At 48.5% G+C, this 71,355-nt stretch overlaps 2 long non-coding RNA genes and 1 pseudogene across 2 annotated transcripts; 2 read left to right on the forward strand and 1 right to left on the reverse strand.

Moving 5' to 3' along the window:
- Positions 1-6,389: 6,389 nt before the first annotated feature.
- Positions 6,390-20,038, reverse strand: LOC149120448 (uncharacterized). Its single transcript, XR_016226356.1, has 3 exons — positions 19,919-20,038; positions 15,876-16,001; positions 6,390-6,528 (listed from the first exon to the last, which is right to left on the reverse strand). It is a non-coding gene; the product is annotated as an uncharacterized LOC149120448 (long non-coding RNA).
- A 21-nt stretch (positions 20,039-20,059) lies between these two features.
- Positions 20,060-25,855, forward strand: LOC127489221 (uncharacterized). Its single transcript, XR_016226357.1, has 4 exons — positions 20,060-20,181; positions 22,506-22,629; positions 24,927-25,145; positions 25,758-25,855. It is a non-coding gene; the product is annotated as an uncharacterized LOC127489221 (long non-coding RNA).
- Positions 25,856-28,944: 3,089 nt separating this feature from the next.
- LOC149120449 (26S proteasome regulatory subunit 10B-like) lies at positions 28,945-30,156 on the forward strand (annotated as a pseudogene).
- Positions 30,157-71,355: the final 41,199 nt, after the last annotated feature.

Here is a 71,355-nt window from a genome sequence, read left to right on the forward strand (position 1 = left end):
GGCCCTGGAAGGCAAGGAGGAGAAACAGGGTCCAGCCCTGGAGGGCAGCAAGCAGAGCGTGCCCAGGCCCTGCAGGGTGAGGAGGGGGCAGCGTCTGGCCCTGGGGGGCCTTGAGGGGAGTGGGGCCCAGCCCTGGAGAGCAGTGTGGGGGGCAGGGCCCAGGTCCTGAAGGGTGAGGAGGGGAGCAGAGTCTGACCTTGGATGCGAGCTTGGGAGCATGGCCCAGCCCTGGAGGGAGAGAAATGGAGTGGGGCCCATATCCTGGAGGGTGAGGGGGGTGGGGCCCAGGCCCTGGAGGGTGAGGAGGGGTGTGCGACCTAGGCCTGGAGGGCGAGCGTTGGAGTGGAGCCCAGGCCCTGGAGGCCTAGGAGTGGATCAGGGTCTGGCCCTCTAGGGTTTTGATGGCAGTGGGGCCCTTCCCTGGAGGTATGCGATGGGAAGGGGCCCGTCCCTGGCAGGATGCGATGGGAGGGGCCCAGGCCCTGGAGGGCGAGGAGGGAGTGAGGCGCAGACCCTGGAGGGTGAGAAGGAGATCGGCATCCAGCTCTGGAGGGCTTTGAGAAGAGCAGGGCCCGGCCCTGGAGGGCAAAAAGGGGAGCAGGGCTAGGCCCAGGAGGACGAGGAGTGGAGCAGGGTCTGGCCCTATAGGGCACTGAGGGTAGTGGGGCCTGGCCCTGAAGGGCTGGGATGGGAGGGGTGCCCATGCCCTGGAAGGGGAGGAGGGGAGTGTGGCCCAGGCTCCCAGATGAGGTCCAGGATGCCTGGGTCCTGGTGAGCCCGCTGTGTCACAACCCCGTCCCGGTGAGCAGGGGCAGAAGCAGACGTGGTGGTGGGTGAGCCCATGAACGGGGACTGCAGATGCCACCCTGGGAAGAGTCGGGAGCAGGTGCAGGGCTGCACCCCTGGTTCCCTGGGGAGGGGGGGGATGGCCGGTTTCCTGAGAGCGACCCCAGCAGGTACCACGTGGAACCCTGATGCCACACGGAGTGTCCTGTGTGTGTGTGATCGCAGGGGGTTGGTTTCATTTTTTAGCTTCATTTTTATTTATTGGAGAGTGAAAGAGATAGCTCCATTCACTGGCTCACTCCCAAACACCCACAACAGCTGGGAGCCGGGAGCTCCACCTGGTCTGGGGTGGGAGGCAGGGACATGAGGACTTGAGCCCCCACCTCGGGCCCTGCTGTGACTCAGCAAACATCGCCTTCCACCCCGCTCTGAGCTGGCTGCCCGGGAGGTGCGTGTGGATCTGCCTTCGGTCGGTCATCTGCCCAGGCCTTAAGGAAGGCCCCACGGTCACTGTCCAGTCTTCTCTTAGGGCTAGTCAGGTTCTCCAGAGGTTTTCTACCCCTGCCTGGGGTCTGGCCCCCGGGAGCTCAGTGCAGAGGGTGGCAGTGAGCTCCGCGGCCGTGGTGAGCTGTCCCCTGCACTGCGCTCTTAGGACACCACAGGCCCGAGCTCACAACTGCCCTTGCACTGTGCTCCTCCATGGCCCCCAGCTCACCACCTCCCCTGCACTGTGCTCCTCCATGGCCCACAGCTTACCATGGCCCCCAGCACTGTGCTCTCGGGACACACTGTCCCTTGTGCTGTGCTCTCACGACAGCACGGACCCCGAGCCCCGAGCTCACCACAGCCCCATGCACTCATCTGTTACGCCCTCTCCTGCTGCCTGCAGGAAGTCTTCTGGCACTGGAGAGACTCCTGGTCTGTTTCCTTTTTCTTTTAAAATTTATCGTGGGCTGGCGCCACGATTCACTATGCTAATCCTCCGCCTGCAGCTGCAGCACCCTGGTTTCTAGTCCCAGTTGGGGCGCCAGATGCAACAGCTACAGAATATAGGACACAGACTACAGAGCACAGAACACAGGGTAGAGGACATGAACACACCTGCAGCACACAGGCTACAGGACACAGGCTACACAAGATATAACACAAGCTACAGCATTCAGGGCATAGGCCAGAGGATACAGGACACAGGATACAAGACACAGAACACAGAACCCAGGACACAGGCTAAAACACAGCTACGGGACATAGGTTACACGCTATAGGCCACAGGATATAGAACACAGGATACAAGACATAGGACAATGGACAAAGCATGCAGGACAGAGGCTACTGGACACAGGACACAGGATACTCAATGCATACATAGGCCACAGGCTACAAGACAGAGGACGCAGTCTACATGATACAGGCTGCAGGACACAGGAAACAAGACACAGGACACAGGCTATAGGACAGAGGACACACAACACAGGACACAGGACAAAGACTGTAAAGCATAGTCCTCATGCTGCAGGAGACTGGCTACAGGACACAGGATACACAACATAAACACAGGGCAAGATTAAAGGACACTGGTTAAAGGATACAGACTACAGGACACAGGACACAGGCTACATGACAGAGGATGCATGACACAGGATACAGGACACAGGATACATGTCACACATAAAAGGAAAGGGGAAACAAGACACAGGCCACCAGCTATAGTACAGAGGCCACAGGACACAGTATAATGGCTGCAGGGCAAAAGCAACAGGCTACAAGAACCAGGACAAAGTTCAGAACATAGGACACATGCTATAGGATATAGACCACAGGACAGAGGCCACAGACTATAGGACACAGGCTGCACTACATAGGACAAATGCCACAGGCCACAGGACCTAGGCCCCAGAGCTCAGAGAACAGGCTACAGGACACAGGGCACACACTATAGGACACTGTCCACAGGCTACAAGAAACCAGCTTCAGGACACAGAACACAGACTACAGCAAAGGGGAATCCAGCCCTAGGACAAAGATTAAAGGCCACAGGCTCAGGACACAGGACACAGGCTAGGGGACACAGGACACCAGCTAGAGGACAGAGGCCACAGGATTCAGGATGCGTACATAGGCCACAAGGTACAAGACACAGGTCACAGGCTACACAACATAGGACACAGGTCACAGGACAGAGGATCCAGGAACGAGGCTGTGGGACACAGGACAGAGCTACAGAACAAAGGATACAGGCTGCAGGCTATACGACACAGGACATAGGCTACACTACACAGGCTGAACGAAAAAGGGAACAAGACAGTGGACACTGGCTATAGGATAGAGTGTCCTGTAACCTGTGTCCTGTAGCCACTGTCCTTTGGTCTGTAGACTGTGTCCTAGATTGTGGAGCCTGTGTCCTGTCTCCTGGAGCCTGTGTCCTGTGCCCTGTAGCTTGTCGCCTATGTCCTGTGTCCTGCAACCTGTGTCCCGTAGCCTGTGTTCTCTAGGCTGTGTCATGGGTTCCATATTCTGTGTCCTATATCATGTGTCCTGTGTCATCTGGGCTATGTCCTGTGTCCTGTGGCCTCTGTGCTGTAGCCTCTGTCCTGTGACTTATGTCACAGACTACCAGACACAAACAATACACAGGCTACAGGACCCAGAACACAGGGCATAAGACACAGGCTACAGGACCCAAGACACCGGACATAGGCCACAGGACACAGGCTACAGCACAGAGGCCACATGCTACAGGACACAGAACATAGCCCAGATGACACAGGACAAGAATATAGGACACAGAATAAAGAATATAGCACACAGGCTATAAGACACAGGTTACAGGCTACAGGATATAGTACATAGGCTACAGGACACAGGTTATAGGCTACAGGAAATAGGACAAAGGCTAAACAACATAGGAAACAGGACACAAGGACAGGCTACAGCACTCAGGATACAGGACACAAGACACAGGCTAAAGTCCGAGGACACTGGCTACAGGGCACAGCAAAGAGGCCACAGTGTACAGCACTCCGTCCACAGGACAAAGGCCACAGCTGCAGGATATAGGACACAGACTACTGAACACAGAACACAGGGTAGAGGACATGAACACAGGCTACAGCACACAGGCTACAGGACACAAGCTACACAAGATAGAACACAAGCTACAGCATTCAGGGCATAGGCCAGAGGATATATGACACAGGATACTGGACACAGAACATGGAACCCAGGACACAGGCTAGAACACAGGCTACGGGACATAGGTTACACACCATAGGACACAGGATATAGAACACAAGATACAAGACATAGGACACAGGACACAGGACACAGGATACTCAATGCATACATAGGCCACAGGCTACAAGACAGAGGATGCAGGTTACATGACACAGGCTGAAGGACACAGGAAAAATGATACAGGACACAGGCTAGAGGACAGAGGCCACAGGTACAGGACGAAGGCTGATGGCATAGGCCACAAGCTACAGGAGACTGAATACAGGACACAGGATACACAACAGAGGACACAGATTAAAGGACACTGGTTAAAGGATACAGAATACAGGACACAGGCTACAGGACACAGGATGCATGACACAGGATACATGACACAGGACACAACACAGGCTACACGATACAGACTGAAGGAAAAGGGGAACAGGACACAGGCCACCGGCTATAGGACAGAGGCCACAGGACAAAGGCTGCAGGGTAAAGGACACAGGCTACATGACATAGGACACAGGCCGCAGACCACAGGACTTAGGCCCCAAAGCTCAGAGAACAGGCTACAGGACACAGGACACACACTACAAGACATTGTCCACAGGCTACAAGAAACCAGCTTCAGGACACAGAACACAGACTACAGCAAAGGGGAATCCAGCCCTAGGACAAAGACTAAAGGCCACAGGCTCAGGACACAGGACACAGGCTAGGGGACACAGGACACCAGCTAGAGGACAGAGCACACAAGACTCAGGATGTGTACATAGGCCACAGGGTACAAGACACAGGACACAGGCTACACAACATAGGACTCGGGACACAGGACAGAGCTACAGAACAAAGGATACAGGCTGCAGGATACACGACACAGAACACAGGCTACATGACACAGGCTGAACGAAAGAGGGAAGAAGACAGCGGACACTGGCTATAGGATAGAGTGTCATGTAGCCTGTGTCCTGTAGCCACTGTCCTGTGGTCTGTAGACTGTGTCCTAGATTGTGGAGCCTGTGTCCTGTCCCCTGTAGCCTTTGTCCTGTGTCCTGCAACCTGTGTCCCGTAGCCTGTTATCTTTAGGCTGTGTCCTGGGTTCCATATTTTGTGTCCAATAGCCTGTGTCCTGTGTCGTCTGGGCTATGTCCTGAGTCCTGTAGCCCTTGTCCTGTGTCCTTCAGCCTGCGTCCTTGTCCTGTGTCCTGTAGCCTGTGGCCTCTGTCTTGTAACATGTGTCCTGTGACTTATGTCATAGACTACCAGGCACAATACACAGGCTACAGGACCCAGAACACAGGCCATAAGACACAGGCTACAGGACTCGAGACACAGTACATAGGCCACAGGACACAGACTACAGCACAGAGGCCACAGGCTACAGGACACAGGACATAGCCCAGATGATACAGGACACAGGACATAGGACACAGAATACCAAACACAGGACACAGGCTACGGGGCACAGGTTACAGGCTACAGGATATAGTCCACAGGCCACAGGAGACAGGACAAAGGCTAAACAACATATGACACAAGCTACAGGACACAGGACAAGGGTAAAGGACACAGGCTACATGCTATATGAACAGGTTAAAGGACGAGGACACTGGCTACAGGACACAGGAAGTCGACACAGCATACAGCACACCGTCCACAGGACAAAGGCCACAGCTGCTGGACATAGGACACAGACTACAGGACGCAGGATACAGGACATAGGACACGGGCTACAGGACACAGTGTATAGGACAAAGGACAAAGGCCACTTTTGCTCACATCCTCACTGTTCAGACCTTACCGAGCCATGAGCAATGTTTCAAAATCAAAGCAGAGATTGTCCAAGGTCCAGAGACCTTTCTGGAACTAACCCTGTTATAGAATAAAAAGTTCAGTTCCCCGCAATATTATCTCTTTTCCTCTGCTTTATTTTTCTCAACAAGAAAGTGTCAGCTGATCCAGGGGTTTGGGGCCAGAGACTCTCAGCACCATGTGTGCTGCCACCCTCTCCGCGAGTGTCCCTCATTGTCCAGTCTCCTTCCCTTGGGTATCGGGTTGTTCCTCTGTTGTCAGGTCAAAAGAGCAGTTTCAGTTCTCAGCCACAAAATTCTCTGGAAGTATCTTCAGCGACCGTTCATCCTCATCCAAGGGCTGAGTCAGGAGGCAGGCAGTGGTGTCTACGGAGGGGCCTGGTTCGCAGCACCACGTGGGTCCTCCAAGTGGTGCCTCCCATTCTCCTGGCTTTCATCCTGACTGCCCACTTTGGAGTTGCCGCACTTACATGGCCATACTGTGGCCTTCCTGTGGCTCCTTCCTGGGCAGGCTGGGAGTGGGTGGAAAGGGGCATCTCTAAGGCCCTCCTCTTCCTGCTTCCTAGCAGCCTGTAAAATGGATGCATCCTGATGCTTCCAGTACAACCACAAGATTCTCCCCTGGACCTGGGCGGAACAGCTGCTCCCAGCAGGCAGTCGTGTTCTTCGAGGTGTTGCTTTCCAGGTGGCTTCTGGCCAAATCAGCGGGTGGGGCCTAGACAGGACCCATGAGTGAGAACTTGGGGGCCTGGGTGTAGCCTTGATTATACATTAACTAATATGACATTTAGCTTCTGCTTGAGCCTGACTCTCATTCCTGCACACGAGGGACTACACGAAGAGCTGAGTATAAAAGAAAGAAAAATGACACCTTCTAGACCTTACCGTCTAGCTGGAGAATGGGTCATTACAAGACACAAGGTACAGGCTGGCGCCGTGGCACACTTGGTTAATCCTCCGCCTGTGGGACTGGCATCCCATATGGACGCCGGGTTCTTGTTCTGGTTGCTCGGCTTCCAGTCCAGCTCTCTGCTCTGGCCCAGGAAGGTAGTGCGAATGCTTGGGCTGCTGCACCCGCATGGGAGACCAGGAAGAAGCACCTGGCTCCTGTTTTTTTACCCATAATACTGGCTGTGGCAGCCATTTTGGAGAGTGAACCAGCAGATGGAAGATATCTCCCTCCCTCTCTCTCTCATTCTTATTCTCGCTCTCACTCTCTCATTCTCTGTCTCCCTGCCTTTCAAATAAAATGAAAATAAATTTAAAATTTTTTTAAATATGTAAAAGCATTCCAAGGGCTCTTGAGGCAACAGTCATTCTTCATTCTTGAGTGTTGGTTATGCGTCAGATCAGAGGACAAAAAACTCATTTACCTGTACACATGTGTGTACTTCTTGGTATGTATACTGTTTTTCAACAACATTGTTTTTTAATAAATGTGAAACTGTACATATTATATTGTGTCTTTTATCTTTATTTATTTATTTTTGAAAGGCAGAGTTAGAGAGAGATAGAGAGAAAGGTCTCCCTTCCACTGGTTCACTCCCCAAATGGCCGCTATGGCTGGCGCACTGCGCTGATCTGAGGCCAGGAGCCAGGTGCTTCCTCCTGGTCTCCCATGAGGGTGCAGGGCCCAAGGACCTGGGCCATCTTTCACTGCCTTCCTGGGCCACAGCAGAGAGCTGGACTGGAAGAGGGGCAACCGGGACAGAATCCGGCACCCCAACCAGGACTAGAACCTGGAGTGCCGGCACCACAGGAGGAGGATTAGCCACATGAGCCAAGTGAGCCATGGCACCAGCCTTCAACAATGTTCTTTGGGGGGGAGGATCTGAGGGCAAGGTCAGCCAGAAAAGTACCCTTGCTTAGTGGTCATAGCTCAAGTTTTTGCATCTATGTCATTTTATAAAATATGCCCCCCACCACTACCACAGAAAATGTCCAAGGCTCCCGCCCTAAATGCAACATAATTTGGCACAGATCACCACAGAACTCACGCGTTCGGCCTGTGACACTGCCGATGGCGGAGCAGGATCCCTGGGGTGAGGAGTCCCAGAGAAGGAATGTTCTTCCAGATTCTATCTGGAAAGCCTGGCTCTGCTCAGCACACTGTGGCTAACTGGAATCAAGCAAAGCAACCGTGGGATGCTAATTAGCAAACTGACAGAAAATCAAGTGGGCAGGAGGGAAGAGACAGGACAAAGAGCACTCCTTTTTCTCCTGCCCTCTTAGTTCCTCAGCCTGCCTTCTAGGGAAGCATGGAAGACAGCACTGGAGAGCAGGTAACAGAAGGGCGATGGCTGTGAGAAGCCTCACCGGGCCGCAGGTGGAGCAGCAGGGAAGTCGCCCACACTCCAGGTCCTGCACTGACCACACTGCAGAGGAGGACAAGACATTCCCGCTCTGACTCCGGAATGCTACAGACATTCCTCACTGGCTCCAACAGCCCTGGTTTGAGAACTACTTCCGGGAGGATACCAAGTAGGGGAGAAAATGCAGGACCAGGGCTTACAACTGCTGAGAGCACAGGGCCCCCACCCTGGGGCACCTGTGAGGCTGACAGCTTGCCTCAGTGCTGGGCCTCTCAGCATCTTTGTGATTAAATGTGTATGATTCCCCCTCAAGCTGCGTAATTAAACCTAAACTTTAAGTTGCAAAAGCACCAAAGGCACTAAGAACTCTAATTGGGGGATTTTGATCCTTAGATTCTTAGAAATTTCAATACCTTCAGTAACTCTAGGGCTCTTTGCCAGGTGCAAGGAGCTCAGCAATAGCTCCTAAAAAAGCAGACTCACTGCCCACATCACCACCCCAACTCGGAGGCTCACTGGGGAGTGGGAAATGGCACCTATTTCTTCTTTAATAAGATGTGCTTTTGGTCTGCATGGTTATTTGTGGCTGGTGCTATAACTACTGGTCATCCCCCTCTGTAGGCAATCCTGTGGAGAATCAAGCGGAAGGCTTGTAATCTGAGCTGGCTGTCCTCGGCAGGACCTCCGGGCAGCAGTGCCCACGGAGGGTTTGGCAGCCCTCCTGGCAGTCATCCTTGACCATGGCAGTTAGCACAGGGCCAGACCCATCTTGGGCACTCAATACATATTAGATTAATTGACTTCTGCAATAGAATTAAAATAGAAATGCACTTTGTCTCCTTTTTTATTATTAATTTGCATCATAATTACTTGAAACCATTTAGGGGTGAGGTTAGTTCAGGTTCCCCTGCTCCAGAGAAGAGGTAAGTATTTTCCTATAAATTGCTAAAACAGCTTTACCGTCAAAAACTAAGAGACCTCAACAGAAAAGAAAATGGCTTCAATCATCTGTTCTGGCACCAGAATCACAAGGACAAGACTCTCCTCAGGTGCGTCTGATAGCCCTATACAGCAGGTGTGATCATTCACTCACCAGTGTAGGTATCTTCCAAGCAGCTGACTGCCTAGCACTAACAAGGTGCTTCAGTCTCCAAATGCACCTCTGCTGAGGCTGCCTGGAGCTAGCAGGGGGCCGTGCAACATGTGATGTGAATATTTTTTTAAATTAAGCACTCCTGGGCATAGGACTCTGAAATCATCGGCTACTACATTAAAATAGCCGCAGACTTGATTTCTGAGGAAGACTATGGCCCAGTCCACAGAGCTGCTGTATAGGACTGGTCAGCAAAATACCTTGGACAAATACCCATGAAGAAAGATGGGTTTATGCAGATCACTGTTTTTGGAGGTTCAACTCCAAGGTTGGTCGCGGCACCTGTTGTGCATCTGTGAGGGTGGCAGATGGCTGGGTGGAGCACACACAGAAGAAGGACCCCCTGGCCAGCCAGGAAGGGGACACAACAGCTGGGCCTGACTCAGGCATCCACAATCACAAGAGAGCTATCTTTTCTGGGCAACACCCACCAAAGACCTGGGGATCTCCCAGTAGGCACTCTTGGGCCGTGGGACTGCGTGAGGCTTCCACCCTCACAGTCCCATCAGTGCAGGACTCTGGGGTTTAAAGCCCCGCATGAGTTCAGGACTAACATCATGTTTCAACTGTGAGGATGAGAAGCAAGACTGAGGAAGAGCAGACCACCTGTATGCAGTGCCTCTAGTTAAGCATCCCACACCAGCTCGCTGGAGGACTGCCGGGAACCAAGCACCTGTGACAGGCAGTTGCCGCCCTCTGTCAGCACCCCCACCCCCAGCCACTTCTTTCTGATGCCTAAGAACATAACTCTGCGAGGTGCTGCCTGACTCCTGCCAAAAGCTCACTTAGGAGAAATCACATTCACCAGGCAAAGCTGATGTGTCAGCAGTCCATCCGTCATTCTGGACATTCTCAGTGGTGGTGCCGGAGCAAGCCAGACAGCAGCCAGCCAGGCACACCGCTGGTCATCAGTGAGCACACTGGGGCATCACACCCTGCTTGTGCACAGCCGACTGCTGGGATTGGAGGAGACCTCTGCAGTGATGTTGTGCAGGAAGCCATCCCCTGCACCCCAAGGTCGTCTCACTGAGACCCCATGAGCCTTGTCACCACGAAGACGTGTCTCCCCAGTGGGACTGGAGCTGTCTGCTCATGAGACAGAGGACCTCAGCATCCAGCAGGCTGACTTCTTGTTGGCCACAGCCAGGTCATGCTTTGCCCCTTCCAGCCCTCACATGGTACCTTAAGATTTCCAGGTACTAACAGAACTTGTCCTTTTATTTTCCCATCGCGCCCTTGCTTTCCCATCACTCTGGCAGGACTATTTTTAATGTATATTTATGTGTGCTGCTGCAAACACTAAGGAAATAAGGCAGAATAGTACCCGCACAATAACCACTTGAACCATTTCTAGGCGAGCCAAGCATGCTAGACTAAGAGTCTAAGGCCGAGTGTCTTCATTGATCCAAATGCATCCAACAGCACCCACCCCCTTCCCTTCCCGCCCCTAATAAGTCAGTCCTGATGCCACCAGACAGGACAGAGCCAGGTGGGTGCCTGCACCGGCCCAGCACGGGTGACGAGGCTCAGGCAGAGCAGGAAGGGCCCATGGGCTGGGTCCAGCAGCACCCCAGCAGAGGCAGGCAGAGCTACACAGGGAGACACATAGGACAACAACAGGTGACAGACAAGAAAACAGAGAAGTAGCTGTTCATGAGCGTGGAGGGCAGGGTCCTCACGACCAGAGAAGGGGCTGTAGATGTGAGACACCTGGAACACAGCCTGCTAGGCTGGGCTGCAACTGACTGCAGGGCTGGAGCAGGGGAAGTGTTAGATAAGATGAACCCTACGCATGTGACAAAGGACACAGCAGACTTCTTGAAGGGGGCCCCCACTGCCCAAATCAGGAATGATGTAAGCATCACAATAACAATAGGATGGAGTTTATCATATAATAATACATTACAGGACACCATAAGTATACATATAGCAAAGTAGGCAGATGGATAGATGGGTGGATGGACAGACAGTGGGTAGATAGAAAGATGGATAGAAAGATGGTCAGATAGATTGGTAATCGACAGATATATAGACAGATGGGCAAACAGAAAGATGGGTGGATGGATAGATTAGATAAAGACAAACGGGGAGAGAAAGACAAGAAGATGGATAAATGGATGGATGGACAGATGAGAGCGTGAGAGTGACAGGGACAGAGAGAGAGGATAGACAATCAGATGAGAGACACGTGGACCAACATAACCACTCCTCATTTCCTAGTTCTAGCTCTAAGTAACATGAATTTTCAAGAGTAAATAAAGTCACATTTCATTTCATAGGGAACAATGGATTTAATTCAGCTAACATAACTTAATACTTGTATGTATAGGCAAAAGCATTAACTGGCAGGAAACGGTAAAGTCACTTTAATCAGTGCAAGAGCTCCCTGGAGCTTCCAGGAGAACACAGACCTGCAGAGACCTCTGCTGCTTACACTGCACTTCCCCAGCGTCTCACTCAGTCCTCACAGGAGCTCAGCACCAGCGGCCTCACTTTGGGAGGAGATGAAGGCAAGGAAAAGCTAAATGGTTCTTTAAAACCACACGATTAATTACAGAAAACAGAGTTTGGATACAAGTCTACTGGGCAGAATCCTATGGTTTTTCCAATTTTACATTAAGGGAAGTTATTAATGTTTGGCCTTAAGAAGTTACATCAATAACTGTTAGCTACAGTTCCTCCTTCCTGAAGCCCAGGGAAGTGCTTACGCATCAGAGGCCTGTGACGGAGAGGGATTCAGAGGAGGAAGCCCACACGGCCTGTTCCAGAAGCATGACCTGGGGCATATCTCTGGAGAAGAAAGATCTTACTTGGACAAGGAGAAGAAAAACATTCGAGGCTGAAGAATTACAGAGCAAGGACATCACGTTTGTCCTAATTCCTTATCTTTCCAAGCAGGGAAAACTTAGGAGAACAGCACAAAAGCAAAAGCTGGCAAGCACATTAAAGTAAGCGAATGTGTATCTGTGCATGAAAATTAGTCTTGGATAAAAAAACAGGCCCCCAGACCCAGCCCTCCTAGGCAGAACATGTCACGAGTTCAGGAAGAGGCAACACAGCTCATAAAACAGCACACCCCCATTCTGTGGCGGAGCTTCCTGTCCAAGGCCTCCCTCTCAGAGGAGGGAAGGGCAGCTCCCACCAGTGTGCTGTCTTGCCCCACAGCATGGCAGTCTGGACATGAAAACTGGCCTCTGTGCCTGGGGCAGCATGGCAGGCTGAGTGGGTTACAACGCACGACATGGGGCCTGGACTGAGGGCTGACTCCTAACGTCCACTCCCCCACTCCGCCCCATTGGCCAACAGTCCTGAGGCTTCACCTCTGTCATATAGTTCAGGGGTGTGGACCTGGGACAGTGGAAAGCATAGGGACACTTGTAAAGGCCCCTGAGAGGATGGACCCTACCTTTCCTTCTCTCTTGTCCTGAACACGGAGTGATGAGAATGCGAGGCAGGGAGCTGCTGCTGTCACTCTGATACAACACCAGGCCTATGTGACCCATGCACTGTTGGGAAGTGTGGGTATAAAAATGTCTCCAAGAAGGAAACTTGGCCAGTGTTGTAGCTCAGTGGGTTAAGCAGCAGCCTTCAAGGCCTGCATCCTATTTGGGCGCTGGTTCAAGTCCCGACTGCTTCACCTCTGATCCAGCTCCCTGCTGGGAGCACCTGGGAAACCAGTGGAAGATGGCCCAGGTATTTGGGCAGCTGTCACCCATGTGAGAGACCTGAATGCAGTTCCCGGCTCCTGGCTTCAGCTTGGCCCAGCCTGTTGTGGCCATTTGCGTAATGAACCAGCAGATGGAAGACCTCTCTTTCTCTAAGTCTGCCTTTCAAACAAATAAATCTTTTAGAAAGAAAAACAAAGGGCTGGTGCTGTGGCATAGTGAGCTAAGCTCTGCCTACAGGGCCAGCATCCAACATAGGCGTCAGTTCAAGTCCTGGCTGCCCCTCTTTCGATCCAGGTCTCTGTTAATGGCCTGGGAAGGCAGTGGAAGAGGCCCAAATGTGTGTGCCCCAGCATCTGCGTGGGAGACCCTGAGGAGGCTCCCAGCTTCAGATGAGCCTAGCTCTGGCCACTGCAGCCATGTGGAGAATGAACCAGTGAATGGAATACCTTTCTCTCTGTCAGTAACTCTAGCTCTCAAATAAACAAATTCAAAAACCTTTAAAAAAAAAGGAAAAAAGACAACGGAGATTCATTTCGTGTTTCCTATGGGCCAGGAACTATGCTGGTGTTGCTGTACGTAGGAGCCATGGTGAAATAAAACCAAACAGCCCATGAAGGGGCATTTCTAAGCCTGTGGGAAACCTGAGAACAAAGCTCAGAGAGGCTATGTCCTTGTCCAAGGCCCCAGGTTAGTGGAGAACAAACCCAAGGCCTCAAATCTCAGTTCCAGGGCTGCCTGGATGGCTCAGCCTCCCTCCCCTCCAGTGTCTCTGGGAGATCAAGTCCCTTCTTGGTGGCCATGCACTGTGAGGAACAACCCTTTCCAGCTTCACTGATGAGAGGCCTGCTTGCTCAGAGATCCGCACACGGCCCAGAACGTTCCATGAACTGCAGAGTGCCTTATTATACAAGGTTTTCTAAATTTAAAAATGATCCAAGCCACGATGCAGATAAAAATTATTAAGAAAGGCTTTTCTAGTCTTTTATTTTAAAAAAATGAATCGTGCCCTTTATCCCAAATCAAACACATTCCACTAGAAGCCTTAGTTAGAGCGAAGCCCACAAGGAAGCCCTCCCTTCCCAGCAGGCAGGGGGCACAGCAGAGCAGCTGCGGCCTCCTCAGGCTCACCCATGCCTCACTGCTGCACATCCCTCCCGAGACAGAGCCCTTGGCAGCCAGAGCAAGCCCTCAGGCTGCAGCCCAGGCTGTGGGCACTGCCCTGGCCACCTCCAGCTGAGCAGCTGCCTCAAGAGTGCCCTTCAGACACCTGCCAGGAATATGTGTGCCAGGTGGCCCTGCCCACCCAGCTCTGGGGGGGGGTCACACAGCTCTGGCTATACCACACCTGCCTTCAATGAGCTGTGAGGAGAGAGACACTGAGCAGCCCCATGCCACGCACTCCTGCTGCACAAGATGCTCTTGGAAACCTAATGCCCTGGGGCTGTTCTCAATGTGGGGGGCAGGGCAGGGACCAGCAGCCCAACCCTGTGGGGACTGGTTCCACAGACACCTGGGGTCACAGCACCCCCATCAGCGGCAAAGCCACGTCTCAAGCTTCTTTTCAGTCTTCAGATGGGTCAGGGACACGGAAATCACTTGAGGTCAGTTCATCCATTTCTACAGGTGCCTACTCTGTAGGAGTCACAGGCCTCCACTGTCTCAAGTCTAGACCCAGCAGGATAGATGGTCACCTGTCCAGGAAGGCAATTCCTGGACCACACATGGTGGCAAATGTCATGATGGAGGTGACCAATGTACCATGGAAACCAGAGGACTGGCTTTGCACCCAGAAGGCAACTGAGCTTGCTGTGAGTCTACAGAAACAGTGTGGGGGAAGGGAGGTAGGCATTTGGCCTAGTGGTCAAGACACTAACCCTAACCCCCACCTAAGATATCTGGTTCCCACATTTGAGTGCCTAGGTTCAATACCGAGCTGACTCTGGCTTCCTGCTAACGCAGACCCCAGGAAGCAGTGGTGATAGCTCAGGTGATGGGGTTCCTGACACCCCTGTTGGAGACCTGTACTGAGTTCCTGGCTCTGTGCTTCAGGACTGAGCTAGACCATTGCGGTCATTTGGAAAGTGAACTAGAGGACAGAATCCATATCTATCTACCTATCTATCTATCTGTCTATCTCTGTCTATTTCTATGCCCCTCAAATTAATTATAGAAAGAAAAATCTCAGCCAGCACCATGGCTCACTTGGCTAATCCTCCACCTGCAGCACCGGCATCCCAAATGGGCACTGGTTTCTAGACCAGGTTGCTCCTCTTCCAGTCCAGCTCTCTGCTTTGGTCCAGGAAGGCAGTGGAGGATGGTCCAAGTGCTTGGGCCCCTGCACCTGCATGGGAGACCAGGAAGGAGCACCTGGCTCCTGGCTTCAGATCAGTGCAACACTGGCTGTGGTGGCCATTTGGGGGGGGGATGAACCAACACAAGGAAGACCTTTCTCTCTTTCTCTCTCTCTCACTGTCTGTAACTCTACCTAATTAAAAAAGGGAAAGAAAGAAAAAATCTCTCTAAAATAAATGAATAAAGGAATGGGTTAACACCAAAGTCAGGGAGAGGACAATGAATGCCAGGAATAGGCAGAGCACGTGCAAAGGCACTGAGGCCGGAAAGCTCCTGGTGTGTTCCAGAAGTTTCTCCCATTCCTGTGCTGCTGGGCCATGTGGCCCGAGAAAAAGGAGCTGACTGGAACCTTGTAAGTAGGAGAGTGACAAGGTCAGACTAGTCTCAGTCACAGCACAGGCAGACCTGTCTGGATGTGGCTTTGCCATTGAACAGGCAAGTGCCTGGGGCTACTGTGGGACAGCACAGGTCCGGGCTCTTGTGTCCACATATCCCAGGTTGGTGGTCATCCAGGAAAACATGGAAGTTCTTCTCAATATCTCTACACATGGGGTAGGAGAAGCCCCGCCCACCTTACCTGACAATGGGGAGCTTGGAGAAGGGCACAGGGTCAGGGTGAGGCCATCTGGGAGAGTGATGAGCTCCATGGTCCCAGGACACTTGGAGGTGTAGTTCTCCAGGCTCTGAGTCACATCCTTCTTCTCTGAAGAGAACACAAACACAAGATAAAGGCTCATTAAACAGAACGGGCAGCTGCGGTATTTCCTGAGCACTCCGAGGCTGGTACGGACCATGGAGGCGAGGGCTGTGCAGGGCGTCCCTCAGTGGATCCAGACATTCAGCAGCAGCTGCTCCACGTGAGGGCCTAAGGATGGAGGCAACATCAAGGCACTCTCCTCGATGAGGTTTCCATTGGCCCAGGAAACGTGTCTGCACCAAGTTCCAAGGCAGCCAGCAGGCAGGACGGGGGGAGGAGTGTGCCTACAACCAAACATTACTTTCCCAGCTGTCACAAAGAGGCCAGGCTGGACACTGGACTCGTCCCCAAGGAGTCTACAGTTTGTTCTGTAGACAGACTTAAACATCTTAAACATGTACAGATGTTTAAGCAAGTAATAATTATAAATCAGCATTTCTGAGTGAATGCAGAGATTTCTAAGATAAAGAGCACTGTCCTGCACCTCACCCCATCCCTCTCATTAGCAGGGAGGGAGGGAGGGAGGGAGGGAGGGAAGTGGCACCACTATGCCCGTGAGCCTGCTGTCTGGGGCAGGCTGCACATGGATATTCAGACTCCCGTCACCCACTGCCAGAAGCAACTGACCGGCTACTGACTCAGGACAGGAGCATTATCGGCCCCCTTTTCCAAATGAAGAAAATGGAGACCAAGTGCAATTAAATGCATGTGCGGCAGTCTCCCTAGAGGATTAAGGAAGGAGCTGAGGGTGAGTGGGGCTGAGGAGGGCAAGGCCTCTGGCCTCAAAGGTCAAAGTCACCGTGGAAGGGAAAGGCACAGATCCTGAGGACCAGAGCAGTAGAGGTGTCTGCATGGGGAGGGGCCTGGGGCAGTGCAGTCAGACCCACATCTGAAGAAATGGCTTGGTCCTTCCTCATTCCTCACGCAATTCTTTAAGGGACATCACTCAATCCTGCTGAGACCTGTTTTGCTGCAGTGAGGAGCTAAGGAATCACTAATGATAAAATGAGATAATACGCCAAACAACAGTGATCCATAGAAACCAGCACTGAATAAATTTAACCAATGACAACTATAATCACCATCAGCATCCTGCTACACCAAAGGAAATGTCAGAAAATGGACAGAGAGGGGCCGATGCTGTGTGCAGCGCTTATAACCCAGAATTTGTCCACGGGGGAGGATGGTTTCCCCATCAAGTGTTTGGTGATCCTGAAACACAGGACACTGATAGGAGGGCCAACACATGGTGCAGATGATGCTTTATTTACTGAGCATGGAGCTGGAGTCCATCAATTCCAGTGAGGATGCTGAGCTGTGTGCGCACTGGCACCATGATGAGCAGACGGGTGCTGGTGATGATCTGACTGGCTGCCACCTCTTTGCTGCTCAAGTGGTACAACACTTGGCCAGCAAGAGTCTCTCTGGGGTGGTCCTTGTGCCCATTTCTCATTGACAGCCTCCATTCCTCTGGCTCATCCCCAGCCCCAGACATAGAACTGAATCCCTTCTCCATGGAGCCCTGAGATCTTTCCGTGGGAAGCAGCATTTCAAGAATGGAATCTGGAGACCAGGGCATCTCACTATCTCCCTTGACCTACACACAGATCAACTCAGAAAATGGTGGATGTGGTCACAGCATACATGATTTTTACTGTGATCTTTTTTTTAAAGGTTGAGAAGTAAAGATACAGCTTTTGGGACACAAACTCCTTAAAGGGAAGACAACTTTGCCATTACCCATACTTGAATTTTCTGAGCACTCATGCAGGCCAAGTACCATGCTGTGTTCTTCAGACTACAAAATCTGGAAGGAGGGGCCGGCATTGTGGCATAGTGGGTAAACCCATCACTAGCAATGCCAGTATCCCATTTGGGTACCGGTTTGAGTCCCAGCTGCTCCATTTCCAATTCAGCTCCCTGCTAATGTGCCTGAGAATGCAGCAGAGGCTAGCCCAAGTTTGTGGGCCTCTGTAGCAACATGGAAGACCCAGATGGAGCTCCAGGCTGCAGCCTGGCCTAGCACTGGTCATTAAAGGTATTTGGGGAGTAAACCAGTGGATAGAAGATCTCTCTCTGTCTCTCCCTCTTTCTCTGTTATTCTGCCTTTCAAATAAATAAAAACAAATCTTTTTTTTAAAAAAAAAAAAAACCTTGAAGGCAAGAGATCTTGATATATTTACAGAACTTCAATACTTTTTATTCAAAATAGGTACATGATACTTTCCCTCTAAATTTCTATAAAAGAAGGGGTGAAGAGGGGGTCCAGTGCTGTGGCACAGAAGGTGAAGCCTCCACGGCAGTGCAGGCATCTCATATGGGTGCTGGTTCAAGTCCTGGCTGCTCCACTTCTGATCCAGCTCCCTGCTAATAGCCTGGGAGCACACTGGAAGGCGGCCCAAGTGCTTGGCCCCTGCATCCACATGGGGAACTGGATGAAGCTCCTGACTCCTGGCTTCAGCCTGCTCTACCCCTGGCCACTGCAACCATTTGGGGAGTTTACCAGCGGATGGAAGATCTCTCTGTCTCCACCTCTCTCTTGGGAATTTTGTCTTTCAAATAAATCAATCTTTTAAAAAAATCTTCAATTATTATTGAAACAAAAAGGGGGGGAGAGGCATTATTATCCCCTTTGAAACATGATAGACTAACTCAAGGATAATCTGGAATATTTCATTATGCATTGGTTATAAATGCAACCAAAATCTAATTTTTTTAAAAGACTTATGTTCAGCACCCATTTGGAATGCCGATGCCAGAGGCATCGGCTTAACCCATTGCACCACAGTGCCAATCCCTAAACATTAACTTTTAACTATGATATTAACATTGTGGTAATATAAGAGCATGCCCATTTTTTAGAGGCATACTAAAGTATGAAGATGTGAAATGACATAATGTGGCCAGGATTTTCTTTTAAATAACTCAAACAAAAAAAAGCAACAGATGAAGTAAATGTGCAAAAAATCTTGGTAACTATTAAATTTTGGTGGCTAATATTTGGAGATTCACATTACTATGCTTTGTGCTGTTTTTTGAAAGATTTTTTTCAGCTGAGGAGGCTTTACAAAGTTCATGAAGGGGCCAGCATTGTGGCATCATGGGTGAAGCTTGTGCCTGTGACACCAACATCCCATATGGCTGCTGGTTCAGATCCCAGCTGTTCCACTTCTGATCCAGCCCCCTGCTAATGGGAAAGCAACAGAAGCTGGCCAAGTGCTTGGGTCCCTGAATCTCCATGGGAGACCTGGAAGAAGCTCCTGGCTCCTGACTTCAGTCTGGCCCAGCCCTGGCCATTGCAGCCATTTGGGGAGTGTACCGGCAGATGGGACTCTATCTCTCTCTGTCTGTAAATTCACCTTTCAAATACATAAAATAAATCTTAAAAAAGTTCATGAAAAACGTGGACATGGGACATCTTCCACTGCTTTCCCAGGCCATAGCAGAGAGCTGGATTACAAGAGGAAAAGCCGAGTCTCGAACTGGCGCCCATATGGGATGCCGGTGTTCCAGGCCAGGGTGTTATCCCGCTGCGCCACAGCTCCCATCCCTCTTTAATCTCCATCCACTCTTCCCATTCTTACTTTATGCAAAAATCTATTTTCAATTATTTTATACTCATAATATAAAGCCTACACTAAGTAAAGAATTCAACAGTTTGAAAGAATTAAAAAAAAAATCCGTTCCTGAAGAGACAAGACATGGTTTGTTTAAAATCATTATTATATCTGCAAGAGTTGTTTAAAATCATTATATGTCAGAGTGTCAATATAACTTATAAGGATCACCTTTTAGGTACTCTGTTACCACAGATCAGGGAGAATATACTGTATTTGTCTGTTTGGAAAGCCTTATTTCACAAAATGTAAGATTTTACAATTGCATCCAGTCTTTTTTTTTTTATATAGGAAAAGTTTTCTTACCTGCAGCATATGGGAGATCAACACTGGCCCTCTATCCAAGCATGGAGCCAAGACAGCTGTCACGCATTCTTGACACTGCCTGGCAACTTCCGGTGCCGCTATGCTTACTGGGAGGAAGAGGCGGGTCCTAGATGGATGGCGCTTGTGCAGTCAGTCTGGTGGATACGGAGCCGGCGGTGGCGGCCTGTTGTTGGCTGCTAGAGTTGTTGGCTTCCAGCGGCGTTTTCAGCAGCGGTACTGGCCTGGAGAGTGCGGGAGCGAAGGTGAGTTTTTCTTAAACAACAGTGAGAGGCCTGGGACCTCGGGAGGTGGGAGGGTTGTGGCCCCTCGGAGCAATGTAGACACTCAGGTCCACAGGCTGAGCGGCCGTGGGGGCGGGTGGCGGCTCGGCTGTGGGAAGCGGAGAAGCGGGTGGCTGGGCTCGCGCTGGAGGACAGGACTGCGGGTTACAAGGTAGGTTTATTTGTAACCTGTGACTTAGTTATTTAGTCAGTTCTAGCAGTGTTTCTGGTGGGTGTTTCAGTTTTCATTGATTTTTATGAGTCTTTTTAGGATGGCTGTGTCTTCTGGAATTAATCTTAGTAGGTTATGTGTATTTGTTATCCAGGGATTTCTCCATTTCCTCCTAGTTTTCCAGTTTATTAATATACAGTACTGAATAGCAATTTCTTTGAATCCTTGAGTTTCAGTGATGTTGTTTGTAATGTCTGCTTTTTTGTCTGTAATTTTATTTACTGGCTTTTTTATCTTTTTTGTTAGTCTGGTTAGAAAATTATCTACTTTTTAACATTTTATATCAGGTATGTAAATATTATGTATTTCTTATATATAGATTCAAAACATACTGATACTTCTTCCCATGCTAGCATCTCTCAAGCCTACACACCAGCCTTCTTCTTCCACCTTCTCTTGTTCCCACTCTTAATTCTTCGAATTATCTGTTTTCAGTTAACTATATATTCATATGATTAAGTAACAGTGTTCAACACGGAGTATGAAGAACAAAACACTGTTCTTGAAAGTGAGACTAGAACTATAAGAAACAATTTTATCTCAGAATGTCATTTTCTCTCCTACACATTACATTTAGGTACTTTATTAGTTATCACAAATCAGGGAAAAAATACGTTATTTGTCCTTTTGGGACTGGCTTATTACACTGAATATACTGGGTTCAAGTTACATCCATTTTGTTGCTAAAGACAGCATTTCTGTGTTTCCCAATGGGTGGTAATCCATAGTGTATATATGCCATAATTTCCTTATCCAGTCATCAGTTCATGGACATCTGGTTTAATTCCACAACCCAGCTATTGTGCACTGAGCTGTAGTGATCGTGAAGGTACAGATAACCCTTTCAGATCTGCTGATATCATTTCCTAGGGGTAAATCAATGGGAGAGGGATTGCTGAAAAATTTCATAGTAAACGGTAGATTTATTTTCAGCTTTCAGAGGTATCTCCATACTATCTTCTGAAATGGCTTTACCAGTCTACATTCCCACCAAAAGTGAGTGGATCAGGGTGATATATTTCCCCACTTCCTCAGCAGCATTTATCGTTGTTGATTTCTGTATGAGAGCCATTGTGACTGTGGTGCGGTGAAACCTCATTGCCATTTTGATTTGCATTTCCTTGATGGCTCAATATCCTGAGCATTTTTTCATGTGTCTGTTGGCCATATGGATTTCCTTTCTTGAAACGTGCCTGTTCAAGTTCTATGCCCATTTCTTAACTGGATTTTTTGTTTTGTTGTTGAGCTCTTAGTATATTCTGGATATTAATCTTTTATCAGTTTTATAGTTTGCAGACAATTATCTCCCATTCATTCTGTTGTCTCCTCACTTTGCTGAGTGTTTCTTTTGCAGCGCAGAAGCTTCTCAGTTTGATGGAATCACGTTTCTCTGTTTCTGTTTCTGCTGCTATTGCTTATGCTTCTGCTGTCTTTTCCCAGAAATCTTTGCCTATGCCAGTGTCTTTCAGGTTTCCCCAGTGTTCTCGAGTAATTTGATGAGATTGGGTTTTAGATTTTGTTCCTTGAACTATTTTCAGTTGGTTTTTCTATAAGGTGTAAGGCATGGGTCTTCTTTCATAGTTCTGCATATGGAGGTCCAGTTTATTCAGGAACGTTTTTGAAGAAACTGTCCTTTGCACCTGGCATTAATCTTTAGCGCCTTCTTCTAAGATAAATTGATTGTACATGTGTGGATTGATTTCTGGAGTTCCTTTTCTGTTCCATTGTTCTATATGTCAATTTTTTTTTACTAAACCAGTTGTTTTGATTGTAACTGCCCTGTTCTGTGTTTTGCAGTCTGTTTTTGAGATGCTTCGAGTTTTGTTTATGTTGTATAAGATTGCTTTCACTATTCAGATGTTCCGTGTTTTCATAAGAATTTTAGCATTGTTTTCTCTCCATCTGGGCAAAATGTTATTTGACCTTAGATTGGGATCCCATTGTGTCTGTAAATTACTTATAGTAGAATGGAAATTTTCATTATGTCGATTGTGCCAATGAATGACCATGAAAGATTTTATGAGTATTGTGTGTCTTCTTCCATTTCTTTAATGTTTATTAATTTTCATTGTAGACATTTTCATGGACATGAAACTGGATGCAGTTGAAGTTCATCTGCTGGGTCATCTTCCATTTCTAGAGACTGCTCAACTTCCTGCTAAACACAGCTGGGGCTTCTTCCTGGAGAGGAGCAACTGGTGAGCAGATGCGACCACCTCATGTACGCGGCAGCCTTGGGGCCCAAGGGATAGAGTAGGGAAGGGACACCATGTTCCCTGTGGTTGGGCGGGTCATGTGGACAGTGAAGTTGACTTTCATCCCGTGACAGGGAGGATCAAATGGAGTAGCCCCAGAGGTTGGGGTAAAAGAAATGTGGGGGCCAACGGGGTAGAGGAGAGTTAGGTGCAATGAAGATGAGGGCACTTGGATGTTGGGGAATGAGTTCCCCCTAGTTTTGCAGTGAATCAGGTGTCAAAGAATGTGGTAAGAGGAGGAATATTGGGGCATCCAGGCAATGAGAGGGAGACCTGGGAGGAGAAGTGTGTGCTGTTGCCTCAGAGTACAAAACACCAAAAGTCTGTTTTTGAGGGATATGGAAATAAAAGTTTGGGTTTTAGAATTCATGGTGAAGGATGACAAGATTGCAAGGAATCTCTGCTGGGGGGGGCTGATAAGGGTAAATGCCACAGAAGAACTTGGGACATGCAAGGCACTTGGGAGTTGGGAGCTGAAATGAGGTAATTTCTTTATGTCATCATCTTTTGATAGATAGGGGAAATGGAAGGATTATATAGAGGAAGTCAGGTGACTTTCAGCAGAATTGTAACATGAAGGAGGGTTAGGTCAACTTATAAGAACTAGTGGAGTATCAGAGTGTTAGACCCGGGAGAGGGTCTGGGGAGCAACCTTAGGAAAAGTGAGGGAAGGGAAATGGGTGGACTGGTAGAGGAAACTTTCAGAAGGGATGGGGAATGGATGCTGAGTTAATCAGGGAATTCAGATAGCATCTGCAGAACACTGCGAGATGGAGAAGATGTTATCTGAAAGAAAACTGGGTTGATAAGGGGCTTGGAAACATGGAGACCCTTTCTTAGGCTGGGAATGATTTTTGTGGCTTGTAGTCTACTTGTAGACGTCAGAATTCGGAAGAGGACTCTCTTGATAAACGTGTGCTTCTTGGCTTTTGAATGTGTCTGTTATTCGCTCACATTCGTTCTTGTTATTTATCTAATACTGAATGCTTCTTGAACATCCTTGAGAAAGTTTGTGGAAAGAGGGTGATTGTCGTGATGGGTGTTTTTCATATCCTTCTAGGCAGCTCTGCGTGAAAGCTGCTGCTTTCATGATGTTTTTGTTCTTATTATTTTGGGGTGCTAGGGATGGCTTGAGTCCTAAAGGATTTAAACAGAAAGAATACGGTATGAGCTCTTGGAATAGCTTCCCAATTTGTTGGAATTCAAACTTCGTGATACTTCCTATTCTACAACTGCTTTTTTTTTGCCAACTCAGATATTTCCAGTTGCTTTTAGAGTCCCTAAACTGTGTCTCTGTGTCAGACTGTGACATTTATTAGGAAGGCGCATTCTTCCTTAAGTGTTACTTAAATGATGTGTCATTCTTTACAATGCAGTGTTATTTGGTATTTTTGAGTAATATATGTTCAGAATTATATAGCTTACTCTTTTTTTAATGATTTATTTTATTTATTTGAAAGACAGAATTACAGAGAGAGGTAGAGACAGAGAGAGGTCTTGCATCTGCTGGTTCACTCCACAGATGGCTGCAACGGCCGGAGCTGGGCCAATCTGAAGCCAGGAGCCGGGAGCTTCTTCCAGATCTCCCACATGCATGCAGGGGCCCAAGGAGTTGGGCCATCTTCTACTGCTTTCCCAGGCCATAGCAGAGAGCTGGATTGGAAGAGGAGCAGCTGGGACTAGAAGCAGTGCACATATGGAATGCCAGTGCGTTAGCCATGACTTTAACCTGCTGCGCCGGCCTCTGTAGCTTACTCTTACTTTTAGATTATTTCTATAGAAACATTTTCATACTTATATTTTCATAAAGTCCTAGAATTTTCCACATACACAATGTTACTAATGTGCAGGTTGTGTCTTTCGTTTTCTCTGTAGTGTGAGTATTTTTTTTTCTATAAGTTTCCATTAAACATTGATATTGTGTCCAGTGGATGCGTGTATATGTTTAGGGTCAAAAAATTCTTCAATATAATTTATAAACTAATTTAAAAATAAACCACATTCCCTTTTCTCTGCTTTCCTTCTAACACTGTCTCTCCCAGAGTCCCCTTCCATCCCTCCCTCCTTTCTTGCCTCATTTCCTTCTTTTTCCTTCCTTCCAGTTTCAGATAATATATTTTAAATTTATATTACAGTAATAAGGCTAATAAGAAGTTTAAGAAGTAAGAACAGGTGTGCCGGTGCTGTGGTATCCCACAGGGGAGTCAGTTCAAGTCCTGTCTACTCCATCTCTCATCCAGCTCCATGCCAATGTGTGTCCTGTTGCCAGTGAGGAGTGTGCCTGTGCCTGGCGCTTTGACCCAGAAGTGCACCTGCAGGCGCCACCACTTCTGCCCTTGATGCACTGGTGGGAGTCAACGCCATGTCTGCTCCTTCCCAGAGCCTTGAGGAGCCGCCTTCAATGCTTTTGGCTGAACCTGAGGAGACCCAGGGCCCCCCCAGGCTCAGGCCGGGATCAGGTGAGGCTACGGCCTGAGGCGGCCGCATCAGTTTCCTTGGGCTTCTGGAAACTTCCAGACGCGGTCCTCTGCTTCAACCCCTACCTGAAGACTACACTTCGGGACTCAGTTCCTGTTCCTGAGGAACAGAAATGCTCTTTGGGGAGTTTGGCGCGGTGGCCTTCCTGTGATGGGGTAGTCGTGGCCTGGGGTGCAGAGCACGGGGAGGGGTGTGTGTAGGGTGTAGCTGGGATAGAAGGTGGAGGAGAGGAGAGGGTCAAAGGGGAAGCAGGAGGAGAGAGGAAGTGGGGAGAATGAAAGTGGAGAGGCGAGGGAGGGAGGGGGAGAAACACATGTGGGGGAGAGGAAAGGAGGGGGAGAGTGACAGGAGTCCCAGGGCTTGTGTGTGGGAGGGGGATTGGGAGAAGAAGAACTTTCCCCAGGGCTCTGGGTCCATTTGGGGGGTTTTCTGTGCCTGGCCAGAAGTAGCCTTGGCTAGCTGCGTCTGTCGAAGAGGCCTTGACTGACAGCCTCTCTGCTCCGGGTTGTTCGGCAGCATAAGGGATGTGTGCAGGAACACGGGGACACGGGGCGCTCGAATTAATTGGCACGTAATCCGGTGAATTTTCACAGACTGCACACACAGAGGAGAAAGCAGAAGCTTAGAGAAATGCCAAGAATCCCTCAGTGCCCTGTTCCAGCCTGCCCCAAGATTCTGACACCTCACAGTAAGTACTAGATATTTTATTCTATTTAAAGAATGGTTTGCAAAGCAGAGTTCTAGATGAGGCGGGGCGGGAGAGATCTTCAGGGTATGGGTTCACACTGCAGGTGGCTACAATGGCTGGTGGTGGGCCATGCCGAAGCTAAAGCCATGTACTTTATCTAGTACTCCAGTGTGGGTTCAGGAACCGACGTCCTCGGGAAACTTGAGTTTGTGTAACACACTACCTGTATATGTAAAGTGCTTACCCCTTTCATCACCATTTATTTGCTAAATACCGATATCACGTATAAGACTGTGAGCTTGTCCAGGGCAGGACTTTGTCTCTGCTTTCATTCCTGTAGTCCCTGGTACACAGTTGGAATTCAGCTTATGCAGAATTAACAATGCACTCACTGTTGGATCTTGGGACAGGAACTGTTGGTTATAGAAAGGTCTGTTTACAGGAATAAAGGTAGGAGGGACAAGAAGGGATGTTTAAGAGAATCAGCATTAATGAAGCACTTTCAGTGGTCAGGCTTCTTAATGTACCATTGTCTCATTTCTAAATAACAACACAAGGAGGGGAAGCAAGAGTTTTATTTAATTATACAACATTGTCCTGTCTAATCCTCTTCAAAACTCTGTGAGAAAGGCACCACTGATACCCTTTTAAATGTGAGTTAAAGGAAGTGGGAACCAGCCCTAGGCCATATATAGATATCAGTGAAGTTCCAGTTTAAATCCTGCTGTGCTTGCCCCTCCTGGGCTGCAGGGTGTGGGCTAATGTGAGAGGTGAGTGTGTGAGGAGTGCAAGGAGGGTCCTGGAGGTGTGGTGCGACTTGCCTGCTGGGAGTGTCTCTGCGGGGCCAAAAGCCTTGACCTTTCAGGGTTGCCTGGATTTCAGCTTGGGCTGTCTGGAGTTGAGATTCTGAGGGCAGGAGTGTGGTGGGTCTTGCCAGTTCCTGCCTTCCTTCTCTGAGCAAAAAAGTAGCTAAGATGAGGCTGAGGGCCCTGTGAGTCCCTGCCTCACAGGCAGGTGCAGTGGGGGCCTGGGCTGTGCTTGCTAGCACAGGTGCCTCTGCCACACTTGATCTTGTGGCGGTTGCAGTGATTAGTAAAGTGGGTTCTTTGCAGACCCCAGGGAAATGGCATTTCTCAGCTTCCCAGTTCCAAGTGTGGTATGATGGCATGCCCCTGAGGGATCAGTGGGAACTATGCATAGGCATCTAAAGATAGGAGAAAATAGTGATTGTTAACTAGCCTCAGGCTGGTGGCTGTGCTGGGTTAGTGAGGAGTCCCCGGCCAACCCCCACAGCACCTTCAGGCAGAAGTGCTCTTTGTTCATCGCTGTGTTACTTTATTGCTTTCTGTCCCTGAGTTACAGCTACCCCGAATGGCTTAGAATTTTCTCAAGCATGTAATTAGAGGAGTGGCTGTGAATCTAGGAAACAGTTTGGTCTTACTAAGGTAATCATTAAAAGTCCCTGAAAAGCATTTGTAGGTCAATTTTTCACTAATTTTTGCTCACTGTTTCCTCCGGTTTGTTACTCCTCTTTGTGAATCGCCTCCCCCCACCTCCCCATGACATGGTCATCTTGGAATTCACTTTGGAAATAAAGAGCATGTCTACCTCTCTGGGTTCCACCTTGGTGAATGTCACAGGCAATCCCTTCTTTACCAGTTGGGCGGTTCCATGCATGGTACTTCATGAGCGCATGAACATTTTGTCTTGCTGAAGGAGGCTTGTTGGCGTTTATCCAGTGAATACTGTGTATCAGTGTTTGTGAACCCTACTTCCTCTGAGACCATGGAACTGATTGGGGTGGTTGTGTGTGCCTGGTTAATGACGTTTCCCTCTTTCTTAATAAGGAGTGATACAGTTAGAAGCATACAGGCTTGGCTCTGTTCACACCAAGCATTTTTAAACAAACTAGCCTTTCTAAAAAGTCCAGCATGAAGACCCTCCCAGTGAGGGTTGTGTACGTGAGATTAGGTTCTCTTGGCTCTGGTGTTTTAAGATGTTTGGACCTCGTGTCATCTGAGGACATTGGCATCCAACCATCTGGCATCCAACCATCTCAACAACTAATGAAATTGATCATTTTAGCAAACTTTTCTTATTTATTCATTTGTTATCTTTAGAACTCAAAAGTTTGGAGCTTTGCTTTAGTTTCAAATGATGCTTACCTTATTTCTAAGTCTGACAAAATGCATACAGACTCTCTCTGAAATCAGATGCAGTTTAAGGGTCTGTTTTATAAGCTGTTTGATAGAACAGGTCTGTTTGTGTCTTCAATGAATGAAGAAAGGTGAAAATATTAAAAGATATGACCATCCTTTTTTTAAAAGTTTTCTTATTTCTTTGAATGGCAGAGTTAACAGAGAGAGGAGGAGAGACACACAGAGATCATCCAACTGCTGGTTCACTCCCCAGATGACCCCAATCGCCGAGATTGGGCCATGATAAAGCCAGGAGCTTCCTCTGGGTCTCCCATGTGGATGCTGGGGCCCAAGCACTGGGGCCATCCTCTGCTGCTTTCCCAGGTGCATTAGCAGAGATCTGGATTTGAAAGTGAATTAGCCAGTGGGTCTCAAACCAGCACCCAAATGGGATGCCGCAGGCAGAGGCTTAACCTGTTGGGACACAATACCAGCCCCATGACAGTTTTTTATGTATGTCCATCAAAACCTATTTGAAACATGACAGCATGTTAACTGTCAGTTTTCAAAAAACCACATGCACAGAGGAACAAATGCACACACAGCACTGTAGCCAGGCAGCCACTGAGTGACACAGTCTCAAAGTCCCATGTGCACGCATGCAAGGCTGGCTGTGCTCGTTGGGTTTCCAGCTTCCTGCGGAGGAGCAGTAATCCCCATAACTTAAGCCCAACCTCTTATTTCTTTGGGCTGGGGCAAGGGGAGTCATGAGAACTAGATCAGAATGAATGCTAACTCACATTACTCATTAGCAGTTCTCTTTGGCGTATACCTTAGTTCCTTTATACCATTTTAAGGTGAACATTCACTAGCAGCACGTGTGCAAAGTTGTGCAGCCAGCACTGGCATCTGATTCCAGAACTTTCTTCTCACTCCTCACCCCCCCCCCCAAGATACATCGTCAGCTGTCATAGACAACTTGACAAAAGTAAGCTGAATCCAGGAACAAGAGCTTCTTTGGATATGACTACACTAAGTATCATGAGAGATTTGCCAGGAGTGATGGATTCACTGGTTTACAATATGCCTCATGGGAACCCAGGGAATAGAATTACCTCTTAAAAACCTAGAATTATCCAAGCATGTAGGAGTAATACCTCCAAAAGGCTGTTTGTTATATGGAACTCCAGGCACAGGAAGAATGCTTTTGGTGAGAACTGTTGCTACTCAGCTGGATTGTAACTTCTTAAAGGTTGTATCAAGTTCTATTGTAGACAAATAGATTGGTGAAAGTGCCTGCTTGATCAGAGAAATGTTTTATTATGCCAGAGACCGACCATCAAACATGCATCATTTTTATGGATGAAATAGATGTGATTGGTGGTCATTGGTTTCCTGAGGGTACATCAGCTGACAGATTAACAGAACTTTAATAGAGTTGCTAAATCAAATGGATGGCTTTGATACTCTGCATAGAGTTAAAATGACCATGGCTACAAACAGACCAGATACACTGGACCCTGTTTTGCTACGTCTGGGAAGATTGGACAGAAAAATACATATTGATTTACCACATGAAAAAGCCAGGTTAGATATATTGAAAATCCACACAGCTCCCATTACAAAACATTATGAAGTAGATTATGAAGCAAGCATGAACCTTTTAGATGGCTTTATTGGAGCAAACCTGAAGTGTTTGTACTGAAGCTGGTATGTTTGCAATTCGTGCTGATCATAATTTTGTAGTACAGGAAGATTTCATGAAAGCCATCAGAAAAGTGGGTTATTCTGGTTGGCACCATGGTTCATTAGGCTAATCCTCCGCCTGCAGCACCGGCACTCCGGGTTCTAGTCCCAGTTGGGGCACCGGATTCTGGCCCGGTTGCTCCTTTTCCAGTCCAGCTCTCTGCTGTGGCCCAGGAGTGCAGTGGAAGATGGCCCAAGTCCTTGGGCCCTGCGCCCACATGGGAGACCAGGAGAAGCACCTGGCTCCTGCCTTTGGATCAACGTGGTGTCTGAGGCCGCAGCGGCCATTGGGGGGTGAACAAAAGGAAACAGGAAGACCTTTTTCTCTGTCTCTCTCTCTCTCACTGTCCACTCTGCCTGTCAAAAAAAGTGGGTTATTCTAAGAAGCTAGAGTCTAAATTGGACTACAAACCCGTATAATTTACTGTCAGTTTTTTGATTGCTGCATGACAGACATTGGCTTAATGTAAAAATAAAGTTAAGCAAACAATGTGTGTACTGGCAATGATCTCATTAAAAATAAGAGTAAAATATGTATGAGTAACATAAATTAGTATATACTTCAGTGACTCCACTTTTAAGATGGGTACAGAAGAAATCTATATGTTGTTCATGTATTTATTGCAGCAGAAATTACAAAAGAAGAATGTGTTGAAGCTTTTCATATTTGCTATGTGAACATTTTGTAAAACATTGAAAATGATCTGGGAGTAGTCCAAGAGAGTATTTCTTATTTATTTTATATCATTTGAGTATTGATTTAGATAGGCTATGGGAGGAAGTGAAACATCAGACCTTTGATATTTAAGATCCTCCATAATATGTTGCATTAATAGACTTTTTTTGACAGGCAGAGTTAGACAGTGAGAGAAAGAGACAGAGAGAAAAGTCTTCCTTTACATTGGTTCACCCCACAAATGGCTGCTATGGCTGGCGCACTGCGCTGATGCGAAACCAGCAGCCAGGTACTTCCTCCTGGTCTCTCATGTGGGTGCAGGGCCCAAGTACTTGGGCCATCCTCCACTGCCTTCCCGGGCCACAGCAGAGAGCTGTTCTGGAAGAGGAGCAACTGGGACAGAATCTGCTGCCCCAACTAGGACTAGATTGCCGGTGCCGCAGGTGGAGGATTATCCAAGTGATGCGGCGCCGTCCAACATTAATAGTTTTTCAAAACTGTTACTTAGGAACCCAAGAATCCACACAATAAATTTGATTTCACCACCAAAATGTATCTTCAACCTGCCTATATCTGCCACCACTCTATGCCAAGGCAAAGCTGAACTCTGTTCTTGCATGGCTCATAGAGCAGGTGCCTACATAAATTCTGTACCCTGGATGCCCCAAATGCCTGGTTATAACCCCAACCGTAGCCCAGCCCACCATAATTCTCTTGACTGAATTCAGTGACCTCCGAGCTGATTTCTTCTATCAGTAATCTTTTCCTCTGTAATATGTTTTCCACTCAGCATCCAAAGAAATCTTTCTGTACAAATGTATTTTTAAAATTGTTTGAAAGGGAGGGAGCTGGTTGGGAATGGATAGGAGGGAGAGAGGAGAGAGGACGGAGGACAGAGGACAGAGGGGAGGGGAGAGGGAAGTAGGGAGAGGGAAAAGGGGAGGGAGGAGGGAAGAGGGGATAGGTAGAGAGGGAGATTCTCCATCCACTGGTTTATTCTACAAATATAACCCCGTGACTTGACTCCTTGTGTGTGGCTGCCTACTTTGTGCTATCCTTGATGGATTCTTTGTACTCCTCTTCCTTCTCTCTTACTTGTGCATTACCTATCATTTCAGACCACATCTGAAATGCTTTGCTCCTTTTGGGTGCCCCATTTCTCTTGAGGTGATCTTACTCCTGTGGCTTCAACCAATGTTTCTATGAGACTACCTTCCAAAGTAGTGTCTCCATCATCAGCCTTCACCATGAGATCCAAATCTCCATTGCCACCTGCCTGTTAGAGACACACACTTGAGTGTCCTGTGGGTACCACAAACTTCCTCTTCCCTTTAAACCTGCACCACACATTGCACTGGACTGGATCTCTGCAGTGGTGGCTCCATCCGACTTGCCTTCCAAGTTGGAAAGCTTGGCAGCACCCTCTTTCCAACCATCTGTCTCCTAGTAGTCACCAAATCCATGCCAGTGGTGTCTCAGGACCTACACAAGCACTCATACCAAAGCTGAACATCTGCTGATAACCATTACTTCTGTCTGGATTCTTTCTTCCAGGCTTTTTCTGCTTCAGGCCTGCACACCACCTGCATATTCCTAGAAAGCACAGGTGACTCTGCCTGATCTTTTCTCATCTCTTGCATACTTGCCAAAGCCCTATTCCCTTAGAGGGGATTCCAAGGCCTCATTCTCAGGTCTGTTCACAACTTCTATTCCAAGCCGCCCTCCTCCCAAACAGCCCCTGCTTCTGTCATGCCAGACTTGTCATGGTTCTGCATATAGGCAGTCACTACTTGATGTTCCTCAATGTTTTCAGCTTGAGAAACTCCTAGCCATGTTTCAAGATATCCAACTCAAAGGTCTTCCTTCTCTTTGATACTTTTCTCTCATTCCCCCAGGCAGAGCTAAGTATCCAGAGCTTCTGTAACACACTACCTATATACATAACGTACTTAACCCATTTTATCACCTTTTTTTTTGCTAAATACCCATATCTCGTATAAGACTGTGAGCTTGTCCAGGACAAGACTTTGTCTCTCTGCTTTCATTCCTGTAGTCCCTGGTACACAGCTGGTGTTCAGATATGCAGAACTAACAACACACTCACTGGTGGGCCTTGGGACAGGAAGTGATGGTTAATGAAGGGTCTGGTCACAAGAACAGAGGTAAGAGGGACAAGGAAGGAGATTGTAACAGAGTGGCATTCATGAAACCCTTTCTTTTTTTCCAACTTTTATTTAATAATTATAAATTTTCGGGGGCTGGTGCTGTGGCTCACTTGGCTAATCCTCCACCTGCGGCGCCAGCATCTCATATGGGCACCGGGTTCTAGTCCTGGCTGCTCCTCTTCCAGTCTGGCTCTCTGCTGGGCCCAGGAGTGCAGTGGAGGATTGCCCAGATGCTTGGGCGCCTGCACCCGCGTGGGAGACCAGGAGGAAGCACCTGGCACCTGGCTTCAGACTGGTGCAGTGCACCAGCTGTAGTGGCCGTTTGGGGGGTGAACCAATGGAAGGAAGACCTTTCTCTCTGTTTCTCTCTCTCACTGTCTGTAACTCTACCTCTCAAATAATTGAATAAATAAAGTCTATAATAAATAAATAAATATAAATTTCCAAAGTACAACTTTTGGATTATAGCAGTTCTTCCCTCCATAACCTCCCTCTCACCCCAACCATCCTATCTCCCACTCCCTCTCCCATCCCATTTTTCATCAAGATTCATTTTCAATTATATTTATATACAGAATATCAACTCAGTATATACTAAGTAAAGATTTCAATAGACTGCACCCACACAGACACACAAAGTGTAGAGTATTGTTTGAGTAGTAGTTTTACCGTTAATTCACATAGTACAACACATTAAGGACAGAGAGATCCTACATGGGGAGTAGGTGCACAGTAACTCCCGTTGTTGATTTAACAATTGACACTCTTATTTATGATGTCAGTAATCACGCGAGGCACTTGTCTTGAGCTGCCAAAGCTATGGAAGCTTCTTGAGTTCACCGGATCCGATCTTATTTAGACAAGGCCATAGTCAAAGTGGAAGTTCTCTCCTCCCTTCAGAGAAAGGTACGTCCTTCTTTGATGGCCTGTTCATTCTGCTGGGATCTCATTCACAGAGATCTTTTATTTAGTTCCTCTTTTTTTTTTTCCAGAGTGTCTTGGCTTTCCATGCCTAAATCACTCTCATAGGCTTTTTAGCCATATCCGAATGCCTTAAGGACTGATTCTGAGGCCAGAGTGCTGTTCAGGACATCTGACATTCTATGAGTCTGCTGTGTATCCCGCTTCCCATGTTGGAGCATTCTCCTCCTTTTTAAGTCTATCAGTTATTGTTAGCAGACACTAGTCTTGTTTATGTGATCCCTTTGACATTTAATCCTATAATTATGATCAATTATGAACTGAAACTGATCATGTTGACTAGTGAGATGGTATTGGTTCATGACACCTTGATGGGATTGAATTGGAATCCCCCAGCATGTTTATAGCTCTACCATTAGGGGTAAGTCCGAGTGAGCAGGTGCCGAACTGTACATCTCCTTCTCTTATTCCCAGTCTTATATTTAACAGGGATCACTTTTGAGTTAATTTTAAATGCCTAAGAATAATTGTGTGTTAATTAAAGAGTTCAACCAATGATATTAAGTAGGACAAAAAAATACTAAAAGTAATAAAATAGTAAGTTGTTCCTTGACAGTCAGGCAAGGACTGATCAAGTCATTGTTTTTCATAGTGTCGGTTTCACTTCAACAGGTTTCCTTTTAGCACTTTAAGTAGTCAGGCTTCTTAATGTACCATGTCTCATTTCTAAATAAGAACACAAAGAGGGAAAGCTAGAGTTTTATTTAATTTCACCACATTGTACTGTCTAATCCTCTTCAAAGCTCTGTGAGGAAGGCACTGCTCATCCCCTTTTAAATACGAAACTGTATGAGGTGGGAACCTGCACTAGGCCATATATCAAGAACAATAAAGCCCCAGTTCAAAACCTGTTCTGTTTGCCCCAGAGCCATGTTCCTCCTGGGGTTGGAACCCTAGGTTCTAGCAGTTAGAGACGTGGGGTATGAGAGAGGGGTAGCTGGTGAAAACCGGTGGTCCTTTTCTTTGGGCTTAGCTTCGTTGGGTGCATCACCACAAGGACTTGTCCTGTGTCACTAAGGACACTTCATACTAACTCTATGGCCTCATGCTGTGATTTGTTAACATAGGTCCTGTGTCCTGGTTCACACTAATGGTCATCTTAAGATTTACTTTGCTGTTCTAGTGTTTTAAGGTAAAATTTGGTTTTCTGATCTGATATCTGTATTCCTTAATATATACCTGTATAGCAATAAAATTCCTCATGTGAAATTAGGCCTGTCAACATGGAAAACTCTAAGGATGTACCCACTGCTGGGAACATATTGAAGGAAATTAAATCATTATGTAACAGAGGGATGCACAAGCCTATGCTTATTGCAGCAAGATGCACAATAGCCAGGCTGTGCAGTGTGTATATGTATGTAAGGTATACATAGACCAGAACTTCTTAATTCACTTTTCAGTTGATCAGCATTTTGGTTGATTGAAATATGCCTGTTGAAGCCATTTGCCCATTTCTTGAGTGGGTGGTTTGTTTTGCTGTTGTTGAGTTTCTTGAAAATATCTGGTAGTAAACCCTTCATCAGCTGCATACACTGCAGATTAAGTTCTACCATTCTGTTAGTTGCTGCTTCACTTTGTGGAGTGTTTTTTTTTTTTTGGTGTCCTCTTCATTAATCTTTTATAGTTCTCAGATATTGGACATCCTTGGTTAAATTTATTCCAACCTATTTTATTTTCTTTGTAGATATGTGAATGGGATTGGTCTTCGAAATCCTTTCTCAATCATGACCTTGTCTGTGTATACAAAAGCTGTTGATTTTCTATCCTGCCGCTGTACCAAACTCTACTCTGAGTTTTTTTTTTTTTTTTTGACAGGCAGAGTGGACAGTGAGAGAGAGAGACAGAGAGAAAGGTCTTCCTTTGCCGTTGGTTCACCCTCCAATGGCCGCCGCGGCTGGCGCGCTACGGCCGGCGCACCGCGCTGATCCGATGGCAGGAGCCAGGAGCCAGGTGCTTCTCCTGGTCTCCCATGGGGTGCAGGGCCCAAGCACCTGGGCCATCCTCCACTGCACTCCCTGGCCACAGCAGAGAGCTGGCCTGGAAGAGGGGCAACCGGGACAGAATCTGGCGCCCCGACCGGGACTAGAACCCGGTGTGCCGGCGCCGCAAGGCGGAGGATTAGCCTATTGAGCCGCGGCGCCAGCCTTCTACTCTGAGTTTTGATATTCTTTTAGTGGAGTCTTTTGGATCTCCTATGTACAGGAGAATAGAAAATGTCAACAGTGACCTCAGAGGCTACCTTTCTGTATTCTGTTTTGCTTTGTGGAAGACACGATTTGTCCTATTTCAAAGGCAGGGCTAGACTGTGGAGGGCAGAGATTGGGAAGCAGACCTGTGTTCGGTGAAGAACTCTGCAGATCACAGGTATTTCTACTCCTTGTGTGAATGGGTACATAAGTGTCTGAATAAATAAATTACAAAGATTTCCTCATGTGCAAGTTAGAGATAATGCCACACAGAATGTTTGTAAGGAAGAAGAGAATGAATGGGTACCAGAATCTTTTCTAAGACTGAGTTAAATTCTTTTTCAAATTCTGTGTTAATGGGGTATGTAATGCATATAGTATCAAATTCTAGATAAACTCAAGTAGTTGGCCTTGATGTAGTATTTTATTTACAATGAGCTAGGTTTTACTTTTTAAAAAAGTCTTATTTATTTATTTGAAATTCAGAGTTACACACAGAGAGGATGAGAGGCAGAGGCAGAGTGGCAGAGAGAGAGAGAGGGAGAGGTTATCCATCTGCTGGTCCACTCCACAGTTGGCTGCAATGGCTGGCGCTGAGAGGATTCAGGGTAAGGAGCTAGGAGCAAGGAGCCTCCCTGGGGTCTCCTGCATGGGGACAGGTCCCCAGGACTTGGGCCATCTTCGACTGCCTTCCCAGACCATAGCAGAGAACTGCATCAGAAGTGGACCAGCTGGGACTCGAACCGGCGTCATATGGGATGCTGGCACTGCAGGCAGTGGCTTGACCCGCTATCCCCCAGCGCCGGCCCCTCCCAGAAGCTGTTCCCCCTGGGATCCAGCTGTCTGCTAACATGCCTGGGAAAGCAGAGACGGCCCAAGGACTTAAGCCCCTGAACCCAGAATGGAGCACCAGAAAAAAGTCCTTGGCTTCTTCTTTGGCCTGTCCCAGCCCTGGCCTTTGTAGCCACCTGAGGGGTGAACCCGCAGATGGGCGATCACTGAGAGAGAGAGAGAAAGAGTGCTGGCGATGCCCCCTGCACTGCTTCTCTCCCCAAACGGCTTTGACGGCCAGCACTGGAACAGGCAGAAGTCAGGAGGCAGGAGCTCCATTCAGGACTCCCACGAGGGAGGGAGGGAGGGAGGCAGGGAGGCAGGGAGGCAGTGAGCCAGGGTCCAGAGTACCCAGGCCTCAGCGGCTGCCTCCCTGGATCACAACCTGGAGCAAGAGCAGCTGACTGAAGCGGGCCTGTGGTTTCGGGTGCTGGATGCGGCAGCGCACAGATGCGTCCCGTGGCGCCATGGCGATGGCCAGTGAGGAGTGCGCCTGCGCCCGGCGCCTTGACCCGGAAGTGCACCCACAGGCGTGGCCGCTTCTGCCCTCAGTGCATGGGTGCGAGTCAGGGCCGTGCCCACTCCTGCCCACGGCTTGAGCGAGCCTTGAGGAGCCGTCTTTGACGCTGGTGGCCAAACCTGAGGAGTCCAGGGCCTCCCAGGCTCAGGCCAGGATCAGGTGAGGCTGCGGCCCGAGGCAGCCGCATCAGTTCCTTGGGCTTCTGGAAACTTCCAGGCGCGGTCCTCTGCTTCGGCCCCTTCCCGAAGACTACACCTCAGGACTCGGTTCCTGTTCCTGAGGAACAGAAATGCTCTTTGTGAGGGGATTCGGCACGGTGGACTTCCTGTCACGGGGTAGGCGTGGCTCGAGGTGCAGAGTGCGGGGAGGGGGTGTGTGAGGGGTGTCACTGGGTAGAAGGTGGAGGAGAGGGAGGACAAAGGGGAGGCGGGAGAAGAGAGGAAGTGGAGAGAATGAAGGTGGGGAGGCGAGGAAGGGAGGGGAAGAAAGGCGTGTGGGGGAGAGGAAAGGAGGGAGAGAGTGACGGGAGCCCCGGGGGGTGTGTGGGAGGGGGGTTGGGAGCTGGGTCGGTTTGGGGGGTTTTCTGTGCCTGGCCAGATGTAGCCTTGGCGTCCGTAGAAGAGGCCTTGACTCACGGCCTCTCTGCTCCAGGTTGTTCAGCAGTGTAAGGTTGTGTGTGCAGGAACACGGGGGCACGGGGTGCTCAAATTAATTGGAATGTAATCCGGTGAATTTTCTGACTGCACACATGGAGGAGAAAGCAGAAGCTTAGAGAAACGCCAAGAATCCCCCTGTGCTCTGTTCCAGCCTGTCCAAAATTCTGACACCTCACAGTAAGTACTAAGTATTTTTTTTTCCTATGGAATAATTGGTTTGCAAGGCAGAGTTCTAGATGAGGCGGTGCAGGAGAGATCTTCAGGGTATGGATTCACACCCCAGGTGGCTACAATGGCCGGCGCTGGGCCAGGCGGGAGCACAGGCCAGGTACTTTATCCAGTACTGCAGTGCGAGTTAAGGTGGCCCAAGTCCTTGGGGTGCTTCCTCTGCTTTCCTAGGCATTTGAGCAGGCAGCTGGATCTCAAGTTGGAATAGCCTGGGTTGATGGGGGGTGGGGGGTGGGGTGGGAGCAGCCGTGGCATAGTGGATGAAGCCGCCCCTGCATGTACCAGCATCCCACATGGGCGTTGGTTCGAGTCCCAGCAGCTCCACAGAGTGGATGTGCCATGTGGGTCTGAGAAGAGTGTTGTGTTGCGGTGCTGTGGACAGAGCATCCTCGAAGGATCCGTTCAACACTTGGTTGATTCAGGTGCTGTTCTGTTCAGCTACATCCTTACTGATGGTCTGACTGCTGATCTGGTAACGAAAGAGATGTCTTGACGTCTGTGAGTGTAATAGTGCCTTTGTTTATTTCTCTTTGTAGTTTTAACAATGGTCGCTTATGTATTTTGGGCTGAGGTTTACTTTTGGATTCACTATCCTACTCTGTTGAAACGTGTTTCTTCTGTTGTTTCAGGAATCCCAAAGCAAGGTCTTGGTTATTGTAGGTTTATTGAAAGTCTGCAAAGACAGTTGTCATTTCACCCAGTTCCTTGTTTTTCATGGTGAAGTTGATAGTCAATTGTCTTGAGTTTTCCTAACTACATTCATGTTTGTTTTTTTTCTCAAAAACCTCTTGCTGGAGGTTTTTTTCCGTTGGTTGTTTTTTTGTTTTGTTTTGTTTTTTTATTTAAATGATGTTGAACCTAGAACCATTTTAGAAGAAATGTTATATTAATAATATTCAGTCTTCCAGTCCAATGCACAGCATATTTACTTAGATCTTCTTTAGTTTCCTTCATCAGCATTTTAATCTTCAGCCAACATGCTGTGTATTTTATTGATAGAGTTTTCATTTCAGTAGGCTATTTTAAATTTCAAATCAGTCTCTACCTGTTGATGATGGTACTATACAATTGATTTTTTTTAACTTTTATTTAGTAAATATAAATTTCCAAGTACAGTTTATGGATTACAATGGCTTTCCCCCTTAACTTCCTTCCCACCCACAACCCTCCCATCTCCTGCTCCCTCTCCCATTCCATTCACATCAAGATTCATTTTCAATTATCTTTATATACAGAAGATCAATTTAGTATATATTAAGTAAAGATTTCATCAGTTTCACCCACACAGAACATAAAGTGTAAAATACTGTTTGAGTTAAACTAATAGCATTAATTCACATTGAACAACACATTAAGGACAGAGATCCTACATGAGGAATAAGTGCACAGTGACTCCTGTTGTTGACTTAACAAATTGACACTCTTGTTTAAGGTGTCAGTAATCTCCCTAGGCTCTAGTCATGAGTTGCCAAGGCTATGGAAGCCTTTTGAGTTCGCTGACTTCAATCTTATTTCGACAAGGTCATAGTCAAAGTGCAAGTTCTGTCCTCTCTTCAGAGAAAGGGACCTCCTTCTTTGATGGCCGGTTCTTTCTACTGGGATCTCACTCACAGAGATCTTTCCTTTAGGTTGTTTTTTTTTTCTTTTTCTTTTTCTTTTTCTTTCTTTTTTTTTTTTTTAGCCTGAGTGTCTTGGCTTTCCATGCCTAAAATACTCTCATGGGCTCTTCAGCCAGATCCAAATGCCTTAAGGGCTAATTCAGAGGCCAGAGTGCTGTTTAGGACATCTGCCATTCTATGAGTCTGCTGTGTATCCCGCTTCCCATGTTGGATCGTTCTCTCCCTTTTTGATTCTATCAGTTAGTATTATCAGACACTAGCCTTGTTTGTGTGATCCCTTTGACTCTTAGACTTATCATTATGATCTATTGTGACCTGAAATTGTTCACTTGGACTAGTTAGATGGCATTGGTACATGCCAACTTGATGGGATTGTGTTAGAATGCCCTGGCACATTTCTAACTCCAGCATTTGGGGCAAGTCAGCTTGAGCATGTCCCAAATTGTACATCTCCTCCCTCTCTTATTCCCACTCTTATATTTAACAGGGATCACTTTTCAGTTAACTTTAAACCCCTAAGAATAATTGTGTGTTAATTACAGAGTTCAACCAATAGTATTAAGTAGAACAAAAAAATGCTAAGAGGGGTAAAGTATGAAATTGTACATCAACAGTCCGGACAAGGGCTGATCAAGTCACTGTTTCTCGTAGTTTCCATTTCACTTCACCAGGTTTCCTTTTTGGTGCTCGGTTAGTTGTCACCAATCAGGGAGAACATATGATATTTCTCCCTTTAGGACTTGCTTGCTTCACTCAGCATGATGTGTTCTACATTCCACCATTTTGTTGCAAATGACCGGATTTTATTGTTTTTGACTGCTGTATAGTGTTCTATAGAGTGCATGTCCCATAATTTCTTTATCCAGTCTACCATTGATGGGCATTTAGGTTGATTCCAGGTCTTAGCTATTGTGAATTGAGCTGCAATAAACATTAAGGTGCAGACAGCCTTTTTGTTTGCCAATTTAATTTCCTTTGGGTAAATTCCAAGGAGTGGGATGGCTGGGTTGTATGGTAGGGTTCTATTCAGGTTTCTGAGAAATCTCCAGACTGACTTCCATAGTGGCTTAACCAGTTTGCATTCCCACGAACAGTGGGTTAGTGTCCCTTTTTCCCCACATCCTTGCCAGGATCTGTTGTTGGTAGATTTCTGAAAGTGAGCCATTCTCACCAAGGTGAGGTGAAACCTCATTGTGGTTTCGATTTGCATTTCCCTGATTGCTAGTGATCGTGAACATTTTTTTATGTGCCTGATGGCCATTTGGATTTCCTCTTTTGAAAAATATCTATTGAGGTCCTTGGCCCATCTCTTAAGTGGGTTGTTTGTTTTGTTGTTTGGAGTTTCTTGATCTCTTTGTAGATTCTGGTTATTAACCCTTCATCAGTTGCTTAGTTTGCAAATATTTTTTCCCATTCTGTCGGTTGCCTCTTCACTTTCCTGACTGTTTGCCTTGCAGTACAGAAACTTCTCAATTTGATGCAATCCCAAATGTTAACTTTGATTTTGGCTGCCTGTGCTTCTGGGATCTTTTCCAAGAAGTCTTTGCCTGTGCCTATATCTTGCAGAGTTTCTCCAATGCTCTCTAATAATTTTATGGTGTCGGGTCATAGATTTAGGTCTTTAATCCATGTTGAGTGGATTTTTGTTTATGGTGAAAGGTAGGGGTCTTGCTTCATGCTTCTGCATGTGGAAATCCAATTTTCCCAGCACCATTTATTGAATAGACTGTCCTTACTCCAGGGATTGGTTTTAGATCCTTGATCAAATATAAGTTGGCTGTAGATGTTTGGATTGATTTCTGGTGTTTCAATTCTGTTCCATTGGTCTATCCATCTGTTTCTGTACCAGTACCATGCTGTTTTGATTACAACTGCCCTGTAGTATGTCCTGAAATCTGGAATTGTGATGCCTCCGGCTTTGTTTTTGTTGTACAAGATTGCTTTAGCTATTCGAGGTCTTTTTTGCCTCCATATGAATTTCAGCATCATTTTTTCCAGATCTGAGAAGAATGTGTTTGGTGTTTTGATTGGTATTGCACTGAATTTATAAATTGCTTTTGGGAGAATGGACATTTTGATGATACTGATTCTTTCAATCCATGAGCATGGAAGATTTTTCCATTTTTTTTATCCTCTTCTATTTCTTTCTTTAAGGTTTTGCAATTCTCATCATAGAGATCTTTAACATCCTTGGTTAAGTTTATTCCAAGGTATTTGTTTGTTTTTGTAGCTATTGTGAATGGGATTGATCTTAGAAGTTCTTCCTCAGCTGTGGCATTGCTTGTGTATACAAAGGCTGTTGATTTTTGTGCATTGATTTTATATCCTGCTACTCTGCCAAACTCTTCTATGAGTTCCAATAGTCTCTTAGTAGAGTTCTTTGGGTCCCCTAAATGAAGAATCATATCATCTGCAAAGAGGGATAATTTGAGTTCTTCCTTCCCAATTTGTATCCCTTTAATTTCTTTTTCTTCCCTAACAGCTCTGGCTAAAACCTCCAGAACTATGTTGAATAGCAGTGGTGAGAGTGGACATCCCTGTCTGGTACCAGATCTCAGTGGAAATACTTCCAACTTTCCCCATTCAATAGGATGCTGGCCGTGGGTTTTTCATAAATTGCTTTGATTGTATTGAGGAATGTTTCTTCTATACACAGTTTGCTTAGGGTTTTCATCATGAATGGGTGTCGTGTTTTATCAAATGCTTTCTCGGCATCTATTGAGATAATCATATGGATTTTCTTCTGCAGTCTGTTAATGTGGTGTATCACATTGATTGATTTGCGCACATTGACCCATCCCTGCATACCAGGGATAAATCCCACTTGGTCTGAGTGGATGATCTTTCTGATGTGTTGTTGCATTGTATTGGCCAGAATTTTATTGAGGATTTTTGCATCTATGTTCATCAGGGATTTTGGTCTGTAATTTTCTTTCAATGCTGCATCTTTTTCCGGCTTAGGAATTAAGGTGATGCTGGATTCATAGAAAGAATTTGGGAGGATTCCCCCTTTTTCGATTGTTCTGAATAGTTTGAGAAGAATTAGAGTTAGTTCTTTAAATGTCTGGTAGAATTCAGCAGGGAATCCATCTGGTCCTGGGCTTTTCTTTGTTGGGAGGGCCTTTATTACTGTTTATTTCTGGTAGATTTCCCTGTTTGCTGGCATACACGTCCTTGTAGTACTTTCTGATGATTCTTTTTATTTCTGTGGTGTCTGTTGTTATTTTTCCTTTTTCGTCTCTGATTTTATTGATTTGAGTCTTTTCTTTTTTTAGTTAGTTGTGCCAATGGGGTGACAATTTTGTTTATTTTTTCTAAAAACCAGCTCCTCGTTTGGCTGATTTTTTTGTAAATTTTTTGGAGTCAATCCTATTGATTTCTTCTCTGATTTTAATTATTTCTCTTCTCCTACTAGATTTGGGTCTGGTTTTCTGCAGTTTTTCTAGATCCTTGAGATGAATAGAAAGCTCATTTATTTGGTGCCTTTCCAATTTCTTGATGTAAGCACCTATTGCTATAAACTTCCCTCTCAACACTGCTTTTGACATATTCTATAATTTTTGATATGTTGTGTCTTTATCATCATTTACTTCCAGAGAGTTTTTGATTTCTCTTTTGATTTCTTGAATGACCCAGTGTTCATTCAGGAGCATGTTGTTCAATCTCCATGTGTTTGCGTATGCTCTAGGGATTCCTGAGTTGCTAATTTCCACCTTGATTCCACTGTGGTCTGAGAAGCTCATGGTATGATTCTAATTCTTTTGAATTTGCTGAGACTTGCTTTATGGCCTAGTGAAGTGGTATTGGATATGAGGGCTTATCATTTTCGTTGTTGGAGGATTTATAACTGGATTCAATATCTTGAGTAGATACAGGTGGATACTTCAGAAAGTCACAGGAAGCTGAAGTGGAAAGTTTATTGTGGAGCAGAATAAGTGGGTGTCAAGAGGCCAGACGATATGTCCTCACCAGGCTCTAATTTTTTATTTCATCTTGTTTCATAAGTGAGAGATTTGCAGAGTACTTTATTTTTGGTTAACAGCTCTTTTTTTTTTTTAAGACTTGGCATACATCTCCCCACTTTCTCCTAGCCCGTATAGGGTGTCTGATGAGAAGTCAGATGTGATTCTAATCAGAGATCTTCTAAAAAGGGTCTGGTGTTTCTCTTGTATGATTTTAGAATCTTGTCTTCATGTTGGAGTGTGAAGAATTTGACTGCGGTAGGTCACAGTGAAGATCTTTCAGGTCGTGTGTATTAGGACTTCCATGTGCTTCCTGTGCTCCACCGTTCCTTTCCTCAAATTAAACAAGTTGTCTGTAATTACTTCAGTAAAAGGGCCTTCTTGTCAACTGTCTTTCTATGCCTTCACTTACTTGTTCTGATAATATCCCTTAGCTGAGGCCTAACAGTAAAAATATTCTTAGTGGGTGACATGCTAGGGAGGGAATGACAAGGCCTATTCAGAGCAGCTGTCACTCCTGCTGCAGTCCCTTGGCTCCAGCTCCCAAGCAGTTGCCTGGCCAGAGGAGGATAGGGCTGCCCATGCAGTGACAGGTGCCGATAAAGTGTGTGCTCCCTGTTGCCACTACCACCGTGTGTCTGGCCACAGTTGAACCGTGGTCCCAAGGCTGGGAATGGCATCCAGGAGAGGAGTGATGCATACCACATTTCTGTTGGCTGCAGACCAGTGCAGTCCCTGCGTGCTGTTTCACACCAGGAAGAGCAGGGCTCCTGCTGTGGCAGGGGTGAGAAGCTCTGGGGTGCATCCTTGCTTGGCCTAGGAGAGAAGATGAGCTGTTATGACAGCCGTGTCACTGGCATCTGGTGGCTGTGCCAGGGCTGGGTCTTGAATTGGTTCCCTCTGAGCAGTGGCTTGCACTGTCATCGCACTGCTCACACCCCCTGTGGTTCAGACTTGCAGCCCGCCTTTGGTGGGATCTGTGGTCTGTGTGGTGGTCTTCATGTCCTCAGCTGCCCTGAGCATGAGCCCCCCTGGGATCTGTAGCTACTCTGGTCAGGTCTGAGTGTGGTTTGGTTGACTCTAGGGGGACAGACTTTAACAGAGAGGATCTGCAGCTTGAGCTGTGAAGGGCAGGATTTAGGGAAAGGATAACTCTTTCCTGACTGAGCGTCCACCAGGACAGACAGGCCAGAGTGTTGGCTCACGTCTTTGCTTAGGATTTCTTCCAGCCATGCAGCTTGACTTGTGTTAAGGTGGTGGGCAAGGGGAGGGTCTGGAGGGAGATACTGGCCTTGAACACGGGTGGTCCCCTTGCTGAGATACTTACTGCCAGGGAACCACAGCCATTCTTTCTTTATCTGTCACCACAGGGCCACACTGACTCATGGAAGCAAGAAGCCAGAGGCCCTTATTCATTCATTCCTACCGTACCCTCCCATGTTCCTCTGTGTGCATTGCACATGTGTTCCCAAAGTGCTCTTGCTACAAGGCTCTGCCTGGATGCAGAGGCCCCCCATGTGGAGCCAAGAAGTCCTTGTAATTTGTTGTCTGTCAAGGTCACCTGATGGCATTAGTGGATATACTAAGTGGCACCAGGTGTCCTACAATTTTCCCAGCCTGCCTCGCTGGGCTGTTTAATGGTGAGAAGGAGGGAATGTAGAGGGCACAGCCCGGTGGGGCAGCTCCCTGCACTGGTCTGCAGCCAACAGAAATGTGGTATTTTTCTTCTTCAGCCCCTTCTGGAAGCAATGGCTGTCCCGCCAGCAGACCAGGCCCCCTTGGAGGTGAGTGACGCGTGGCTGTTGCGGTTTCCCGCTGGGGGTCTTGGCTGCAGGCGTGCCTGTTGCTCGTGTGTCCAGAAGGCGCGGGTATAGTCGTGGTCGGTTTTGCTGTGTGGACAGTCTGGAAGGGTCCCCAGTGTGCGAGCAGCTGTGTGAGAGCAGAGGTGGCTCGGTCTCCTCCCTGAAGGGCCATGCATTTCCTTCTGTTTGCTTTTTGAGGGCCCAACTTCCCTGCTCTAGACCTCTGAGACTGTTGATGGAACGAGAGCAAAAATGCATGTCTGTGTCCTGGTCAGGACAGTTTCGGGTTCCTGGCATTGGGTGTGATGTTAGCGCTCTGTGGGTTTTTCATGAAAGAGCCTTGTCAGGCCGAGGTGTACCTTCCGTTCCTAATTTGATGATTTTTTTTTAATATCAGAGAAAGTAATGGAAGTTTTTGTGAAATAGTTTTTCTGTGTCTGTAGGGATAATGTGTGGCCTTTTCTCTTGTTGATTCTGTTCTGGGATATATTGATTTTGTATGGTAGCCATCCTTGAATTCCTAGAGTAACTCTCAGTTGCGCACTGTGAGCTAAGCTTTGGTTGTGCTTCTGGATCGCATTTGGCAATTTGTTCAGGATTATGTCAGATTCATGACAGATATTTTATTTATTTATTTATTTATTTTTTGACAGGCAGAGTGGACAGTGAGAGAGAGAGACAGAGAGAAAGGTCTTCCTTTGCCGTTGGTTCACCCTCCAATGGCCGCCGTGGCCGGCGCGCTGCGGCCGGCGCACTACGCTGATCCGATGGCAGGAGCCAGGAGCCAGGTGCTTTTCCTGGTCTCCCATGTGGTGCAGGGCCCAAGCACCTGGGCCATCCTCCACTGCACTCCCTGGCCACAGCAGAGAGTTGGCCTGGAAGAGGGGCAACCGGGACAGAATCCGGCGCCCTGACCGGGACTAGATCCCGGTGTGCCGGCGCCACTAGGCAGAGGATTAGCCTAGTGAGCCGCGGCGCCGGCCATGACAGATATTTATATGCCACTTTCTTTATTATGTGTTTGTTTTCTATTTTGGGATAATGCTGGTCTGATGGAAGAAAATTGGATGTTTTCCCTCTTAATCTCCTTTTTGGAAGGATTTGTGAATCATGGATTTTAATTACCCTGTAACTGGGAGTTCTCACTGGTGAAGCCTTGTGGTCCTGGAATTATATTCATTTTTTGTGTTTGGTTTTTGGTTTCCCTGCTAATAGAGTCTCATTTCTTTTTTTTTAAACTTTTATTTAATGAATATAAATTTCCAAAGTACGATTTATGGATTACAATGGCTTCCCCCACATACCGTCCCTCCCACCCACTACCCTCCCCTTTCCCACTCCCTCTCCCCTTCCATTCACATCAAGATTCATTTTCGATTATCTTAATATACAGAAGATCAGCTTAGTATACATTAAGTAAGGATTTCAACAGTTTGCTCCCACACAGAAAAATAAAGTGAAAAATAATAGATGATTTTTTTAAAATGATGATGAAATCAGATCAGACCTATTGTCATGTTTAATCCCAGTGAGAGTCAAGTTGGGAGTTGATAATTTCTTTTTTTTTTTTTACAGAGGATCAGTTTAGTATACATTAAGTAAAGATTTCAACAGTTTGCACCCCCATAGAAACACAAAGTGAAATATATTGTTTGAGTACTCGTTATAGCATTAAATCTCAATGCACAGCACATTAAGGACAGAGATCCTACATGAGGAGTAAGTGCACAGTGACTCCTGTTGTTGACTTTACCAATTGACACTCCTGTCTATGGCATCAGTAATCTCCCTATGCTCCAGTCATGAGTTTCCAAGGCTATGGAAGCCCACTGAGTTCTCTGATTCTTATCTTGTTTAGACAAGCTCATAGTCAAAGTGGAGGTTCTCTCCTCCCTTCAGAGAAAGGTACCTCCTTCTTTGAAGACCTGTTCTTTCCACTGAAATCTCACTCGCAGAGATCTTTTGCCAGAGTGTCTTGGCTTTCCATGCCTGAAATACTCTCATGGGCTTTTCAGCCAGATCCGAATGCCTTTAGGGCTGATTCTGAGGCCAGAGTGCTATTTAGGACATCTGCCATTCTATGAGTCTGCTGAGTATCTCACTTCCCATGTTGGATCACTCTCCCCTTTATTTATTCCATCGCTTAGTGTTAGCAGGTAGTAGACTTGTTTATGTGCTCCCTTTGACTCTTAGTCCTTTCATTATGATCAATTGTGAACTGAAATTGATCACTTGGACTAGTGAGATGGCATTGGTACATGCCAACTTGATGGGATTGAATTGGAATCCCCTGGTATGTTTTTAACTCTACCATTTGGGGCAAGTCAGCTTGAGCATGTCCCAAATTATACATCTCTTCCCTCTCTTATTCCCACTCTTATGTTTAACAGGGATCACATTTCAGTTAATTTTTAACACTTAAGAATAACTGTGTATGAATTACAGAATTAAACCTGTCATATTAAGTAGAACAGACAAAAAAAATACCAAGAGGGATAATGTATTAAGTTGTTCATTAACAGTCAGGGCTATGCTGATCAAGTCACCATTTCCCATAGTGCCCATTTCACTTCAGGAGGTTTCCTTTTTGGTGTTCAGTCAGTTGTCACCGATCAGGGAGAACATATGGTATTTGTCCCTTTGGGACTGGCTTATTTCACTCAGCATGATGTGTTCCAGATTCCTCCATTTTCTTGCAAATGACTGGATTTTGTTGTTTCTTACTGCGGTATAGTATTCTAAAGAGTACATATCCCATAATTTCTTTATCCAGTCTACCATTGATGGGCATTTAGGTTGATTCCAGGTCTTAGCTATTGTGAATTGAGCTGCAATAAACATTAGGCTGCAGACCACTTTTTTGTTTGCCAATTTAAATTCCTTTGGGTAAATTCCAAGGAGTGGGATGGCTAGGTCGAACGATAGGGTTATCTTCAGTTTTCTGAGGAATCTCCAGACTGACTTCCATAGTGGCTTGACCAGTTTGCATCCCCACCAACAGTGGGTTAGTGTCACTTTTTCCCCAAATCCTCGCCAGCATCTGTTGTTGTAGATTTCTGAATGTGAGCCGTTCTAACCGGGGTGAGGTGAAACCTCATTGTGGTTTTGATTTGCATTTCCCTGATTGCTAATGACCTTGAACATTTTTTCATGGGCCTGTTGGCCATTTGGGTTTCCTCTTTTGAAAAATGTCTATTGAGGTCCTTGGCCCATCTCTTAATTGGGTTGTTGGTTTTGTTTTTGTGGAGTTTCTTGATCTCTTTGTAGATTCTGGTTATTAACCCTTTATCTGTTGCATAGTTTGCAAATATTTTTTCCCATTCTGTCAGTTGTCTCTTCACTCTCCTGACTGTTTCTTTTGCAGTACAGAAACTTCTCAATTTGATGCAATCCCAATAGTTAATTTTGGCTTTGACTGCCTGTGCCTCCCGGGTCTTTTCCAGAAACTCTGCCTGTGCCAATATCTTGAAGGGTTTCTCCAATGTTCTCTAGTAACTTGATGGTGTCAGGTCATAGATTTAGGTCTTTAATCCATGTTGAGTGGATTTTTGTGTAAGGTGTAAGGTAGGGGTCTTGCTTCATGATTCTGCACGTGGAAATCCAATTTTCCCAGCACCATTTATTGAATAGACTGTCCTTGCTCCAGGAATTAGTTTTAGATCCTTGATCAAATATAAGTTGGCTGTAGATGTTTGGATTGATTTCTGGTGTTTCAATTCTGTTCCATTGGTCTATCCATCTGTTTCTGTACCAGTACCATGCTGTTTTGATTACAACTGCCCTGTAGTATGTCCTGAAATCTGGTATTGTGATGCCTCCGGCTTTGTTTTTGTTGTACAAGATTGCTTTAGCTATTCGAGGTCTCTTGTGTCTCCATATAAATTTCAGCACCAATTTTTCCAGATCTGAGAAGAAGGTCTTCGGTATCTTGATTGGTATTGCATTGAATTAATAAATTGCTTTTGGGAGAATGGACATTTTGATGATATTGATTCTTCCAATCCATGAGCATGGAAGATTTTTCCATTTCTTGGTATCCTCTTCTATTTCTTTCTTTAAGGTTTTGTAATTTTCATCGTAGAGATCTTTAACGTCCTTGGTTAAGTTTATTCCAAGGTATTTGATTGTTTTTGTAGCTATTGTGAATGGGATTGATCTTAGAAGTTCTTCCTCAGCCATGGCATTGTCTGTGTATACAAAGGCTGTTGATTTTTGTGCATTGATTTTATACCCTGCTACTTTGCCAAACTCTTCTATGAGTTCCAATAGTCTCTTAGTAGAGTTCTTTGGGTCCCCTAAATAAAGAATCATGTCATCTGCAAAGAGGGATAGTTTGAGTTCTTCCTTCCCAATTTGTATCCCTTTAATTTCTTTTTCTTCCCTAACAGCTCTGGCTAGAACCTCCAGAACTATATTGAATAGCAGTGGTGAGAGTGGGCATCCCTGTCTGGTACCAGATCTCAGTGGAAATGCTTCCAGCTTTTCCCCATTCAATAGGATGTTGGCTGTGGGTTTTTCATAGATTGCTTTGATTGTATTGAGGAATGTTCCTTCCAACCCCAGTTTGCTTAGAGTTTTCATCATGAACGGGTGTTGTATTTTATCAAATGTTTTCTCGGCATCTATTGAGATAATCATATGGATTTTCTTCTGCAGTCTGTTAATGTGGTGTATCACATTGATTGATTTGCGCACATTAACCCATCCCTGCATACCAGGGATAAATCCCACTTGGTCTGAGTGGATGATCTTTCTGATGTGTTGTTGCATTGTATTGGCCAGAATTTTATTGAGGATTTTTGCATCTATGTTCATCAGGGATTTTGGTCTGTAATTTTCTTTCAATGCTGCATCTTTTTCCGGCTTAGGAATTAAGGTGATGCTGGATTCATAGAAAGAATTTGGGAGGACTCCCTCTTTTTCGATTGTTCTGAATAGTTTGAGAAGAATTGGAGTTAGTTCTTCTTTAAATGTCTGGTAGAATTCAGCAGTGAATCCATCTGGTCCTGGGCTTTTCTTTGTTGGGAGGGCCTTTATTACTGTTTCAATTTCTGTCTCAGTTATGGGTCTGTTTAGGTTTTCAGTGTCTTCCTGGTTCAATTTAGGTAGGTTGCATGTGTCCAGGAATGTATCCATTTCTGATAGGTTTCCCTGTTTGCTGGCATACAAGTCCTTGTAGTAATTTCTGATGATTCTTTTTATTTCTGTGGTGTCTGTTGTTACGTTTCCTTTTTCATCTCTGATTTTATTGATTTGGGTCTTTTCTCTTCTTTTTTTAGTTAGTTGGGCCAATGGGGTGTCAATTTTTTTTTTTTCAAAAAACCAGCTCCTCGTTTGGCTGATTTTTTGGAATGTTTTTCTTGATTCAATCCTGTTGATTTCTTCTCTGATTTTAATTATTTCTCTTCTCCTACTAGATTTGGGTCTGGTTTGCTGTAGGTTTTCTAGATCCTTGAGGTGAATTGAAAGCTCATCTATTTGGTGCCTTTCCAATTTCTTGATGTAGGCACCTATTGATAAAAACTTTCCTCTTCACACTGTTTTTGCTGTATCCCATAAGTTTTGGTATGTTGTGCTGTTATCCTCATTTACTTCCAGAAAGTTTTTGATTTCTCTTTTGATTTCTTCTATGACCCATTGTTCATTCAGGAGCATGTTGTTCAATCTCCATGTGTTTGCGTATGCTCTAGGGATTCCTGAGTTGCTAATTTCCACCTTGATTCCACTGTGGTCTGAGAAGCTGCATGGTATGATTCTAATTCTTTTGAATTTGCTGAGACTTGCTTTATGGCCTAGTATGTGGTCAATCCTAGAGAAGGTTCCATGTACTGCTGAGAAGAATGTAAAATCTTTAGCTGTAGGATTGAAAGTTCTGTATATATCTGTTAGATCCATTTGGGCTATAGTGTCGTTTAAATCTACTGTATCCTTGTTGATCTTCTGTCCTATTGATCTGTCTATTTCTGAGAGTGGAGTATTGAAGTCCCCTAGTACTATTGTATTGGGGTCTAAGTCTCCCTTTAAGTCCATTAACAAATCTTTTAGATAAACCGGTGCCCTGTAGTTAGGTGCATATACATTGATAATTGTTATATCTTCCTGTTGAATTGATCCCTTAATCATTATGTAGTGTCCCTCTTTGTCTCTCTTTACAGTTTTTGTGGTAAAGTTTATGGTGTCTGATATTAAGATGGCTACGCCCGCTCTTTTTTCATTTCTGTTGGCATGGTATATCTTTTTCCAGCCTTTCACTTTCAGTCTGTATGGATCTTTGTTGGAAAGATGTGTTTCTTGTAAGCAGCAAATAGATGGGTTTTGTTCCTTAACCCAGTCAGCCAATCGGTGTCTTTTAACTGGACAGTTCAGGCCATTCACGTTCAATGTGACTGTTGATAAGTGGTAACTTTGCCCTGCCATTTGCCAAAGATAAGTTCTAATATATGCTTTGAATTCCCTGTGATCTTTTGCTGTGAGCTTTCCTTCCTTGGTTTCCTTCCTTTACCTTCTTTCATATTGATAACCATTTTTCTTTGTTTCTGTGTGTAACACATCTTTAAGCATCTTTTGCAGGGCTGGATGAGTGGCAACAAATTCTTTCAATTTCTGTTTCTTATGAAAAGTCCTTATTTCATCTTCATTCACAAATGATAGCTTTGCAGGATATAATATTCTGGGCTGGCAGTTGTTCTCTCTTAGTACCTGGGCTATATCTCGCCATTCCCTCCTAGCTTGTAGAGTTTCTGATGAGAAGTCAGCTGTGAGTCTGATTGGAGATCCTCTGAGAGTAATCTGACGTTTCTCTCTTGCACATTTTAGGATCTTTTCTTTATGTTTCACTGTGGAGAGTTTAATTACAACGTGTCGTGGTGAGGATCTCTTTTGGTCGTGTTTATTAGGGGTTCTGTGAGCTTCCTGTACTAGGATTTCTCTGTCCTTCTCCAAACCTGGGAAATTTTCTGCTAATATCTCACTAAAAAGGCCTTCTAATCCTTTCTCCCTCTCCATGCCTTCAGGAACTCCTAGAACCCGAATGTTGGGTTTTTTAATAGTATCCTGAAGATTCCCGACAATATGTTTTAGATTTCTAATTTCCTCTTCTTTTCTTTGGTCTGACTGTATCCTTTCCTGTTCTCTGTCTTCTAAGTCCGATATTCTCTCTTCTGCTTCACCCATTCTGTTTGTAAGGCTCTCTATTGTGTTTTTCATTTGATCTATTGAATTCTTCACTTCAGTCACTATCCCAGTTTCCTGTTGTACTAGTTGTTTCGTTTCATTTTGATTCCTCCTTAATATTTCATTTTCACGAGAGAGATTTTCTATCTTGTCCATTAAGGATTTCTGTAGTTCAAGAATTTGTTTTTGAGAACTTCTTAATGTTCTTATCAATTTTTTGAGATCTGCTTCTTGCATTTCTTCTATGTCATCATCCTCATAATCTTGAATTGGGGTGTCTTTTTCATTTGAGGGCTTCATGGTGACTTCCTTGTTTTTATTACCTTGGTTTTTGCGTTTGTTATTTGGCATATTGGAGATATTTGGTTTCTTCACTGTGGTGCTTTTTCTTGTTATACTATGACTGTAGATTAAGTGGACTATCTGTTTTTGATGGAGCCTTAGGGCTTGAAATGGGTGTGGCCTGAGAGCTCTGTTTGGTGTGCCAAAGGTGACACTCCCAGGTTAGGCATGGTAAACCTCTCTCTCTCTCTCTCTTTCTTTTTTTTTTGATTCAAAAGGGAAGTTATTCTGCACAGCTGAACGAAGTTGGAGGTAGTTAGCAGGCAAATGATATACCCGCAGGAGCCAGAGATCGGAAGCTCTTTCCCAAGGACCACACAGGGAATCTGTTCGGCCGTCAGAGTGGGCTCAAATTCTCCTTCAGTCTCCCAATGGGTTGCCAAAGTTACAGAATTGTAGCGTCTCTGGAGAGTGCTCACGTGAATTCCGTGAGTTCTCTCCCCCACCATCTCTTTTTTCACAGTCTCAGTTCAGTAGCACCACAAATTTACTAGGTTCTAATCTCATGTTAATTCGCCCCGCCCAGAGTCAGGTTTTTCTGCTAGGCTCAGGGCTGGTGCAGACCTGAGGTCGCTCTGCTTATGATGTATGTCCAAGATGGCGCCTGCTCTTTGTCTTGCTCGCCCTTGAGAGGTGATCGGAGAGAGAGAAACCCGTGTCCTTACCAGTCACCTTTTTTTTTTCCCTCTCTCTCTCTTCCAGTTAGCCTGGTGAAGTTCCCACCCCCCCCCCCCGGGGGTTGTTCCCTCTAGTCTCCTCTCTCCGCCTGCCTGCCGGTGTCTTGGGCTATTGAGGTTTGGCTCACCTCGCGTTCCAGCGCTGGTGTGTTGAGTCTGCCGCTGTTGTCCCGAACTGTGGGCTCCCATGCTCTCCACGCAGGTCCGCTCCCCTTCCAGCGCCGATGTGTGGACTCGGAGCCCTGGACATCCCAAGTCTCCCCACTGTTGTCTGTGTGGCACCCACTCCCCTTCGAGCACTGGCGCACAGACCCTGCAGCTTGCGCAGCTCGGTCCCGCGGCTCGGCTTCCGCGGCTCAGTCCCGCGGCTCGGCTTCCGCGCGGTGGGCGACTTTGTTCTCCCAGTAGGTCCTCCGATTCACGGCCACTGGATCCAGAAGAGTTTCCTCTGCAATATTTTCCTGGTTCTTTTTTCTGAGGCTACCGTAACTCCCCTTTTATTAAACTAAATTTTCCCGGACTATCGGTGCGCGCCCTCGCTATTCCGCCATCTTGGCCTGGGCCGAGTCTCATTTCAATTTAAAAGTATATTCACAGTTTCCAGTTCGACTACAATCAGTTTTGGGGTTTATTTCTTTCTGAGAATCAATCCACTGTATCTACATTGACCAAATTCTTGTGCCTTCGTTTTCCCATAGTGTTTTTGATTATTATTTTAGTAAGGTTGTTAGTAATGTCCTCTCTGTCATTTCTCTTGTTAAGTCATTTGAGTCTGTTCTCTTTTTTGCTTGTTTCATGTGTATAAATGTAGTGTCAGTTTCACTGAGTTTTCAAGAACTGTATTTTGGTCTCAGTGAATGTCTTTTGTGATATTTTCTATGCCGTTGACTTTATTTCCGTTTGAATCATTTTCCTGCTTCCAGTTTCTTAAGATTTACTTTGCTGTTCTAGTGTTTGAAGGTAAAAATGGGTTTATGGATCCGATGTCTGTATTCTGTAATATATACCTGTAGAGCAATACAGTTTCTCATGTGAAATTGGTCCTGTCAACATGGAAAACTATATGGATGTACCCACTACTGGGAACATATTGAAGGAAATGAAATCATTGTGTAGACAGAGAGGCTTTCACAGGCCTCTGCTTATTGCAGTAGGATGCACAATAGCCAGGCTGTGCAGTCTGCAGACGCATGTATGGTGTCCATAGCCCGTAATGTCTTTATTCAGTCTTGAGGTGATCAGCATTTTGGCTTATGGCATATGTTTGCTCTTGTGAATTGAGCTGTTGTAAATGTGGGGGCAGAGAGAACTCTTTTTTATGCTGATTTCATTCCCCTTGGGTGCATTCCCAGAGCTGGTGTGGCTGGCTCATATGCTATGTCTGTATTCAGATTTCTGACTTATCTCCATACTGTCTTCCACAGTGGTGATACCAGTTTACATTCCCACCAGCAGTGGATTAGGATGCCTTTTCCCTCACATCTTCAAGGTAATTGTAATATCGATTTGCATTTCCCTGATGGGTAGTGATACTTAGCATTTCTACATATGTTTGTTAGACATTTAGATTTCCTTTCTTTTTTTCTTTTTTCCTTTTCTTTTTTTTATTTAGTAAATATAAATTTCCAAAGTACAGTTTATGGATTACAATGGCTCCCCCCACACACATAATTTCCCTTCCACTTCCACCCCTCCCATCTCCCACTCCCTCTCCCATTCCATTCACATCAAGATTCATTTTCAATTATCTTTATATACAGAAGATTGATTCAGTATATATTAAATAAAGATTTTATCAGTTTGCACCCACACAGAAACACAAGTGTAAAATACTGTTTGAGTACTACTTATAGCATTAATTCACATTGGACAACACATTAAGGACAGATGCCACATGAGAAGTAAGGACACAGTGACTCCTGTTGTTGACTTAACAATTTGACGCTCTTGTTTATGGTGTCAGTAATCTCCCTAGGCTCTAGTCATGAGTTGCCAAGGCTCTGGAAGCCTTTTGAGTTTGCCGACTTCGATCTTATTCCGACAGGGTCATAGTCAAAGTGGAAGTTTTCTCCTCCCTTCAGTGAAAGGTACGTCCTTCTTTGATGGCCCCATTCTTTCCACTGGGGTCACTTGCAGAGATCTTTCATTTAGGTCTTCTTTTTTTTTTTCCAGAGTGTCTTGGCTTTCCATGCCTAAAATACTCTCATGGGCTCTTCAGCCATATCCGAATGTCTTAAGGGCTTATTCTGAGGCCAGGGTGCTGTTTAGAACATCTGCCATTCTATGAGTCTGCTGTGTATCCCGCTTCCCATGATGGATCATTCTCTCCCTTTTTGATTCTGTCAGTTAGTATTAGCAGACACTAATCTTGTTTGTGTGATCCCTTTGACTTTTAGACCTATCAGTGTGATCAGTTGTGAAGTGAAATTGATCACTTGGACTAGTGAGATGGCAGTGGTACATGCCACCTTGTTGGGATTGAATTGGAATCCCCTGGCACTTTTCTAACTCCAGCATTTGGGGCAAGTCAGCTTGAGCATGTCCCAAATTGTACATCTCCTCCCTCTCTTATTCCCACTCTTATATTTAACAGGGTTCACTTTTCAGTTAAAATTTAAACCCCTAAGAATAATTGTGTGTTAATTACAGAGTTCAACCAATAGTACTAGAACAAAACAAAAAAAATACTAAAATGGATAAAGTATTACATTGTACGTCAACAGTCAGGACAAGAGCTGATCAAGTCACTGTTTCTCCTAGATTTCCTTTCTTGAAATATGCCTGTGGAAGCCCCTTGCCCATTTCCTGAGTGGGTGGTTTGTTTTGCTGTAGTTGAGTTTTTTGAAAGTTTCTTGTGGTTTAGTTTATCCTTTATCAGTTGCATACTTTGCATATAATTTCTCCCATTCCGTTAGTTGCCTCCTTACTTGGCTGAGTGTTTTCTTTTGCAGGGCAGAAGCTTCTCCATTTTTTTTTTTGGTGTCCTCTTGTATCTCTCTCTTTAATCTTTTGTGATTCCCAGATGTTGAACATCCTTGGTTAAATTATTCCAAGCTTTTTATTTTCTTTGTAGCTATGTGAACGGGCTTGATCTTAGAATTCCTTTCTCAGCCATGACATTGTCTGTGTATACAAAGACTTGATTTCTTATCCTGGCTCATTACCTAACTCTACTCTGAATTTCAATAGTCTCTTAGTGGAGTCTTTTGGATCTCCTATATATAGAATTGTGTCATCTGCAAATACGGATAGTTGGACTTCCTCCCTCCCAATTTGTATGTACAATGAGAAATTAGAGAAGAAGTACCAACATGATCGTGTGCATGTAGAAAATGTGAATAGTGACCTCAGATGCTACCTTTCTGTATTCTCTCTTGCTTTGTGGGACATGTGATTTGGCCTGTTTCCAACATGATCCGTACTTTAAATGCAGGGCTAGACTGTGCAGGGTAGTGTCTGGGAAGTAGACCTGTGTTCCATGGAGAACTCTGTAGATCACAGATGTTTCAAGTCCTTGTGTGAGTGGGTACATAAGTGTCTGAATAAATAAATTACAAAGATTTCCTCATGCTTAAGTCAGAGATAATGCCACACAGAATGTTTGTAAGGAAGAAGAGAATGAATTGGTACTAGAATCTTTTCTAAGACTGATTTAAATTGTTTTTCAAATTCTGTGTCTATTTGGTATGCAATACCTATAGTATCAGTTTGTAAATAAACTCTAGTAGTTGGCCTGTATTTTATTTACAGCTATGTCTTCCTTTTTTAATTTTTACTTTTTCTTAAATATTTATTTATTTGAAATTCAGACATATACACAGAGAGGATGGGAGGCAGAGAGAGTGAGAGAGAGAAAGAGAGAGACAGATACATAGGTTTTCCATCTTCCTGTTCCACTTCCTATTCGGCTGCAATGGCCAGAGCAGAGGAGATCTAAAAGCAGGAGCCCGGAACCTCCCCATGATCTCCTTCATGGGTACAAGGGCACAAGGAGTTGGGCCATCTTCTACTGCCTTCCCAAACCACAGCAGAGAGCCACATCAGAAGTGCAGCACCCAGGACTCGAACTGGTGCCTAGATGGGATGTGCGATGTGGGTGGTGGCTATAGCCACTACCCCACAATGCCAGATCCTCCGGAAGCCATTGCCCATGGAATGCTGCTGTCTGCAAACATTGCTGGGAAAGCAGAGGGAGAAGGCCCAAGGTCTTAGGACCCTGAACCCAGAATTGGGCACCGGATAAAGTTCCTGGCTTCTGCTTTGGCCTGGCCAAGCCCTGGCCTTTTTAGCCACCTGGGGGGTAACCCCCCAGATGGATGATCACTCAGAGTGAGAAAGAGTGCTCATGATGCTGCTTGCACTGCTGCTCTCCCCAAGCAGCAGCAAGGGCCAGCGCTGGTCCAGGCAGAAACCAGGAGGCAGGAGCTCCATTCAGGACTCCCACTAGACAGGGTGGCTGGGTCCAGAGTGCCTGGGCCGTCAGTGGCTGCCTCCCTGGGTCACAGCCTGATGAGGCAGGAATGGAAGTGGTCCTGGGGCATCAGGGCATAGCTGCATCCCTTGGTGCCCTGTTGGTCACCGGTGAGGAGTGTGCCTGAGCCCAGCACTGTGACCCGGAAGTGCACCTGCAGGTGCATCTGTTTCTTCTGCACGGTGCTCCGGTGGGAGTCAGCGTCATGTCTGCCCCAGCTCAGAGCTTGTGCAAGCCCTGAGTTGCTGATTTCGATGCTGGTGGCTGAGCCTGAGGAGATACAGTGCCTCTCCCCCACCCCCCCCAGGGTCAAGCCAGGATTAGGTGAAACTGTGGTGAGGTAGCCACTCAGTTATCTTGTGCTTCTGGAACTTTCTAGGCACAGTCCTCTTCTTTGGCCCCTCTGAAAGACTACACCTCAGGTCTGGATTCCTGTGTCAGAGGAACAGAAAGGCTCTTTCTGTGGAGAGTTTGGCGTGGTGGCCTTCCTGTCACTGGGTAGGAGGGGCCCAGGGGACAGTGAGTGGGGAGCATGTGTGTGAGGGGTAGCTGAGATAGAAGGTGGAGAAGAGTGGGTGTCAAGAGGAGGCTGGAGGAGAGAGGAAGGGGGGAGAATGAATGCTGGTGAGTGCCTTTGTGGTCACCTACCACCTTAACCTCATCATCCTGTCCATCTCAGTCCATGTGTGGTGGACATACAACAAAGTCTGAGTATCTGGAACTTAGTATTTAATGCTTATGCTACCGTTAGTCCTGTGGTGCTGCTCAGTTCTGATAAAAGAATAATCAGTATTCTGAAAAGCACAAAATTGAAGAGCCATTAATGTTTACTAATATTGTGATGGGATAGGCCGGCGCCGTGGCTCAATAGGCTAATCCTCCACCTTGCGGCGCCGGCACACCGGGTTCTAGTCCCGGTTGGGGCGCCGGATTCTGTCCCGGTTGCCCCTCTTCCAGGCCAGCTCTCTGCTATGGCCAGGGAGTGCAGTGGAGGATGGCCCAGGTGTTTGGGCCCTGCACCCCATGGGAGACCAGGAAAAGCACCTGGATCCTGGCTCCTGCCATCGGATCAGCGCGGTGCGCCGGCTGCAGCGGCGGCCATTGGAGGGTGAACCAACGGCAAAAGGAAGACCTTTCTCTCTGTCTCTCTCTCTCACTGTCCACTCTGCCTGTCAAAAATAAAAAAAAAAAATATTGTGATGGGATATTTTTCTTGAAAATATATTTTAATGCAGTTAAATTATTCAGTAGCATAAAATTTTTTTAATTTCTGTAAGAGGAACATTTCATTTTTTCATATATACAGTTTTTTTTTTTGACAGGCAGAGTGGACAGTGAGAGAGAGAGACAGAGAGAAAGGTCTTCCTTTGCCGTTGGTTCACCCTCCAGTGGCCGCCGCGGCCGGCACGCTGCGGCCGGCGCACTGCGCTGATCCAATGGCAGGAGCCAGGAGCCAGGAGCCAGGTACTTATCCTGGTCTCCCATGGGGTGCAGGGCCCAGGTAGTTGGGCCATCCTCCACTGCACTCCCTGGCCACAGCAGAGAGCTGGCCTGGAAGAGGGGCAACTGGGACAGAATCCGGCGCCCCAACCGGGACTAGAACCTGGTGTGCCGGCGCCGCTAGGCGGAGGATTAGCCTAGTGAGCCGCGGCGCCGGCCCATATATACAGTTTTAAGAGCAAAATGATACTTTATCAGATTAAAATAAAGTGCAATTATTTGATAATTCTTTACTTCATTGTAAATCATAGTTTGATGCATATCATTTATCATCTTATTTCATTTTCTTTACTGTAGAAAAACATTTATTCTTGACATGTAGGTTTAGAAAGCTTCTGTTGGTAATCAAATCTCTGTTTATTTTTTATTGTGTTTTATTCATCTTGGTCCATTAACTAGATTTTACCTAAGGATCCAACTCTAGCTCAGATAATTGCTTTGGGCATGATTAATTTTATGTCTGTTTTACAGCACCATACAAGTTGTTAAAAGGACTATTTAGTCACCTCTGTGAATGATCTGTTTTTCTCTTACTGTTTCTAATTTTTTTCTCCCCTGATGTTATGAAGTGTGATTGTGTATACTTTTGTGTCTTTTTGACACACTGCATTTGTAACTCAAGAGTTTGTAAGCATAGAGTCTTTTAAATCATCCTGGTTTGATAATTGCCTTTGTGTGTTTTTCTAATATTCTATGGAAACAATTGGATATTTCAATCCTCTTCTTGCTAACCTTCATGTTTTTGTAACTGTGCACTTATTTGGTATGGCTTTGTATCCCAGCACTGTATTTAACCGGATTCATTGTTCTCAATATGCTTGCTCACCAGCCCTCTTACCATCCCTGTGCAGTTCTCACCCATGTTTTATATTTACTTTATTCATAATATTTTCACTCTTCACTTTCTCATCAATACTTTTCTATACATAGCTTACAATCTTGCAACTTGTTCTTTCCACATTATTTTGGTTTCCTATTTTCTCACTGTATTGACTTAAATATTTTAAGGATAACTCCTATATGTAGAGTTATGTGAAAGGAAACTTTTAAGGCCCAAATTCTAGTACCTTATTTTCTGAATGAAAACTAATATATATATATATATATATATATATATATATATATATATATGTTTCTGATGCATGGGTATGTCAGAACTGAGATTTTCAGTCGCTTCATTTCTATTGTTTATTTCACTTACCTGTGGCAGTGTTGTACAAGGCACATGGGTTTGATATCTTTTTGTCACCCTTATCTGGATGGGGCACTGGCTTCTTGGTTGACTGCTTTGCTGGCTCATTTTCTGGATTCACTCTCATATCTTGGAAGTTCTAACTTGTTCCTTCCAAGCTGATTTGCCATTTTAAGAATTTTTGTTATTTTCCTGCATTAAGCCTTTCTATATTAAATTTTTTTAAATTGATAATATTTTGCCTAAAAAGCACAAATATCTGCACTGCACATGTGAATAAAATATGTTACATGGTATTTTTGACACATACATGAGAATTTTTGTAAAAAAATTTCTTCATTTGAAACACTGTAATATTCTATATTTTAACATAATTTATAGAAAGTACTTATTTATTATTAGTTGAATCTCATTCTATATTTGCTCATATCTTTGAAATGATAGCACTCAGTGCAGAGAATAATTACTACACATGGACATTTCTTTTTTAAAAAACACTAAGCTAGTGATGGTATGATTTCTTACCTGAGTTCAATTCTTTCCACATTCTTCTTTTATTTTTTAAAGATTTACTTTACTGTTTTTTTTTTTATTTATTTGACAGGTAGAGTTATAGAAAGTGAGAGAGAGAGAGACAGAGAGAAAGGTCTTCCTTCCGCTGATTCACTCCCCAAATGGCCGCCATGACCGGCGCTGCACTGATCTGAAGCCAGGAGCCAGGTGCTTCTTCCTGGTCTTTCACACGGGTGAGTGCAGGGGCCCAAGCACTTGGGCCATCCTCCACTGCCCTCCCAGGTCACAGCAGAGAGCTGGACTGGAAGAGGAGCAAACGGTGCTAGAACCCGGTGCCCATATGGGATGCTGGGGTCATGTCTGAGGTACACAGGACAGGGCCTTCACCCTGCATGCAGGGGCTGGGGACCCGGGCAGGGGGCCAGGTTGTGTCTGGGGTGCTGGGGGCCGGGTCGGGTCTGGGGTGCCGAGGGCAGGGGCCTCGCTGTGCCTGCAGGGCCCTCGCTTTGCCTGCAGTGCTGGGGCCCCGGGCAGGGAGTGGGGTCGCGTCTGGGTTGCCCAGTGCAGGGCACTCACAGGCCCTGTGGGGCCTGGGGCCCCGGGCATGGGGGAGCGGAGTTGCATCTAGGGTGCCCAGGGCGGGGCTCTTGCTGTGCCTGCAGGGGCTGGGGACCCAGGTAGGGGGCGGGGTCATGTCTGGGGTGCCCAGGGCGGGGCTCTTGCTGTGCCTGCAGGGGCTTGGGACCCAGGGAGGGGGGAGTTGTGTCTGGGGTGCCCAGGTCAGGGCCATCACCATGCCTTCAGGGGCTGGGGATCCGGGTGATGGGCATTGTCACATCCGGGGTGCTCAGGGCAGGGCCCTCCCTGTGCTTGCAGGGACTGGGGACAAGGGCTGTGGGCGAGGTCGCATCTGAGGTGCCCAGGACAGTGCCCTCACTGTGCCTGCAGGGTTTAGGAACCCTGCAGGGGCAGAGAACCTGGCCAGGGGAGTCATGTCTGGGGTGCCCAGGGCAGGGCCCTGGCTGTGCCTGCATGGCCATCGCTGTGCCTGCCGGGGCCTGGGCAGGGGGCAGGGTCACATCTTGAGTGCCCAGGACAGGGCCATCGCCATGCCTGCAGGGGCTGAGAATCCGGCTGGTGGGGGGCGCATCTGGAGTGCCTAGGGCGGGGCCCTCGCCATGACTGCAAAGGCTGGGGACCCAGGTGGAGGAAGGGCCTTGTAGTGCCTGAGATGCCCAGGGCAGGGCTCTTGCTTAGAATGCCTTCTCTGTGTCTGCGGGGCCCTCGCAGTAACTGCAGGGGCTGGGGACCTAGGTGGGGGGCGGGATCATGTCTGGGGTGCCCAGGGTGGGTTCCTTCCCATGCCTGCAGAGGCTTTGGACCCAGGCGGGGGAGGGGGCGGGGGAGCGCCTGGTGTGCCCAGTGCAGGGCTCTTGCCAGGCCTGCCCTCGCTGTGCTTGAGGGGCCCTCGCAATTCTTGCAGGGTTTGGAGAACCAGGTGGGGGGAGGGGTCGCATCTGCGGTGCCCAGGGCTGGGCCGTCCCCGTGCTGGGGACCTGGGCTGGCGGGCAGGGGTTGCATTTGGGGTGCCCGGGGCCAAGCCCTTGCTGTGCCTGCAGGGGCTTGGGACCTGGGCAGGGGGCAGGGTCACATCTGGTGCCCAGGACGGGACCCTCACAGTGCCTGCAGGGCATGGGGCCCCGCGAGGGGGGCAGCAATCACGTCTGGGGTGCCCAGGATGATGCCCTCGCCAAGCCTGCAGGGGCTGGGGACCCGGGCAGGGTGTGGGGCCGCATCTGGGGTGCCCAGGGTGGGTCCCTCGCTGTGCCTGCAGGGGCTGGGGAAATGGGTGGGCGGGGCAGGGTCGCGTTTTGGGTGCCCAGGGCGGGGCCCTCACCGGGTCTGTGGGGCTGGGCCCGGGCAGGTGGTGGGGTTGCATCTGGGGTGCCCAGAACAGGGCCCTCACCATGCCTTCAGGGGCTGGGACCCAGGCGGGGCAGGTTTGTATCTTGGGTTCCCAGGGCAGGGCCCTTGCTGGGCCTGCAGGGCACTCACTGTGCCTGCAGTGGCTGGGGACACGGGTGGGCAGGGCAGGGACACGTCTTGGGTGCCCATGGAGGGGCCCTTGCTGGGCATGCAGGGGCTGGGGAGCTGGGCAGGGTGTGGGGTCGCATCTGGAGTGCCCAGGGCGCGGCCCTTGCCATGCCTGCAGGGGTTTGGGATCAGAGCAGGGGGCAGGATTGTGTCTGGGGTACACAGCGTGGGGCCCTAGCCATGTCTGCGGGGCCTTGGGCCCTGGGTAGGGTCACCTCTGCGGTGCCCAAGACAGGGCCACAGCATGCCTGCAGGGGCTGGTGACCCAGGCAGGGGGCTGGGTAGCGTCTGGTGTGCCCAGGTGGGTCCCTCGCTGTGCCTGCAGTGGCTGGGGAAATGGGTGGGTGGGGCAGGGTCGCATCTTAGGTGCCCAGGATGGGGCCCTTACAGGGCCTAAAGGGGCTTGGGAGCCTGGAGGGGCACGGTGTCGTGTCTTGGTTGCCCAGGGCACTGCCCTTGCCATGCCTGCAGGGGCTTGGGACCCGGGCGGGGGGCGGTGCCTGGGGTGCCCAGAGCGGGGTCCTCACCGCAACTGCGGGGCCTGGGGCCCAGGGTGAAGAGCGGAGGGGTTGCACCTGGGGTACCCAGGGCGGGGCTCTTGACACACCTGCCCTCGATGTGCATGCGGGGCCCTTGCTGTGCCTGCAGGGGCTGGGGACCCAGACAAGCCAGGGGAAGGGGTCGCGTCTGGGGTGCCCAGAGCAGGGTTCTGGCCGTGCCTGCCCTTGCTGTGCCTGCGGGGCCCTCGCAATTCCTGCCAGGACTGGGGACCTAGGCAGGGGCGGGGTTGCATCAGGGGTGCCCAGGGTGGGGTCTCATCGAGCCTGCAGGGGCTTGGGACCAGGGTGGGGGACAAGGTAGCATCTGGGGGTGCCCAGGGCAGGGCCCTCGCAGTGCCTTCAGGGCATGGGGCCCCGGGAGTAGGGGGCAGCGGTCACATCTGAGGTGCCCAGGACGCCAGGGGCTGGGGACCCGAGCAGGGTGTGGGGTCCATCTGGGGTGCCCAGGGTGGGTCCCTCGCTGTGCCTACAGGGCCTGGGGAAATGGGCAGATGGGGCAGGGTCACATCTTGGGTTCCCAGGGTGGGACCCTTGCCGGGCCTGTGGGGCCCTCCCTGTTCCTGCAGTGGCTGGGAACATGGGTTGGTGGGAAAGGGTTGCATTTTGGTTGCCCAGGGCGGGGCCCTTGCCATGCCTACAGGGGCTTGGTATCAGGGTGGGGGGTTAGATCACATTTGGGGTGCACAGGGCAGGGCACTAGCCATGTCTGCGGGACCTTGGACCTCGGGTGGGTCATGTCTGGGGTGCTCAGGACGGGGCCCTCGCCATGACTGCAGGGGCTGGGGACCCAGGCAGGGGCTGGGTCAGGCCTGGGGTGCCCAGGGCGGATCCCTCGTTATGCCTGGAGTTCCTCGCCACTCTTGTAGGTGCTGGGACCTGGGCACGGGGCAGGTTCCATATGGGGTGCCCAGGGAGGGCTCTCACAGTGCCTGCAGGGGCTGTGGATCCCGGCTGGGTCGCGTGTGGGGTGCGGGGCCCAAGCTGTGCCTTAGGGGCTAGGGACCTGGGTGGGCCAGGCGGGGTCCCATCTGGGGTGCCCAAGGAGGGCTCTTGCTGTGCCTGCATGGGCTGGGGATCCGGGTGGGGGGCGTGGTCATGTCTGGAATGCCCAGGGCGCATCCCTCGCTGTGCCTGAGGGTCCCTCACCATGCCTGTAGGGCCTGGGGACCTGGGTAGGAAGTGGAGTCCCATCTAGGGTGGCCAGGGCGGTGTTCTCGCCATTGTTTCAGGGGCTTGGGACCCGGGTGGTGGGGAGGTAGTGTCTGGGGTGACCAGTATTGGGCTTTCAGCCTGCCTGTAGGGGTCAGGACCCGGATAGGAGGTGGGGTCCCATCTGTTGTAGCCAAGGTGGGGCTGTCGCCATTCCTGCAGGGGCCTGGCACTCGGGCGGGGGAGGTAGCGAGTGTCTGGGGGGCCCAGGGAGGGGCTCTTGCATGCCTGCAGGGGCTGGAGATCCAGGCGGGGGGGAAGTAGTGTCTGGAATGCCCAGGGTGGGGCCCTCGCTGTACCTGAGAGTTCTGGCCAAGCCTGTAGGGGCTGGGGTCCTGGGAACGGGGCGGGGTTGCGTCTGGGTGCCCACGGTGGGGCCTTCGCCCTGCCTGCAGATGTGGGAACCCGGGTAGGAGGTGGGGTCCCATCAGAGGTGGCCAGGGTGGGGTCTCTGCATTCCTGCAGGGACTTGGGACCCAGGCGAGTGGTGGTCGAGTCTGGGGTACTCGGGACGGGTTTTGCCTTGCCTGCAGGGTGGGGGATCCGGACGGGGGATGTGGTTGCGTGTGAGGTGTCCAGGGCGGGGCTCTCACAGTGCCTGAGCATCCCTTGCTGTGCCTATAGGGGCTGGGACCCTGGGGGGGGGTGCGTGGTCGCGTCTTGGGTGCCCAGGGCAGGGACCCAGCTGCTTCCGCCCTTGCTTTACCAGTGGGGCCCTCGCCCTGCCTCCTGCAGCGGTGGCCCGGGCAGGCGGCAGGGTCCCCTCTGGGGTGCCCAGGGCGGGGCTCTCCCTGTACTTGTAGGGGATGGAATTGGATCAGGGGCGGGGTCGGGTCTGGGGTGCTCAGGGTGGAGCCCTTGCTGCAATTGCCCTCATTGTGCCTGCGAAGCCCTCCCACTGCCTGCAGGGATGGAGAAAGGGGTAGGGTGTGGGTCCCCACTGGGGTGCCCAGAGCAGGAATTACGCTGTGCCTGCAGGGGCAGGGATGCGGGTAGGGGGCCTGGTCGCATCTGGTCGCATCTGGGTTGCTCAGGACAGGACCCGCGCTATGCCTGCAGGCCCTCCGGTGCTTCAAGGGCTGTAGCTCCGGGAGGGGGACATGGCCGCGACTGGGGTGCCAGCAGGGGCTTGGGAACCAGGCAGGTGGCGGGGTCCCAACTGTGGTGCCCACTGCAGGGCTCTTACAGTGCTTGCAAAGCCTGGAGCCCCAGGCGCGGGGGACCGGGTTTCATCTGGGATGCCCAGGCGGGGCCCTCGCCCTGCCTGCCGAAGCTGGGGACCCGGGCAAGGGTCAGGGTCGCGTCTAGGGTGCGCGGGGCAGGGCCCTCGCTTTGCCTCAGCGACTGGGGCCCCGGACAGGCGGGGCAGAGTCACATTTTGGATTCCCAAGGTGGGGCCCTCACTGTGCCTTAGGGGCTAGGGACCTGGGTGGACGGGGCGGGGTCACGTCTGGGGTGCCCAGGGCAGGCCTCTCGGGCCAGCATGCTGGGGCTTGGGACCCAGGTGGGTGCTGGGGCCGATTGTAGGGTGCCCAGGGCAGGGCTCTCGCAGTGCCTTCAGGGGCTGGGGATCCGGGCGGTGGGTTGGTCCCATCTGAGGTGGCCAGGGCGGGGCCCTGCCTGTGCCACAGGGGCGGGGGACCCGGGCGGGGTCATGATTTGGGCGCCCAGGGCCAGGATCCCGCTGTACCCGCCCTCGCTGTGCCTGCGGGGCCCTCGCCCAGCCTACAGCAGTGGGGGCCCAAGCAGGGGGCGGGGTCACGTCTGGGTAGCCCAGGGCAGGCCTCTGGGCCAGCATGCTGGGGCTTGGGACCCAGGTGGGTGCTGGGGCCGAGGGTAGGGTGCCCAGGGCGGGACTCTCGCAGTGCCTTCAGGGGCTGGGGATCCGGGCGGTGGGCGTGGTCACGTCTAAGGTGCCGAGGGCGGGGCCCTGGCTGTGCCCCAGGGGCTGGGAACCCGGGCAGACAGGGCGGGGTCCCGTCTGGGGTGCCCAGGGAGGGCTCTCACTGTGCCTGAGGGTCCTCACCATGCCTGTTGGGGCTGGGGTCCTGGGAAGGGGGCGGGGTCGCCTCTGGGGTGCCCAGGGTGGGACTCTCGCCATTCCTGCAGGGGCGTGGGAACTGGGCGGGGGGGTGGGGGTCGAGGCCACATCTGGGTTGCCCAGGGCGGGGCTCTCGCTGTGCCTGCAGGGGCTGGGGATCCGGGCGGTGGGGCGGTAGTGTCTGGGGTGTCCAGGGAGGGGCTCTCGCAGTGCCTGCAGAGGCTTGGGACCGGGTGGGGGGAGGAGGCGTCTGGGGTGCCCAGAGTGGGGCTCTCGCTGTGCCGCAGGGGCTGGGGACCTTGGCGGCCGAGCTGGGGTCGGGTCTTGGGTGCCCAGGGCTGGACCCTGCTGCGCCCGCCCTTGCTTTGCCTGCGGGGCCCTCGCCCTGCCTGCAGTAGTGGAGGCCGAGCAGGGCGCGGGGTCACGTCTCGGGTGCCCAGGGCAGGCCTCTCGGGCCAGCATGCTGGGGCTTGGGACCCAGGTGGGTGCTGGGGCCGAGGATAGGGTGCCCAAGGCGGGGCTCTCACAGTGCCTGCAGGGGCTGGGATCTGGGCGGTGGGCGTGGTCGCGGCTCAGGTGCCCAGGGCAGGGCCCTGGCTGTGCCGCAGGAACTGGGGACCTGGGCAGACAGGGCGGGGTCCCGTCTGGGGTGCCCAGGGAGGGCTCTCACTATGCCTGCAGGGGCTGGGGACCCGGGCGGGTGGGGCGGGGTCCCGTGCTGGGGCCGAGTTTAGCGTGTCCAGGGTGGGGCTCTTTCCATGCCTGCAGGGGTTTGGGCCCTGGGCAGGGGTGGGTCGCCTCTGGGGTGCCTGCAGGTCCTGGGGCCCCGGATGGGGGAGGGCGGTGTAGTGCCTGGGATGCCCAGGGCGGGGCTATTGCCACGCCTGCCCTCCCTGTACCCGCGGGGCCCTTAGAGTTCCTGCAGGGGCTCTGGACCTAGGCGGGGTGGGGTCGCGTTTGGGGTGCCCAGGACAGGGCCCTTGCCGAGCCTGCAGTGCTGGGAACTCAGGCTGGGGGCGGGGTCCCGTCTGGGGTGCCCAGGGAGGGCTCTCACTGTGGCTGCAGGGGCTGGGGACCCGGGCGGGGGGAGGAGGCGACTTGGGTGCCCATGGTAGGGCTCTCGCTGTGCCGCAGGGGCTGGGGACCCGGGCAGACAGGGAGGGGTCCCGTCTTTGGTGCCCAGGGCAGGAGTCTCGCTGTGCCTGCAGGGACTGGGACCCGGGCGGGGTCGCGTCTTGGGTGGCCGGGCGGGGCTCTCGCCTTGTCTGCAGGGGCTTGGGACCCAGGCAGGGGTGTGTTGCTCCTGGGGTGCCCAGGGCGGAGCTCTCCCCATGCCTGCAGGGGCCGATCTGGGCGGGGGGCGTGGTCACATCTGGCGTGCCTGGGGAGTGCCTTCACTTTGCCTGAGGGTCCTAGCCATGCCTGTAGGGGCTGGGGTCCTGGGCAGGGGGAGGGGTCGCCCCTGGGGTGCCCAGTGTTGGGCCTTCACCCTGCCTGTAGGGGTCGGAACTGGGTAGGAGGCGGGGTCCCATCTGGAGTGTCCGGGGCGGGGTTGTCGTCATTCCTGCAGGGGCTGATCCGGGCGGGGGGAGGTAGCATCTGGGCTGCCCAGGGCGGGGCTCAAGCAGTGCCTGAGGGTCCTCACCATACCTGTAGGGGCTGGGGTCCTGGTCAGGGGGCGGGGTTGCATCTGGGTACCCAGAGTGGGGCCTTCGCCCTGCCTGCAGGTGTGGGGACCCAGGTAGGAGGCGGGGTCCCTTCAGGGGTTGCCAGGGCGGGGCTCTCGCCATTCCTGCAGGGACTTGGGACTCAGGCGGGGGTGTGTTGCTCCTGGGGTGCCCAGGGCGGAGCTCTCGCCCTGCCTACAGTGGCTGGGATCTGGGCGGGGGGCGTGGTCGCGTCTGGGGTGCCCGGGGAGGGCCCTCGCTGTGCCTGAGGGTCCTTGCCATACCTGTAGGGGCTGGGGTCCTGGTCAGGGGGCGGGGTTGCGTCTGGGTGCCCACGGCGGGGCCTTCGCCCTGCCTGCAGGTGTGGGGACCCAGGTAGGAGGCGGGGTCCCTTCAGGGGTGGCCAGGGCTGGGCTCTCGCCATTCCTGCAGGGACTTGGGACCCAGGTGAGTGGTGGTCGAGTCTGGGGTGCTCAGGACGGGTTTTGCCTTGCCTGTAGGGGTGGGGGATCCGGGCGGGGGACATGGTCGCGTGTGAGGTGCCAAGGGCGGGGCCCTAGTGCCTGAGCGTCCCTTGCTGTGCCTGCCAGGCTGGGGACCCGGGCAGGTGGCGGGGTCCAACTGTGGTTGCCATTGCAGGGCACTCAGAGGGCTCTCGAGGCCTGGGGCCCCAGGCGCGGGGGAGCCGGGTTGCATCTGGGGTGCCCAGGGTGGGTGCCTCGCCCTGCCAGCCGAAGCTGTGGAGCCGGGCAAGGGGCAGGGTCGCGCCTAGGGTGCCAGGGGCAGAGCCCTCGCTTTGCCACAGTGACTGGGGCCCTGGGCAGGCGGGGCGAGGTCGTGTCTTTGGAGAATTACAAAAGGGAATGCACCCTGCTAGGTCTCATCACACCTCCAGTTTAGGGCCCAGACACCTATGCAAATCCACTGCGTCAGACAAAGTTCATTTGCTCAGGATTAGAGCGTAGAGGTCAGGAACTTTGCCACCCATCTCTGACCCTCCTGGTACAGATCTCGCCATGTTTTAAGTGCCACAGTGGAGATTTCACATCTTAGAGCCCCTGAGGAGCCCTTATGCTCCTGTGCCCTGCAGTCTCCCTGGGGTGTGCACCCCTGCCCACTTTCCAGACATCTTACTTTCAACTCTGGTCACCTCGCTGAGTAATGACGTGGATCTGTCATTATTTTCCAGTGAAAGATTGCATACAGACTATAATGTCAAATATTATGCAAGCATATTATCTTGTGGCAATACCATGTGATTTTTAAAAGTCACGAAAAGAATACGTTAAATGGGGAAGGGCCATAAACAAAGCAGAACTTACTCCCTCATTGGCAGTGCCTTTCTAGGTTTATGGAATTCAGATTTGTTTTTTCTTATCGATCCTTTTGATCATTTCTCTTTTTTAAAAAATGATTTTTTGACTAAAGTAAAAAAATTAAATTATCATTTTGCTAATTTGATAAAATCATAGTATTATGACTTTGAGCCTTTTTCAAATATTTTTAGACATGTATTAGAATAATGTACCTACAGTGTTTTTCCTGTATTTTAATGAATTATTTATTTATTTGAGAGAGAGTACAGAGCAGAAATACCAAGGAAAGAGATCACTTTCACACACTGGTTCACTTCCCAAATGCTTGAAATGACAAGGGGTAGTCTGGGTGGAAGCCAGAAGCCAGGAACTTATCCAGGTTTCTCACATGAGTGGCATAGACCCAATTACTTGCTCCATCATCTGCTACATCTCTGGGTCTGCATTAGCAGGAAGCTGGAGGTAAGCAATCCAAGCACTGTGATATGAGATGGATGCATGCTAATAACTAGGCCAAATGTCACACCATATAATTTATTGATAGCTCTCAAAAACAATTATAGATGACTATATGATATTGCATAAAACATATTATTTTCTTCTGAAATATTTTATTCTTTTATGCAATGTAATATTAAGACAAAGAGGGCAGGTTAAATGTAGTTTATAGATACAATTCTAAAATATGACACTTCTCTTCCTCCCTAGCAACCCCCCTCCCTTCACTCTCCCTTCCCTCCCCTTGACTTTCCTCTTCCTTCCTTATTTCCTTCTTTGTTCTTTTTTTCAGTATTTGAGATAACACTTTTAAGTAACACTACAGTCAACAGGGTAAATTTTCCACTAAATAGATAAGCAAGTAAAAAGGCCCTAGTTCAGTGGTGATATAGGTAAGGGCTATAAATAATAATAAAATGGAAAGATGACTATTTCACCCATGTACAGTAAATTTTTAAATAATCACAGATGAATAAATTTATAAATGTATTATAACATTTTAAACATTGTTTTGACAAAAATATAAGTATTTTGACAAAATGAATGCAACAATACTGATACACACAGGGGTTTCTTCTTTTGTTATTATTTTATTTATTTATTTATTTATTTTTCTTTTTTGACAGGCAGAGTGGACAGTGAGAGAAAGAGACAGAGAGAAAGGTCTTCCTTTGCCGTTGGTTCACCCTGCAATGGCTGCTGCGGCCAGCGCGCTGCGGCCGGCGCACCGCGCTGAT

This window comes from Oryctolagus cuniculus, chromosome 19 (assembly GCF_051225735.1).
Source record: "Oryctolagus cuniculus isolate XC-2025 breed Fujian yellow rabbit chromosome 19, ASM5122573v1, whole genome shotgun sequence".
Taxonomy (NCBI): Eukaryota; Metazoa; Chordata; class Mammalia; order Lagomorpha; family Leporidae; genus Oryctolagus; species Oryctolagus cuniculus.